At 41.1% G+C, this 72,089-nt stretch overlaps 2 protein-coding genes across 3 annotated transcripts; one reads left to right on the top strand and one right to left on the bottom strand.

Moving 5' to 3' along the window:
* The first annotated feature begins 8,138 nt into the window (after positions 1–8,138).
* Positions 8,139–20,037, top strand: ATP6AP2 (ATPase H+ transporting accessory protein 2). The gene is made up of 9 exons (XM_035542363.1): positions 8,139–8,301; positions 10,415–10,545; positions 12,856–12,984; positions 15,386–15,481; positions 15,675–15,812; positions 16,106–16,159; positions 17,103–17,252; positions 18,044–18,160; positions 19,037–20,037. The coding sequence occupies exons 1-9, from the start codon at positions 8,244–8,246 to the stop codon at positions 19,229–19,231; spliced, it is 1,068 nt and encodes a 355-aa protein (XP_035398256.1). The 5' UTR covers positions 8,139–8,243; the 3' UTR covers positions 19,232–20,037.
* Positions 20,038–33,796: 13,759 nt separating this feature from the next.
* Positions 33,797–71,363, bottom strand: MED14 (mediator complex subunit 14). 2 transcript variants are annotated; one of them, XM_035542265.1, is made up of 31 exons: positions 71,007–71,363; positions 69,178–69,204; positions 62,665–62,770; positions 61,810–61,983; positions 60,919–61,048; positions 58,658–58,786; positions 58,189–58,296; positions 57,178–57,310; positions 56,497–56,647; positions 54,225–54,336; positions 53,399–53,524; positions 52,706–52,784; positions 50,958–51,117; positions 50,373–50,567; positions 49,654–49,788; positions 49,128–49,204; positions 47,512–47,672; positions 47,092–47,238; positions 46,912–47,003; positions 45,631–45,783; positions 45,124–45,393; positions 44,135–44,290; positions 43,481–43,592; positions 42,703–42,834; positions 41,385–41,567; positions 40,473–40,708; positions 39,614–39,793; positions 39,306–39,413; positions 38,744–38,869; positions 38,009–38,198; positions 33,797–34,379 (listed from the first exon to the last, which is right to left on the bottom strand). In XM_035542265.1, exons 1-31 carry the CDS (start codon positions 71,186–71,188, stop codon positions 34,306–34,308), a joined length of 4,344 nt encoding a protein of 1,447 aa, XP_035398158.1. In that variant the 5' UTR covers positions 71,189–71,363; the 3' UTR covers positions 33,797–34,305. The 2 variants fall into 2 exon arrangements, with proteins under 2 accessions (XP_035398158.1, XP_035398159.1); XM_035542266.1 differs by having other exon boundaries at positions 41,385–41,558.
* Between the last annotated feature and the right edge of the window lie 726 nt (positions 71,364–72,089).

Here is a 72,089-nt window from a genome sequence, read left to right as displayed (position 1 = left end):
AATTCCTTTATTTGCTTTATTTACAAAATTGGAAAAATAATGCTCACCCTTCCCTTCTACTTCATGAGTCTGATATGAAGCCCATACGTACAGTACACTGAATATGCAAAAGAGTATTTAACTGTGATATTTGATCTTGTATTCAGTAACTGGAAAAGCATGTTCCTTTAAATTCCATCTAGTTTGATTGGAAAATTGTTTGCTTCAGAAAAATCGTGTCTGGCACTTTGAAAAAATGTATTGTGTGATAACTTTGTTTTAGTCCCATCTTTTATTGGTTTGTTAAGCCATTTCATTTAGTGTTAATGATGCAAACCATCTTGTTTAATGCTTTGATGCTGCCTAACATATTATTGCTTTGGTCTGCAGAATAAGGCACTTCTAATACCCCTCTTTTCAAAACCATTATCATTATTTAATTTTTATTACACAAGTTTGAAAAAAAATGCTGCCTCAGTACAAGTATTTTATATATTAACTAATACCACAACAGCTTTTAAAAATGACTGCAGTGTTCCACAGCATTGGCCCCAGACATCACAGCAGGACATCACAGCAAGACTTGTATGAGCGTTTGGGACAAGTACCCGGTACAATGTCCCCCTTTAACAGCCAGAGTACACTGCAACACGGTGTCACAGCAGCATCACCACACTGGAATGCTGAATTTATTTACACAGGAATGTTCTAGCCAGAAGTTTTTCAATGAAAGAGACGGTGTAGCTTTGGGGGGCAATCCTAACTTGGACAAAGTTCCTCGTTCAGTGTCAAGAAAGTGACGTTTCTGATTCTTACAGGCCTGTTGACAGTAAAAACACAGGCTGGAGCAAGCAGCAGTGGCAAGCTTCGCTGCTTGAGGGAAACACTGTAAGATTTTCTTATGACTACGACTAACCTGCTGGTGGGGCATCACCACAAGATCCCAGCAACACTTTTGAAAACAGAATCACCAATAAATTGAGCCCTGCATTTGTTATTAGAGGTAAGACCAAGCCCTTACAACCTTACGTGAGAGAAAGAAATGGGAGTAGGTTAAAAATCCAGAATTCTGGCACAGTGGCTTAGAGGCATACCAGAGGTATTTCACTTCATGTACTCAGACTGTAGCTCCCTAACCATCCCTCACACCACCACCACTACCCATACACTTACTTCAACTACAAACTTCCTCTTACTTCAGTAGTCCTCCAAGTTCAGCAGGTAATTATGAAACCTCTTTGGCACCAAAACTGCTGTGACATGCTGCAAACCCATTTATTCCTTTCAGGCAGATATCTATGCCTCAGCATAGAACTATAGTCTCAGCCCAGGTTTAACATTGCTGCTGATGTTTCTATTTTGGTCCTAATGGACGTAGCAGCTCTTTGAGCTTCATGTATGTTTTGAATGGGCTATAAGGAGGTAAATATTTTTACATTCTCCAAGAACAGACAGTACAGAGATCCAAGGGAAAAAAAGGCACTGAATTCTGCAAATGTATCCCAGACATACTCAGCTACATGATTAATATACATTAAAACAGTAAATAGTGCCTGAATAGTAGGGTCATTAAAAAGCAGCTCTCTATCAGAAAGGCTCTTATTTTCATAGGTCTTACTATGTTTATTTATTTTTCAGAAATGGAATAAGTAAAATTCTATTAATCAATCTAAAGCATCTTTTACCCAACCACAAAGTAGGGTGTTTTTTTTTTTTAAATCATTTTCCCCCACTATTCCAGATTACATATTTTTCTTTTCCATTTCACCTGTTCCAGTAACCAAATTATTTACCTCAAGGCTCTGTTTCTTTCTGCATAATTCTTCACTTCTGTTATGCCTTTATATGATAAACATTTTTGTTTGACATTTCATAAAGGCTTATCTTTGTTTTGAGACACTAAAAGGTAAACTTCATTCAAGCCGGTTGAGATTATCCATCTCATCCCAAATCTACACTGTCTGGGAGCAATCTTTCACAGAACTGGTCAGGCAAAGCCCTCCCTTTTCCATTTCCAAGATTGCATCCTTACCCACAACTCAGAGCTACTTTGACCAGTTTGCTTCTTTCATGTTCTGATAAACTTTTTCTTTTTCTTTTCTTTTTTTTTTAAACACAGCGGATCCCAACGGTGGTTATTCTGAAACTGACAACAGCTCTCCAATCACCCACGTTGGAAAGAGAAGGAAATCAGCTGAAAAACACTATAATCAGCTTGGGAGTCCACTGGGGAAAGTACCCAAAGCAAGCACCAAAACTTACTTACAGAACAATTGTTAAATGAGACAAAGATATTGCAAGCTAGAGAGGTCTTCCTGTGGCTTGCAGATGAATTGCTGAATCCTTATTTATTTTCCCAAAGGTGTACGTAACTATGCTGTGGTTTCACATTTCATGAGGTAAGATGCAGTGGGATGCAATGTCACAGGAGATGCAACGTCTCATATTGTATATTATCAAAACCATTTTCACTGTCTCCCTTAAGTTCTCTGTTTGTACTTACAGATGCTAACCATTATACTGCTATCCTCCAGCTCTCGAGCGTGCTACCTCCTCCCACAAGTATCAGCAGAAAACGAGACCAAGGATGCAGCACAACTGTGCGTGAATAGAACTGACCCGATTTTCACAAACATTAAGTTGCTACTAAAGAAAGCGTGAGAAACATTAATGAAAATAGCACATTTGTCAGTAAGTGTCTCATTTGGAAGCCCGATTTAAAGGGCACAAAGATGAAAAAGCTGTCCACGGTTACATAGTTGCTTAATTCAGGTCGGAGTCCATGCTGATGCTGATACAGCCCCATTTTCAGCCTGTGCTTCCTGCCCGCCTGCTTGCAGCAACGCTGACGTTTGTATGGCCACACCACTGCCTAGCTCTGAGCTGATCCCACTGAGGAGTGACCCACCCCAGGGGAAGAAAAGCTCTCTTGGCTTAAGCTCCAGTGCAATGGAGACAGCACAAATAAGGGAAGGGAACGTGGAATTATTCTGGCAACAACAGCAACCGAGAGATGCAATGCAGCCTGAGCTAATTGAAAGCCATCGGGTCACCAAAATGGGAGAACCTCCCTTCCCCCATGCCCACCCATGCACGCTTGACTCTTCCCCTGCCCTAGCTTTGATGCTCATCTCACTTCTCAACAAGTCATTTCAGCTTCCTGAAGTTTAAAAAAACCAGCTCTGCAAAAATGAATAGTTTTCTGCTGAGCTAAGAGCCGCGTTAAAATAACCATGCAGCGAACTGAGAGGAGATCCACAGCCAATGCAGCACAGAGTGGGGAATTACCTAACTTGTGGGAAAAGAAGAACGTCATCAGCCCTTTCAAAAGCAAAAAGCTGTAAGATTAGTGCTGCAGTAACCTGCAACTTCACACTAACAGTTGCAATGACTACTAAAGCACCTGGACCCTTCACATCAGCAGGAGCTTCTATTGAGCTCAGGATGGAGACAACGTAAAAGCTTAATGAGGACAAAACATATTTTAAGTCTTAACTACACTTTTGTTAACTATTTTAGTAGAAACAGCAAGCTAAGTTGTTTTTCTGCTGTTACTGATTTCTCCCCTGGGTGAAATTCAATTAAATCTCTCCAGGGATGAGGCGGAGAGTATCAAATTTAAGTTTCTCTATCTCGCCAAATCCTCAACCTTCTCAAACTGGAAGAAGAGATGTATTTGCAGCCCAAGTCCCAGAAAGGCTGAGTAGTCACAACAGGATATTAGGTTTGTGGGGCTGCAAAACTATCGTGCTGATTACCACAAGAGGACTTGTATACAAGAGGACTTCTTGTATTCCCTTGTTCTGATTCAGTTTCTGTCATCCACTTCAGTGATGCTCTTAGCCACTGCTTACTAGCATGGCTGGGTAGTGGGACAGGACTGGGACCCTCAAGAGAACGCGTTTCATTTAACTTCTGGTTCAAGTACGAGAATACAAATCCAGAGAGGCTGCAGCTGTATTCTCGACCACAAGATGGTGCCAAAAGTGCTCACTACGTAGAGAAGCTTACTGAAACTACCCACCAAAGGCAGCTGACAAATCTACTTTGCTCAAGTCTTTACTGCTAAAATTATTAAGAAAATATGAATGAAAATGTAGCGAATATAAATTTAAATTAATTTAAATATCTTTAAAAACACACTCTTCCCCTACCCTTAATGGCCTTAAAATAGCACATTAAAATGTGTTTTGATTAAGCTGACAATTAAAAGATAGTGAGTAATGTGACTTTGAAACTACTGAAATCATCTCTTCTGTGTTGATTACAGATGACCATCTTCCTCAGATCTAAGTGAAAATGATAGCCTTACCAGATTTCAGTGCCGTGTACAAGAACAACATGTTTGTAAAAGACATTTGTTGAAATCCACCACGATCACTGGAGGCAGAGAGATCACTCAGGGGCTGAGAAAGCAGCATAACCTGAAGTACAAGCAAGAGAGGCAGGGTCCTCCTCCTTGCCAGTCACCTCATGATAACTTATTCCAGCCCCTAATACTACCCAAACCACAAATTCTGCAGGATGGGGACGAAATGAGTGCACGGTGGCATGCTGACCTCCAGTGAGCCCTCAGGTGCTGGCAAAGTAATAAACAGGGTTGTGGAGAGAATTGTTATGAAAAGAATCACACACACACAAAATACAGTTATCTTTATATGAAGAACATCTAGGATCTAGCAAAAACAACCCTAAAATGGGGTTCTCATGCATATTTTGAGGCTTTAACTGTAGCTTAGTCCCACGGAAAGCTGGCAATCATCTTTAAATTGACAAAGTCATCTGCTGACTGACAGAAGAGAACGGCACTTTTCCTTCCTTTCACAAATAGTTAGAGAAGACAACTCCGCTTTTTAGTGAGGGCAGAACTTACATTTTGCTTATAATTTCAGTCTTCATGAAATCAGCTGATTTCATTTCTGATGCAGCCTAAGCCTTAACTCAGTAACAAAGGGTGGCTGGTTTTTTGTTTGTTTGTTTACTTGTTTGTTTGTTTGTTTTGTTTTTGAGCCCTTTAGAAATTGAGCTGCCTTTGATTTAGTCTTGGTTTCCCCATTCGCAGGAACGCTGTTTCTGTTTACTTAGACAGAATCTGCAAACAGGGACAGGACAGAAGAAACCACAAAGCCATTCAATGGCAGGAGCTGGCAGTCCTTCTCATGAGACCCATCACTTGCAAGCCATGTGAATGGCCAGCCAAACTAGGCACATGTGCTTCCAAATAATTGCCTCCCCTCCTGGTCTCCCAGCATGTCAGCAGCCCCATAACTTGCTGCCTGACAGAGGGGCTTTCAGACTTGTCCCGACCCTTCAGGACACAGGCCAGGGGATGTCCAACCATCCTGCATTAAGCACATGTTCCACTAGCATGCCAACATCGGAAAGCACCACAGAAGACAGTGTTTCATCATCTCAGTTTTATTTTAAAAGCTTATGCTTAGCTTCTGCGAATAAATTTTCTGCGGCACCGTAAAGCCTGGTACCAAAGGGAGTTCTTCTGGACCTGGTAGGTCCAAATGGTACCCGGCGCTGAGCATTCATTCTCTCCTGCAGAATACGACTGACCTGGTGTTTGCCACAGTTATGCAAATATTCTTCAGTTACCACGATTTTGGAAATGATGGTTGAGATGATTGCTTCTACTAGCAACTACACTAGCTTTAGTAGTGATACATGAAACCAAACAATAAGACATTAGTCCAGTCCAAATGGCTGGCTCTTTGACTTAGTCCTTTTCTCATATTCCCTCTTCTACCATCATTTCATCTTCAATGCTGTTAGAATAGACAGGGCTCTAGGCAAAGGCAGCATCTAAACACCACATGAGCAATTCCTGCTGCAGACATTTTTGCACAGCACACTACTAAAAGAGCCAGTGAATCCTGATATTCTGCCTACAGCTGGCACTTTGATTTTGTGACTGCTACTACCAGTATATGGCTTAATAAAAATTATTTCTGACCTAATGTACATGTAGGCTCATATTTTTTTACTTGCCCTGAGCAGGAGCTCAAAATGAAATCAGTTTAATAGAATAATTTTACTGCGTGTAGATTTTGTCACAAATGTTGCTTACAGGATTACAAAATTCACTCTCTTCGAAGCACAGCTGGGATCTAAATTAAGCCTAGGGAAAATAGCTAGAACTCTGCCAGCCTCTAAAGTGATCGTATTATTCTCTTATACCAGGGCTTCACTGCAATGCAGATACCCAGTGGGCACTGAAAAGCAGTGCACAGAGTTAGTGAGAGCTGACTCTTTCCTAATGAAATGTATTGCTTCTATTTGTTATTTTTGCAAAGAAGAAACCAAGATGAGAACAAGAACATGTAAGATAGAAGAGAGATTTTTTTCACAAACCATCTTTCTATTGCGACTTCAAGAAGAAAAGTAATTCAAAGCAGAAAAGGAATATAAGACCAACCAAATACAATACTCTAATTTTTGTTCTATTTCTAGTATTAAGACTTAAAAAAATAAATATTTCTGTAAATATGAAAAAAGTAAGTTAAAGCTCTTTGTAGCATGACTTCCATAATTAATGCTTTATGGAAAACAATCTCAAGATAATCCTAACAAAATCTGAAATGACTGCTAACATGCTTAGATTTGAAATGCAGAGATAGTAGTGGATATAAGAGAAATAACTTCATTAAAGCAGTCTTATTTACCCTGTCCCCTTCTTTAATACTTCACATTTTTAAGAAATCCTTGATTTAGACATAGGAAGAAACTTCTTCCCTCACATTCTCCTTTCTGTTCTGCACTTTCCGCTACATTTCCATCTAAGACATCATCACATACACCTAATGCCCTCCAGCAGTTCCACAAACTTACTGCTTTGAGGTACTATCCTGCCCTTATTTCTATCAAAATTTTGGGTGTATATCCAATCCGAATGGGGGCTGGAATAAGGGTGACTGTGCAGCTCTGCAATAGCTCTGCTACTGCAACAAGGCAACCCAGTGCACACCCCTATCTGATGGCCTACGATCCTACGATGTGGCTTTAGGCTACAGGCACGTTTGTGCAGGATCCTCATTGTCCCGGTTAAGTAAAACTTTGTGAAATTATGCTCAAACGTACATGGTAAGCAAGAACGCTTTACGTTTGCAAAGTCAGGCACACAAGAGTCTGTAAATACCAAAAATGAGGTAACACACATAACCTTAAACTAGAACCCATGGACATACACGTTGTGTGAGCATTGTTAGCTTACAATACAGTTTTTAACATGCATTCCTGCCTTCCTCAGTGAACAGAACAGGCCAGGGTCATTGAAAAAGCAGTTATACAATTTCTTTGTTGTTCAGTGATTCAGGCCTTGTCATCTGTACGTTCTCTTAACCCTGCTGTGAAGGCAGGAGAGACCATAAGGAAACAAGCAGTCTGATCACAGTCTTACTACGGTGTCCAGGTAATCTCACAAACAACTATTTGCATTTACTTTACAAAAGCTGTTATGTGGTGCTGGTTTTGTGATGCACAATGCAGAGCATGGAACATGTGAGTATTAATTTCAAGTGCTCTTAACTTGCACAGGAGCCGAACTTCAGAGCCCCCTGCACACAGCATGGTTTATTAAGGTTATGGTCATTTAAGGGAAGGCTGGACGTGGTGCTTGGGGACATGGTTCAGTGGGTGACATTGGTGGTAGAGGAGTGGTTGGACCAGATCATCCTGGAGGTCTCATCCAGCCCTAACGGCTCTGTGGCTGCCCCCGGCACTGACGGTTCCCTGTGACCACCGACGCCAGCCCGACAGCACGGCTCGCCCTCAGAGCCCCCATCTCTGCCCCAGCTCGCACGGCCCCTCATGGAGCCTGTGACTGGTTGGTTTGGCTGTCAATCAGAGCTCCTTCCCTCCCCTCCGCCCAACGCCGTCACGGCAGCGCTGGGCGGCGGTGGGAGGGGCGAGGCCCGGACCTCTCGCGCTTCGATTGGACAAAGCGGTTGTCAATTCAGTCCCGCTAGGCTCCGCCTCCTCATGAATTTACCGGTAGGGGGAAATGGTGCAGAGCTCCCCCCGCGATCTGATTGGCCCAGCAGGAACGCCACTCAAACTACGGCTCCTCCCCTAGCGCGGCGGCGCCTCACCTGACGGGCCCGTCCCGTGAGTGGGCGGGGCTGTCTCCTCCGGCCCGCCCCGCCGCCGGGAACGCCGCCCTCTCATTGGCCGCGGCGGCTGCCTGTCAGCGCCCCGCAGCGGGGCCGGGCGTCTTCCCGGTTGGGCCTGGCAGTGCGGCGGCCGGCGGCGGGGGTGCCATGGGGCGGCGCGGTGCTGTGCCCGCGGCGGTGCTGCTGGCCGCGGCCTGGCTGGCCGGTGAGGGGACGGGGGGAGGGAGGGAGGGAGGGAGGGAGGGAGGGAGCTGGGCGTTAACGGCCGTTAGTGGCCGTTAACGGCCGGTCGCGCGCCTCAACGGCAAGGCCGCAACGGTTGGGAAGGGGCGCGCGGGGTGGGGTGTGGGACGGGGGGTTGTCTCCTCAGCCCCGGCGGGTGGCTGGGGGGTGGTGGGGCGAGCGGCAGCTCAGCGGGGTGTCGTGTGGGGTCACAGGCTGGCCGGGAAGGAGGGGGCCGTAAGGACCACCTGGTTCCACCCCCCTGCCATGGGCAGGGACCCTCCCACCAGACCAGGTTGCCCAAAGCCTCATCCAGCCTGGCCTTGAGCACCTCCAGCGATGGGGCACCCACAGCTTCTCTGGGCAGCCTGTGCCAGGGCCTCACCGCCCTCTGAGTAAATAAAATAATTTCTTCTAAATATCTAATCTAAACCTACACTCTTTGAGTTTAAACTCCTTGTCCTGTCACTATCTGATTGAGCGAGACTGTAATTGTAAATTCCTTCTTAAGCAAATTGGCATGGAAACGTTTATGTGCTTCAAGATAAGGGACTGTGGTTTGCTCTACCATTACACTTGATAGCAGGCCATCCAGAGAACAAATATCAATTTAAAACAAAAGCATTTTTGACCCTGCTCCATATGCATCTGTTGATTTGGCCTGCTGCCTTCCTTTTGCCACCCTTCCCTGACCTGCTTCACAGTACTTTGTTCCTTTAGTATGTTTATTGTAACATAGCTCAAGTTTACTGTCAACATTTGTATGCGTGATCATGACCCAGGTTTAAAGCAACATCTTCAAGGGCAAATTGGTTAAACTAATTTTGAGAAAACTTAAGACTGCCCATCGCATCAGTTACTACCGGTGCTTGCTTTTTTTGTGTGTGTGTGTGGAGGGCCTTTAGATGTACAGTTGCCTTGGAGAGGTACTTTCTATAGCTGCTCAGGCTGGTAACTAATTTTCAGTGATCATGAGAGTAGATGCTTATATTTTCTGTAAAAGATTACCACATACGTCTAATTTTGAAGTACATAATCAGACTGATTGTTTACTTGGAACTGAAGCTTAGGTGGCCTGCAAATATTTGTTGCTTTCTCCCTTGATTTTCTTAAGAATTGTATCAGATGATTTTTATGGTGGAAGCACATACAGATGCTCATTGGGGAAGGATATTTCTGAAACTTTGTGTTGTGTGTGTGACTGCTTATACACAAATTTTAACCAAATGTGTTTTAGAATTGATTTAGATAGATTGTTGGGTTTGTGTACACACAGTCTTGCAGTTCTGCCTAAGTGACTAGGAAGCTAGATTAAAATAACTCTCTCTCTCATTTCTATGTAGTCCTCTCTGACTTTATTACAGCATAAATGTCCTCATACTACACCTTACAAGTATGCTTAGTCAGCTTTGTTGTTGAAGGTGAGAGGGGAGAGGGATCCCGGGTAAGTGAAAACCCAGCATGAGGAGTACTGCGAATCGTGGCTCCACACAGTCAGCCGAGGCCGAGTGCTGCATCCAAGCAAGAAGTCTTGTGACCTCCCATGCTTGAGGCAGGACAGAGACACCGGAGCTGTTCTGCAGGAGCCAGACTGTTCCTGGCAGCGCTCTGTTTAAACCAGCGCTGATGAGCTCAACCGATCCTGTCGGCTCTGGGCTCAGTGGCTCCAGCTGTTTACTACACAAATAGAGGGGTTACGCCGTGCAGTCCTGGAAGAAAACAGAGCTGTGTTGGCGCATAGCTGCTGCTGAGCTGGGCTTTTGGATTCTGCCTGGCTCTGCTGAGGGTTGGCTTTGCCAGGCTTGAGTTGTCACACAGCTCGTGGCCTGCTTGTGAGTAGGTAGAAGCGCACTGTCCTGTTGCTTTAGTCATCGTCCAGTCTTGTCACTGTGGATTTGTCCATGCTTAGTTTTTGCTGTATAGATACCTTGCCTTGTGTTCCAGAGCACTAAAGCAAATGTTACTTGTTACATATTCTGCATAAAGTGGTAGGTATGAGAAAGACAAGAAGGAATGAAAGCTCTGGTATGCTTTGCTTCTGTGATGTGAGTGAAAGACTAAGAAATGTGACAGCTTGCTTGTTTGTCTGTTTTTAGGTGTATGCGGTGATGAATTTAGTATCTTACGAACACCTCAGTCAGTTGTTTTTCGAGATGGAAGTTGGCCAATTCCCGGCGATCGGATTCCAGATGTCGCTGCATTATCCATGGGCTTTTCTGTTGAAGAGGTATGTTTGATGGCTTGTTTTTGAAACAACTCTAAAACTACGGACTTGCTCGGTTACCATGCAAATCTTCCTGTCATGTGCTGGAATATATAAAATATCATCCTGTCTTGAGGCATGTATGACTTGTCAGAGCGTGGTTTCCGAGCCCAGAGCCGTACCAGTCATATGAGCAGAAGGAGGCTGTGCTAGCTGGCTAGTTTGAATCATCAGCTATAGAAGGAAGCAAGCCTGCAGAGTCTTTAGCAGTCATGTTCATCAGCTGTTCAGATGCCCAGCTACGTGCTGTTTCCCACCCCCTGTAGTCCTGTAGCGAGAACTTGTGGAGTCCTCTCCAAATTCTTGTGAGTTATCCATAGGGATCTTTTCTTGGGTATTCTGAAGATCATGAGAAACGTCTTGGCTAAGCGGGCATTTTGTCAGGTCAGCAAGTTTGTCTGCTAAGCCCAGTTAATTAGAACAAGTGAAAAGGCTGCTTAGGAAGTAATCGAAGCACTTGAAAACCTAATTTGTTTCCCAAATTAGTTTTTTGACAAACATAGCTTTAGTGATGTTTGAAGTGGGGCAGGCAAGTAAGAGTCCATGTTGCTTACTGATTTTATTTTTTTTTTGCTGGGCTGCGGAAGGGACGAGTGGCTATTGAAGTAGCATATGAAAGCTTTTAATGGCAAGGTGTCTAGCAGTGTCTGTGCGCAGCCAGATGCTGAAAGCTGCAAGCTGGGATATCCTCACAGTGCTGGCGGGGGAGTTCAGTTCCCATGTCTTCCATACAGCAACTGGGCAAGAGGTCTGATAACTGGTTTGAATGCAGGTCTGTTTAGCCTGTATTTTGGAGCTTGTTTAACATAGCATGGTGTCAATTCATTATGCTTGTAATCGTGAAACTAGTAAAATAAATGTCTACGCCTAGTGTTCACAATAAGTACGTTTGTATTATTAAGAAAAAAAAATACATCAGATGGTCCTGGGTGCATTGCCTGTAAAGATGCTCAACAAAATGGTGGGGTTTTAGCCCATTTTGAGCACCTGACTTTCAGCATAATGGTCATCCTGAGGAAGGACATGGTTATAAAGGAAAGAAGGTGTTTAGGTATTCGCTCTGTTCCTTTAACCAAAGCTTGGAATTCATTTACTGTGATAGATCCGTAGCATCATGTAGAAATTGTTCTCAATTATTACTATGTCAAATGCTAGAAGAAGGCAGAGAAGGAAGGAAGGAAGCTCTTTAGATTGCTGTATTTAGTTAAGCACTGAAACTGGAAGTTGTTACCAGCATCGTCATTAAGGCAGAGATCACAATGCAGGCAGCTTCTGACACTGCTGTTGAGAATACTGCGGGTCCAAAACACTCATTTTGCAGTTTGCATCAAGGTTGTAGTCTAGGAAACTAATCTGACAGTGTAGTAGGTTATACTGTAAAGATTTTAAATATGTACTGCATTAGACTGGAGATTGGCAAAAATAATCATTAGGTTGTCTACCCCTTGTTAAGGGAAGGTCATACTGAACCATGTTTTCGTCCTTGTTGATGTTATAGAAGGTTTCTTCTTTTGTTTAAAGTGACACAGTTCGTAATGTCAATGACATTTTACATCCAAAACCCAAATAATTTGGTTTCACAAATTTTTTTTTTTAAAAAGCAGTTACATCTTTTACACAAATGGAGAAATTTGTTTGAATTCATGACAAACAGATGAGTTCGTATTTTTGTGCCTGCGTAAACTAGCCATGTACCAGTCACTGTGCTCTTGCCAATATGTAAATTCCTTAGTTAGTAACTAAGGAATCCTTTAATGTTTCTATGGAAGTTTGTAGGTTTTTAGGTTGGTGGTGGTCTTTTAGTACTACTAACACCCCTCCTCCCATTTCTTTCTGGTACAGACATACCAAGAAGTTAGTGTTTTAGTGTGTCTAAATATGTTTCTGTGCTGTTTTGTGACAGGTTTTTTTTGTTTCGTTTTAAAATCAAAGCTTTACTTAATAAATACAGACTATACTTTTACTTTTCTATGGGGAATAACTCTTGAAGTATCCAATATGTATAATGTTCTCTCAATGCACACTTTGCTGTGAAAGTGCCGGTAGCTTTTAGAGTAGCAGTTTCTTCACGGTTAACTTCAGACAGCGTTACTCAAAATGGAAGCATTCTAGTCATACTTTTTTCCCCATGAAATTTCCAATGGGCTGTTCTGTACAGAGATATCAACAAGATAATAAATTGTTTTTGCTCTTATGGTCAGGGAGGTTCCTCTCTCTGTCCTCCTGTGAAATACAAGTGGTTGTTTTGTTTTGTCTTCTACTATTTTGTAACAGGACCTTTCCTGGCCTGGGCTTGCAGTGGGTGATCTGTTCCACAGACCACGAGCTACTGTGTTGGTAACGGTGAAGGGAGTAGACAAGCTGACGTTGCCTGTGAAAGGAATTTCTTACCCTATTGAGAATGTGAGTATCCGCATCTGGAGCGGTTGTTCCACTTCTGTGACTCTTTTGATCTACTTAGAAGTGCAAGGCTTTCTACTGTAGTTCTTGAAGTTCTCATAATTCTTACTTCGCTTGAAGTTCACCTGTCCCCCTGGAATGATGGATCAGGCTGTATTGATAAATAATCCAGTTTGACTCCTGTACAAGGTCAAAGGCCTTTGAAGTTAACGTAGACTCTCCTGTGCTGAGTTTGTTTGACAAAAGCACGTTTTCCTTGAAAGGCATCTAGTTGTAATATGTTTGCACCAAGAGGCAGAGGATCCACTGCTTTCTTTGTTAACTTACTGATTGACAATCAGAATTGTTAAATTTTGTTTTGTTTACAACTAAGTGTATGGTAGCATTTTATATGCTGTTGATTCTTTCATGTACTGTTTCTATCTCTAAGCAATTGTTGAGTTTTCCTCAAGTACTGGACTGAAATGTTATACTATGAGACACGATTTGATTATACTATAGCAAACAGAAAACAACAAATAATGTTATGTTTACCTGTCACCAACCATCTTTGCTGAAACTTTTTTCTCACACTTGTCACAGAATCATTTTGGTTGAAAGGGAGCTCTTGAAATCACCTAGTCCAATCCCCATGATCAAGCAGGGTCAGCCAAAGCAGGTTGTCCAGGACCATCACCAGTCGGGTTTTGAGTATCTCTACAGATGGAGACTCCACAACCTCTCTGGGCAACCTGTGCCACTCCCTGACCACCCTCTCAGTAAACAGGCACTTTCTTGTGTTCAGGTGTTATCTCCTGTATTTTAATTTATGCCCATTTTTTCTTGTCATAAAATTTTGTCCGCACACACCTTAACAGGAACACAGTAACTGTACAAAATATTGGTAACCATACAGTTTATGGTTGCTTCTTCAGCAGTACGTGGTTTGCTTTAATCAGTTCCACTGCAGTAGTGCGCAAGTTCTTCATGTTGAGCTGTTGTTCGTCCAGCACGAATCCCTAAATCCTTTTCAAATGAGTTGTTTTTCAATTAAGTTGTTTTTCAGGTCACTTCTAGTTAGTTAATTATGCTTCTGCCTGTCTCAGAAGACTATTTCGTACCAGTTTACCGTGCCTTTTGGCTTTGTGGGACTGCTGCCCTCTTGTTAATAAAATCATGAATAATAATATTTCAGTCAAACTATGAGGAATCATCAGTGATTGTTGAATAGTCTTTTGTTTAATCTTGCTAACCTGTTGTGCACCCCAAGATGAGATGATGATTTCCGTATGAAATTACTTCTACAGCTATCAGGAAGTCTTTTAATCTATTGCAAAATATCAATGATTAATTAGGACGTTACATGGCTTTAAATCGAGCACAGGTCAAACTCAGCTTAATGCAAATCTGCTTTCACATCAGCCTTCCAGCACAGCTCATTAGTTCAGGTAGTAACATACTGGTTTTGCTGAAATGGTATCTGGACCAAAACTGGTTGAAGATTGCCTGTACCAGACCATGTAGTACACCTGACTTGCAGAACCCGTACCTAATAGATAGTCTTCAGTCATATTCACACTTGTAACTTCTGAAGGTTCTAAGGTGTACTTAATGCCTATTTTCTTTATTTGCCATTAAAAGAAATTAAGATTCCCAGTCTTCAGTTTTTTCACTGCTGTGGCTTCAAATGAACTGCCTCAAATGTATGCTGGCAAAGCACTGGTTCTCCAGTATTCAAGAATAATTTCAAATGATCATTGCCGAGTTCGTGTTCAGGGCCGCTGGGTACTAATTATCCTAACCTACAGACTTACCAATATCTATTAGAAAAAAGATTTTTGTGCTCTTTAACTAATGAATGGAAATGTTGTTCTGCTTCTTTCTAGATAAAACCTAGAAATAAGTGTTTAGAAAAACTTAAGAGTTTTATTTGCTTACCTGTAATGGTTCTAATGCCATGCTAGGACTTCTTTAGCTCTCAATAATTTTTATGTGGTTCTTTTCTTTGGTATTTCAGCAATTGGTCTTTCTACTGATATATTTTCATTCCACAGCTTTCTGTGGTTCATAACTTTCAATTTACTGTAACACGGGTTCAGTCTTTTGTATTGCTTTTATATTTGTTGGTCTGGCTTCCTTGGTAAATGAGGCTATACTTTCAGCTTAAGTAAGCCTCTTAATTACACAATCATGGCCTCTTGGAGTTCTTAAAAATGTACTGTGTTCACCATATTTGCAAATAAATAGTCTGTTAACAGATGTGCAGTTGTTATTTTGTACCTTGGCTCTGATTGCCAGCACTTTGGAATTATTCATACTCTACTGAAAAAGACGCTGTCTTATTTTTCCAGACTTAAGTCGTTTTCTCCTTTTATATTGTCAGGTCCAGTTTTACCCAAAAATCTAACTAGACTTTGTGTTTCAGGCTGTTCCTTTCAGTCTGGACAGCGTTGCGAATGCTATTCATACTTTGTTCTCTGAGGAGACTCCTGTGGTCTTGCAGCTGGCCCCCAGCGAGGAAGTGAGTATTGCTTCAGTTCTGATTACAAATGCTCTAAATAGTAAGAACACTTTCCACTTGTCTGTTTGGGGCAGAAGCAGTTATATGAAAATATTTTGCATTGGAGCATGATTTGCAAGTGTGGTCGATTGTTAATGTGTGATCGGAGAAACTAAAAAACGAATCTCTTATTAAACAATGGCTATTCCTGCAGAGAGTGTACATGGTGGGCAAGGCAAACTCTGTATTTGAAGATCTTTCTGTCACGCTGCGCCAACTGCGAAACCGCTTATTCCAGGACAACTCCATTCTCAGCTCCCTTCCTCTCAACTCCCTCAGCAGAAACAATGAGGTAAAAAAATATAATCAATGAGTACTTGTAGATTCTTTTCTAATACGCTTTTCCGTTTTCTTCTTCCTTTGCCTAGGAGAATACCCTTTTCTTTTTCTAATTGAATTCTAAGAACTAAGGTTAAAGTTTTTCTGTAAGTAACTTTATTAAAAGGAATTGCCTTCCAGTATGTTTTGATGCTGTAACAGACATATCCCGTTAGAAAATACAGAGGCTTGCAACAAAATAAGGTTTCTCTGACTCTGGTTTCATCGAAGGAAATGCCCATCTTTTCCTTTTTGTCTCTTCCCCAGGTTGACTTGCTTTTTTTGTCAGAACTACAAGTCCTACATGATATTGCAAGCCTGGTAAGATTATTATTTTTTTTTTTGTAAACACTTCCTACACCTGAGGTCTCAAACTTGAAAGATACCAGATACCGTTTAAAGGTAGAGAAGCCATAGCCAGGGTACTTGGCAAACAGTGATGTGCACTCAAGGGTATCGTTTGGTGCATCAGTTTAAATAGTGTGTTCTTGAGGTGTTTGAATCAGCCTTGTTTTTATGGAAGGAAATGACAACCTTGGACCTCTGTAGCTTCTTTTTTCTTGTGTTTAAGAGAGCAGGGGGTGTTCTGAGCTACTGTTTCTCCATACCCGCAGGAAGTACTCAATGAGGGATTTGCAAGGCTTTCTTAGTTTTCTTACTTGAGAAGTGTAATGGTAGTTAAGAACATGTTCTTTGCCCTATCTACCATTTTACTTCAAAATATCATTGTTCCATTTACTTGAAAAAGATAGAGTGACTTCTGTAGCATGAATTGTGATGAATAGATGATACTCCTTAAGTAAAATACTTCTGTACGTGGGCAACAGTAAGGTGGAAGTTGCAATTTACTCACTTTTGCAAGGCCCAGCTTCAGTGGAGGGAATAGTAGTATCCAGATATTATAGTTATTTTTTTCTTCCAACTTTTATTTTTATGGCAAGTGTAGAGAAAGGATTCTGACAAGAATAAAAGTATGATGTTTCTTTTAGTAGAGCTCTAGATTACATGTATGTAATCTCATGTTATAAATAGATGCTACATGATGATCATCTGCTTTCTTCTGTAGCGTAAGGGGGAAAAAAAAAAACACTTGTGGACATCTTTGTGGTTAAGTAGGCCAAAAACTCCATTCTCTAATGAACGTGAAATATGACTGTGGAAAGTGAGGCTGGATTAGTCCCAGCAAACTGACTTTGTGAAAATGTGTTTTTAAAGTAACCTGTTCATGAATTAAATTCTTTCTGTCCTCAATCGTGTCCCAAAGCTGTCTCGACACAAGCACTTGGCCAAAGATCACTCTCCAGACCTGTATTCTCTGGAACTGGCTGGTTTGGAAGAAGTTGGAAAACGATATGGGGAAGACTCTCAGCAGTTCAAGGATGCTTCTCAAATTCTTGTAGACTCCTTGCAAAAGGTACGCTTTCTATCTAAGGAACAAAACTCATAACAATACTAAGGAAATATTTTTTGTGTTAACAACATGGGATTTAGCTTTTTGATTGTGTCCTGCTGTGAACTGTTACTTCATTAGTGATGGCCTTACTGATGTTTGGTTTTTTTGATTGATTTTTAAAACACATTTGTTCAGTTATAAAATTGAATATTACAATTTGTCACTGTATAGAATCGTGTCAACATTTTTCACAGTACGTTAGGTGTTCTGGATGAAGGAGTAGGAATATATTAAAACCTTATATAAGACATGAGCTGATATGTCTTTCTCCTAAACAAACATCTTGCATTAAAAAACCCCCAGCATGTCTCGCCAAGACTGGCCCAGTGAAATGTGGAAATCTTTTTTTATCCTGGGATACAGTGATTAGTTTCCCCTTGCCATGAAGTTGTATAAATCTTAATTTCCAACCATTCAGGTAAGTAATGCTTTAGCTGGTTGTACATAATCATTAGATAATATTTATTAAGACCTGACACCAGTAAGTTTTGAGTTTCAAAAGCATGATGGAAAAGTGTAAAAGCATGAATTCATTAAGGCAAGTAACTGTTTACTCTGAGATGTTGTAAACCAGCTGGAAGCTGGCCCTTTCTTGTTGGAACTCAAAAATAGTGGGTTTTATTTTACAACTTTCTACAATCCTCTTAATCCTGAAGCTGACATGTTATGGTTTAGTACATCTTGCTTACAAGGCCCTCCTTAATTCCTGGCTACGGTTTAGGTTTTAAATTAAGTCACTTTTGCTCTTCCAGTTTGCAGATGAGATGTATAATCTGTATAGTGGGAATGCAGTAGTAGAAGTGGTGGCTGTAAAGACGTTTAATTCTCCCCTCACAAGGAAGACTCGCTCCATTCTCCAGTCTTCACAGGTAGTATACGTACATTTTTCTGTATCTCACCTATTGACAGCACAAATGCATTCAAACTGCATCACTTCTTTACCTGAGCATAACTTTTTAAGGACTAGGGTACTGACTTTGATGTAGGCATGGGTGTGAAGAGGTCAGCTTACCTTTAATGATTTTGAATAAATCATACAGTAATTTAGTTTAAAGACGACCTCTGGACATGGTCTAATCCAGCCCACTGCTCAAAGCAGCATTAATTTAGGAGTTTGATCAGGCTCTGTAGGTCCTCGTCCAGCCAAGTTCTCAAAATGTCCAGAGAGGCTGTGGAACTTGCAGCCTTGGACAACCTGTTCCAAAATGTTACCACTTTCGCTGTGAAAACTTCCCTCGTTCCTTGTTAGAATTTGTACTCCAGCACTGTTTTCCCCAGTACAGTAGTGCATGCAAGCCCTGCTTCATGGGGGTTGAGTAGAGAGAAATGATTGCCTTCTTTGACCTGCTGCAGTTTACGTGACCTGCCCAGGATGCAGTTTACCTTCATCGTCGCAGGGGCAGAATGCTGGCTTTGTTCACCCTGTCCAGTGGGCCCTCTTTGCAGAGCTGTTCCCCAGCTGGTCAGTGCCCAGCCTGTGCTGTCAGGCGGGGTTATTCTGTGCCAGGTGCAGGGCTTTGCGTTTGTCTTCTTTGAATTTCACGAGGCTCTTGTCAGCGCCTTCCTTTGGATTCCATTAATGTCAGTCACATAATCACTTTTGCATTTTGTGCCCTAGCATCAGAGTTGTCTAGACAAAAATGCATCTCTCTTATTTAGATGGCTCGGATTTTTGATGTAGTCAGAATGTGTTTTGTACGCAAAATAACTTGTTAAAGTAATACACTTATTTTTTTTCATTACAGAGTGAATCGGATAATCCATATAACCTTGCCTATCCATACAACTACAACTACTCTGTAATCTTCAACATTATTCTGTGGATGATGATAGGTCTTGCTTTAGCTGTGATAGTCATCTCCTACAACCTCTGGAACATGGATCCTGGGTATGACAGCATTATTTACAGGATGACAAATCAGAAGATAAGAATGGATTGAACTAAAGTGTTCCAGCGCAGGGAAATGATGAAGAGTAAGGTCTCCTTTACGTTGTGTGAAAACAAATATTCTCACATGGTTAACTGTGGAATTTTTAAAGGTGTATTTATTTCCAAGTATGTTTTTTTTTCTCCTCTTAATCCTATTTTAAAAGTTAGTAGTAGCACTAGATTGGGTTTAGAAATTGAAATCTGCTTGTTTAACAAAGAAAACACTTCCCCCAAGCTGATTGTTATGAAAGTAACATCATTCCATAACATGAGTTTCAGAAATGCCCTGTACTGCCTGTGACTGTGTGCAAAACAGACTGAAATCATGACACAGGAAGATTATAAATTATAGTTAAATTGTTGTGTTGTATATTATGAACCAGTTGTAAATGTTTGATGTAAATATTTATAATGGCTATATGTAACTTTGGAGAGGATAGTTGTTACTCTTTAGTAAAATATTAAATGCTACAAGATCAGGATTCTAGTGGCAGAAACGGCGTTTTGATCTCATGATGATGGCTCAGATAGCCAGAAGGGTGCTTTACCCAGAACTGTAGTGATTTGGAGATAAATAAACACTAGTGTGGCTGGTCTATACAGTGGAGAGTCTAGAAATATTGAAGTAGCACCAGTCTGAGCATAGTCTAACATCCTGTAGTTAAAGGTTCCTATTATGATGCTTCATGTTTCTTCCATTTGTGTTGATGTTATTAAAAAAAAAATGAACAGATTTCTTTTTGATGATAAGAGTGGACCAACACTTGATTATAGTCCTGCTTCAATCGTTCAATAAAACAAAGAACAGTTCCTGAATGCATGTATTGTTTGTGGCTTCGTGGGTGGGGCCACTTCTATTTAGTCTTATTAGCTCAGCTGAACGGAGCAGCTGCGAGCAGCCTCCCATATCTGAGAGTGGGCCCAAGTCTCTTATGGCTTAGATTTAACTGTCTTTCAAAAGTAAATGTTGGAGGATCATCTTGTATGCATTAATTTTCTTAAACCAAATAGCGGGTGTAGCTAACACAAACTGTTGATCTGTGGCTTGAATCTTTTTTAGAACTACCCACTTCTTAGGAACTTTCAGTTGCTCTTGTGGTAGAAGAAATTCCTGTAGAATATAGCAATATGAGTGAAATCTACTTCTTTTTTTAATCTTCTTGTCCTCTTGTATGCTTAACTTTCCCTATTGCTAGGATAGATTTGATCCATTTCCAGAAAAGAATTAATTTGTCTTGCTTCCTGGACATGTCAGATTTGGAGGGGTTGAAGTTGTGCGTGTGTTCATGTCTTGGAGACGTTGTACAATGCTTTGTGTTGACGTGAGTAACTCAGTGCAGCTTTGCCAAAGTCTAGAAAATCCTGCTTAGTGTTTTTTCTTTTACAATTCAAAATTACCTTCAACAGGGTTTAAAATTAACGTGGATGATTAAAAATAGGATAAATAGATGGAAGAGTGCAATGCCAGTTTCTCTGGACAATTTTAACCTGACAAGAGCATGCAGTCCAGCTATGGAGCGTTCTGTAATGTATTTGTGGTGTTTGAGCATCAAATACATCTGATGAAGCTGTACAACAACTTTATTATGAAAACAGTTAAAATAATGCTCTGTCATCCTGTTTGATAGTCATGAACCCTAATGTTTAAAGTGAACTATAATGTGATAGTCTATATGTTATTTTAAACTTCGTTAACTGCTTTGAGATCACTTAATGTGGAAGACAATATCACAGAACTTCAGTAGAAGCATGATCTAAAGTAAGAAAAGGGGGAGTACATCAATAGCAGAATCTTTCCAAATCAAGTATAATTTAATGAAAATGACTTATGTGGCAGGAGGGAAGAGTAACTACTGTCAAGTTACTGTCAGATCACAGGAAACATTTTGCACTGAAAAGTTAACACGCACAAAGGTAAGACAGATGTAAATGCTGTGGGAATATTCAGAAGCTTTTGTTGTGTTCAACTGTCTTGGACGTAAAGTAGTTGAAATAAAGTAAGCTTCTTCATGAGATTCTGCTTGTCCTAAACAACACTAAGAGGTTTGAAATGTTAAAATACTCTTTAAAAAACAATGACATAATAGTTCCATGATATTTCAAGTCACTCTTTGAAATTTCTTGATCCTGACTTATGATTTTTGTGTCTTTTTACGTTAATTTCCATATTCCTTAAGGAGATGCTCAAGTTCCATTTCTGAGATTTCTGCTTGAACTTCCTGGTCAATTGCAACATCTTTGCCACAGCCTACAGTGATTACAAAATGCTCTGAGATGACCCTATGTACTAAAATTTTGAAATGATGAGCTCAGCTGTACCAGAGGGCTGCTGTAATTCATTTAAAGTAAATGGGAAGCATTATTATAACAGGCTTTGAAGAACCTCTGAGAGATTCTCTCACATGGAAGAAAAGTACCCCGGGGGTAAAAGGATATTGCATTGTGATTCTGATAGGCCAAGTACTGTTGTATCAGAAATGCTGATCTTTCACCTGCTTTTGTTGGTGGTAGGTGGCTCCAATTGCAGCTTTCCAGGAGTGTTTCAGGTAGGCATATTGTAAATAAATATAAAAACATATATCTGCCTGGTACTAGGACTTCCAATACTCCAGCAAGATTAGGTTAGTAGCCCTACAGGTTCCTTATCCTAAGCAAGGTGGAGTGTTGATTGCCTGAAAATTAGTCACTCTAAAGCCTTTTTAGTGAGGATTTACTTCAATTTGATCTTTATACTGGTCTACCTCCAATTAATGCAATTCTAGTTCACTTAATTCAGAAAATCAGAGGTCCTTATCAGATTAATAGTCCACTTCAGATACTGGTGAAGAGTTTCCCAGGAGCCAGTTGTTTAAAGTGACTGTGTAATTAATTGTGTTTAACATCTGCATGCCAGCTAGGTGGGTAGCTATACTGTCCTCATTCTGAAGTTTGCAATATAGCTTCTTTAAATGAAGGACTGACTTGCTATTGAGATGGTCATCCTGCTATGTCTTCCACTTCATTGCTGCTGCAGGCTCGAACTTTACTTTTTAAAGCAAGTCTTAAGACTACTGCCACTTTCCACTCTCTGTTTAAAGGACACATTCAAATTGCCACTTTCCGTGTTAGTAGCGCATTTGTTCACTTTCATGGCTGCGGGCCCCTAGCGGGTGCTGGAGATGCTTTTGAGCACACTCGTGTGCCATTTCTTAACAGCTGCTTTGTACAGGACGAGCTACTTTTAAAACTACTGTAAAGCCACTGTGCTTTTAGATTGAGCTTTTATATTATTCAGCAGTGCTGATCCTTAGCTACTAATCAAATAAGCAATTAGAATACTGATTCCTGAGCCAGGAATAGCCTTTTTGTATTTAGAATTCAATTAATTAGAATGAAAGTGCTGTCAACACCATTGGATGTGCTATTGATCATTACCTTTAGATTTAATCTCCCCAAGAATACAAACTGTAAAAAGGCTTGTGATGTGGCAGAAATTGTAGGCTTTGTGTACCATGCTACCAGGAAAGCAATGAAACTGGCACGAGAAGTTCTGTGAAGAAAGACAACAGTGAAGCCCATAATTTTATTTTTGAAAGGGAAATTATCACTGTTTCACCGTTTGCCCAAGGCATTCCTACGAGGCCAGGGGAGAACGAGGGATGTGGGGAAAATATAAACACCCTATCAGGATCCTGCCTGCTTGAAGTGGCAAGGGCAGGAGGGTGGTCACACAGCATCTCCTGTCAAGCAACTTTCAGCCAGGCAAGGAGAAGGCTTTTGCAGAGCTGTCTGATGGTTTTAGGATGTAACTGCTGCAGGGAGTGGAGAGCTGGTCACCAAAGGGAAATCCTTCTGTACCGAGATAGCTGGTCTAAGGGGAGTTTGGCCTCTGGCATAATGAGTTGAATGTGTTCGGTCAGGTTTGTTTCAGCCCTTGGGCGTGCATTGTCTGGTAGTTGGATGGGAGAGTACCTCTATCCTCATAAAGTGCCAGCTTTTCTGAAAAGGGAGAGGTCTGAGACAGAACTGAAGTGTTGCTTTTGATATTTGGATTGAAAAGAGAAAGTAAAACATGCAATAAAGGGTTTTTTTAAGAGTCAGTGTGATGCTTTTTCTAGATAATCCCTCAAAGCCCAAACTTGGCAGATCAGAGTTGTAATTTAGGCTTTGGGTATGCTTCAGCTCTCCAGACTGCTCTGTGGTAGACATGGCAACTTTCAAAGTCCTTCCAGCCCATGCCCTGCTGGTGCGACACACAGGCAAGTAAAGCCCAAACCAGATCTGAAATATGCAAATGCTATGTTCTAATTTAATAAAAACAAAAGGAAGTGGAAGAGAAGAAAACATTGAAATGCAAATGTTAAACAACCTTTCATCTGACTGCTGGGATTTATAGGTCAGCTATAAAGGAGGTGACATGGCCAACGTCTAGTGTAAGGAGATGAGCATCTGTCTCAAGAAACAAAACCAAACAAGTAACCACCCACAATAACAATAATCACTTGAATCCTACTACTGATGCTGTTTTATGGCTATGGTGAGGTGGATGGTTTGACCTAAACTTCATAAATGTTCTCCTGGAAAAAAATAAAAACAAGATTTCTTGATGGTGACTGGCATTTTTGGTTTTCTTTGCTGTGATCAGAGCTCTGGTCTTATGAATTCTCACCTTATAAAGAAATGTCCCCCTTCACCCCTATCGCAGGACAGAAATGAGGGAGATCCATGATGACTGAAGTGAAACTGTAGGCTTTCAAATCTGTCAGAAGAAAAAGAAGTGGAATAAATGGGGAACTGCCAATAATGCAAGGTGTTTCTATGGAGAAGCTACATTTACTTGCATAGCCCTAAATACAAAGGGCTTCTGCAGCTCACAGGGCAAAGGGTGGAAGAGGAATGAATGAAAGCTAGTACGTCTGCAGGAACGGGGCCGGTGTGCAGTGTCACTGGTTTGAGTGCAGAGTGTAGCATCTCCTTTTCATGCACAGCTAGCATGGATGCTGGCACTGCTGCTGCCAAAAGCCCAGGTGAACACAGTCCTGTCAGATCTAAGATTGATTTTCCAGCAGTTCAGGTACAAAAGAGCACTGGACCAGGGCAAAACAGGAACAGACATGCAGTGCTCTGACAGTGTTGTGATCCTGATGAGTATCTAACAAAATTATTAGTAATTCTGGTCTCAGGTCAATAAGGAGCACTAAGCAGCATCTATGTTTGGAGTGCCTGAGGACAGCTTTTAGAATATAAATCCCAACCTTTACTAGGGACTACAATGTTGATGTACTTTCAGAGTTAAAAAGATTCTTCTGTTGTTGAAGAACAGTTTCACAGTAGAGGCCGCTGGCAATCAAATTTAGTAATGCCATCGATGTCATCCAACATCATCAAAAATACATAGCTAAGTTCTTGGCATGAATACACATCATAAAATACCTTAGAATGCTTCATAAGGGAGACAAAATTAATGGGTGCACCAAATGTTTTTAGAAAGGCTGTCAAATTCCGCTTTAATTATGCTCCAGTGCATGAATTTATGATGACAAATTTATGTGCCCTTAATTTAGCGAGCATATGCTTCACATTAGGCAAAGGGGATATAGGCAGTGTGGCTAAGATAAATTCATAGTGAGTGAACTGGGATCATACAGCCGGCACTGTAGGGTCATGGGCTTCTGGAGGACCTCAGTGCTGCCTATCTGCCAACCTGCCTGATCACCCCCCTTGTTTTACTTCCTTGAAATGCTGTGGTCAAAGCGCCCAGGGAACTGATAAAAAGAAAAAAAGTCTGTTTCAATACCCGTATAATCAATTACAGCGTTTGGAACACAGCAGAGCTAAAAGGGAGTGCTAACTATGTCCTACAGCAGGCCATCCATCAAAATCCTGACTAATGTACAAGAGCAGTATGGAAATAAAAAACCCTTTAAGTGATCAGACAGCTCTCAGCTCCTAAGAATCTATTTCTGTCACTCTTCATCTGTGTTGCAAGAAGGGGGAAAGAAAGGAGGGAAAATATACAAAAACAGCTGTAGCAATTATCGTCAATATCTCAAATATTTCAGCGAGTTGACAGAGCTGGGGAGGCAGCTGGACTCCTGCCACACTGCTCACCACAGCCAAGCTGCCACAGCTGCATGGGAGCCAGGCGGGCCTGGCTCTGCAGAGAGCACTTCTCTAAGCTGCGGTAGGGAACGTGCAGCTCTGCCTGACAGAAATCTTCAGGGAGGCGAGAGCTCGGTTGTAGGAGCTATCCTGGGGAGCAGAGAGGCTCTGCCTGGCATCTCTGAACACTGTGTTTTCCAAGGAAAGCCTGGGGGCACCCAGGTGGTCACAGTAGCTTGGGGTAACCTGAAAGGAAAATGCACCAGAAGGAGGAGTGCAGTCACCTGCCCGTCATGCAGAGAAGTGGAGGGGTGAGGCGGCGGAACAGGAAAGGGCAAAAATGAAGATAAACACTCCCTATGTAAATTGGTCTTGATCTCTTTGTGCATACTTGCATGTACAGACACAGGCACACACTGTTACATCAACCTTTATAAATGACACATTGGTAGAAGAGGTTTCATCCTTCTCTTAAAAACATCATTTTTTTAAACAGTGGAAATACATTCTTTCCATCTTTTAAAGGAGATTTCAAAAAACATATGCACAATATTTTCTAAAAATTAGTCTTTATACACTCAGAAGGCTAATAGGAATGAACGCACCTAAAAGGACAGCCAGTAAAAGGATTTGCAGGAAAATGGTTCCCATACCACTGACATTCACAAAGGTGATGCCATCTACCAGGAACTGGCTTATTTTTGTTACTTTGGGAGAAAAAGATCTTCCTACCAGAAAGTAAACAAACAAACAGCAACCTCCTCTCTAGAACATCCAGGATTATTTCAGTTGTAGTCATCTGGAACATCAATTAGAAAATATTTCTTTAACACCTTACTTCAAGCAACAGTGCTGCTTCAAGGGTCTTTTTCCTTGGCAAAACTGTGCTATTCTGCAGTGTCTATCGGAATCACTAAATAAATGCTTGTGGATTTTTTTTTATTTTTATTTTTTTCTTTTTGTAGACGTTATCATGCCTAAGGGGGAAAAAAAATGAGTTTCTGGCCTTTTGCAATTGGAGTCATTGTCACGGGACCGGCTTCCTCATCTTGAATGAGCAGCCTAGATGTAAACATCACAAAACTTTCTAGTTCCTCCTCCACTTCCCTTCCCCCCCCGCCTTTTGTCCCAGAGGTTCCTGGGGGTTCATCCACCCAGCAACTGCCTTTATGGTGTTCCTCCTTCCCAGCCTGCGTGTGGCCCTTACACGGCCCAGACCTGGTTCTGAGCAAATCCCACCGCTGCCAAGACGTTCTGAGTGCTGGCAGGGGTCACCAAGCCCCAGTCGTCACCATTTCCAGGGCTGTGTAGGAGGCTGTTTGGTGGAGGGGAAAAAATATCTAAAAAGCTCAAATCTCTTAATCACACCTCCCTCCAAACTCCTTCACGAGGTTCCCTGTAGCATACAACACAGCTTTTAGCTAGAAAATAAATAAATTTACATGCCTACCTTCATTTTCTTTCCTGCTCAAGCTCTTCTCCTTCGGTCTCTATTAAAATTCTTTTTTTTGGTTGTGTTTCTAATTTTCAAAGCCTTGTAACCTCTGCCTTTCTTTCCTTCAAGAAGTTCTTTATAATCAGCATCTCTTGTAAGTGCCGGAGCAGCAGAAATAAACAGACAAAAATATTCTGACAGAACGAAGTATTCCCACAAGAAGCACCTCATTTTCTTGGTGTCAGATGTCTCATCTGAAACTGCATTCTCTAGCCAGAAATAAATTCTCCTGAACTCACGGGCTCTTCCCCCAAACTGCCAAAAAATTACGGAGGTTGAAATGATTTTAAAAGCACAAGCTATGACCCAGAGGAGGGATCTAGAAAAGACCAAGACACAGGGAACACCTTAAACAGGTTACCGTGATGTTTAACCCCTTTCTGTGTCAAAAGTTGCCCAGGCTGTGACCAGCTGGATTTGGGGACCTCTCCATTTTACCACACGCTGCCAGAGAAGCCGAGCCTCGGGGCGGCCATTTTGTGGCTTGTTGAAGTCACCACAACCACAGAGCCGCCTGTGCTGCTGCGCTCACCCAGCCTCCATGTCATGGGCGTTTCATGGCCTCATACTGTGACCTGTGTTTGTGACTGAAGGTGGAGCTGCCCAAACAGGGACCAACCCAGCTGCTCCAGCCCTGTGTCGTGCATCGGCCTCGTGTCAGCACCGTGTCCCCAGCCTGTGCCCCCTGCACCCACCCCAGCTGCTTCTGTCCAGCACAAAGGCCACAGAGGCGGCCTGGCCTCCGCTTGTTGCGTTCAATGTATTGGTTGAAATGGAAAATCAATGTTTAATAAGTCACTGGCCTACTTCCACAGTCAAGACAGAAAGATTTCCTGAGATGAGAGAGTTATCTTTTACACCGCAGCATTGAAAAAGTGCTGGACCACATCGCCGTGCTCCATCAGTTTGAAGGGAAGCGCTCACATTTCTGCTGCTTCCAACATGGAGCCCGCGGAAGGATTGTGGTGCTGAGAATACTGAGAAAATGACTCAGCTTCTACCTCAGAAACATTTATGAAGACAATCTGGGGGGCCAAATCCTTCAGATTAAAGGCTACAGAAGGCCAGATGATGGCAATGGAGCACCGACGGCCAAGACTGAGATGGAGGAAGACCATGCAAAGAGCAGGCGACCTTCCTCAGCATGGACAAGGAGGAAAGAGGTGGGAAACCCCTCCAACACCAAGCCTTGGTTTGGAAATACTGTGCTGTTTTCATGTTCCATCCGAAGGGATAGGCACATGTCCCCACTGAGTGTACAGCAGAGCCAGGTAACCAATAACTGCAATATATTACATGTTAAAGGGGGAAAATAAATGTTTATTTTCATTTTCTTACTGATCCTCGCATCCTAGGTACCCATGAAGTCAGAAGTATTCATATAAATAGAAAACCTACTGCAAATTTTACAAAAATATGTGGACAGCAGAGAAAGCCAGGCTGAGGGATATTATTCTCCACCAAAATCAACACTTCATGTCAAAGAATATTTTCACTATCATTATAAGAATTGCTGTTTAAAAACAAAAACAAAAACAAAAACAACAAAAAACACCAACAAACAACAACAAAGCTTGTTGAAGGCAAAATTAGATTTGTTCTATAAAATCATTTGTGACAACAGCAGAGCAGAGGAGAAGGAAATGCCACATTTGCTAAAAGCTTTATTTTAACTCCCGAGCTATGGAGGAGAACAACAAAGAGCTGTGCGTGGAGGAGGGCTGGAGGAAGCTGTTATCTAGACAATAGCAGAGACTGTCAAAAAACAGGCTCCTTTGGAGAGCAGGAAAACGGGATTCTGACAGCTCGTTTTTTATAAGTGCTTGTCCAAAATTAGAGGTCAGAAATCACAAAATTGAGCACTGGTTCATGAGTGAACCATAGTCATTATTTACCTTTTGTTCCTAGGGTTCCTGCATCAGATTCTGCCCAAAGACCCCGAGGTGCAAGAACGCAATAGAGGCGTTACAGGGTGTTAAAATCATGACCCAATTTCTCTGTGCAAAATATTACGGAAGCAGCCAAACTTGGGACAAAACTGCAGGGTCTCAAGGGCCAGCAGGTGGGCTCAACCTGTAATAAATTCCAGGATAAAATACAGTGAGTGAGTGTACATTTTAAGCATCCTTCCACAGCTGGAACTTAAAGGGTGAAAGAAAACATATTTTCCTTTCAACATGGGTTCAGAACCACATTAGTATTAAAAAGAAAAGGGGAAAAAAAGAAGCGCTGGGCACAGTGGAAGGTTCCTGGAGTTCCTCTCGCGCACAAGGGCAATGCGAGTCAATTCTCCATAGCTGGTCTCCTCATGACAGCTCGCCTCACAGCACGCTGGCGTGAGCTCCATTTAGCCTGCCAGCCCCTGAATCAGGCAAATCCTGCATGGTTCCACATGTGGGGCAACCTAGAAAAGATTTGGGATGGGACCGGGGGCTGTGTGTGCTTACGTTTATTTATTTAAGTGTCTATGCAACTCAAAGGGGGAGGAAAAACTGGAAAATCTGAGAATCAGAGTAAGATTTTTGTCTTTCATAGAATCATTAAGGTTGGAAGAGACCTTCAAGATCATCTGGTCCAACCATCACACTTTCCTCCTTTCTTTAAGGACTAAGGTGTGAGAAGCTCTGAACTAAAACAGCGATGCAGGTTAGCCAGCACCCCTTTCTGGTGGTTGCTGTTGATTAGCCTAATGGTGCTATATGCGGATTTGCAAAAACACAACAATGTTCCTATTACAAAAAGAGCCCTGAAACAACAACAAAGGCAGCAATCCAAAAGCCAGTGCTTCCCATCTCAGCTATCTCCATGGGAATTAGAATTTGGATGAAAGTGTAATTTTGTAATAACTCCATAGTGAATAAGTGTCTTAAATTTTCCTTATGGCATTAAATCAAGCTTTGCAGACAGAAATGGGCATTAAAATAACTCCATTTGCTCCAGAACCTGAAAAGGACAGGTTGGCTTTATTATTTTTCTTTTCAACCATTTCCTTGTGTAAGCTTGGATAACTCATGTCCTCTAGGGCTGCGCTGCAACGCATGCAGAATCTTAACTGTAGGACAAAAAGCTCCAAGAAACTGTGGAATGGGGAGAAAAAAAAAGGCAAAATAAATTCCTTTTTGGCTGACTGAGCACCAGCCAGCAGGCAGTGTCTGAGGTGCTATATAACCACACCTAGGAGTGGAGCTGCTCACAAAAGCCAGCAATGGGGCAAAATGGTGCCCGCAGTCTCCTGTGGCTGACCACCTCTGGTGTGCACCACAAAGCTTGGAGCATCTCCGAGAGCCCCTCCAGGGCAATACCAAGGGGACTTGGGAGTTTAGGCAAAAGCATGCACCTTCAAGATGGAGCCCGCTAACTTTATAAACAGAATCTTAGGGCACATTTACCTGCAATGGATCTGAGTTTAAGAACAGGAGGCCACCGACAGGCCAATATTCCCCACTAAACTCAAAGCAGAGCCCCCTCATTCACCTTTTTGATATCCGTACGAGCAGTCAACCCCCTGGCACCTTCTTCAACTCGCACAGCAAGTCTCGAGTCTTCCTCCCAGGCTCCTGAAGCCAGGAAGAAACAGCAGCAGCAGGAGCTCTCCTTTCCAAAGCTCAGTGCAGCCCCTCGCCCCCGAGGAGAAGCAGCAGTGGCCACAGACGCTCTGTGCCCAGCTAACTGTCCCAGCAGCCTGCAGTGGCCTGCCCGGGGTCGGCATCTCAGCAGCACAAGGAGAGCGGCTGCCCGTTCCCAGTGGGCTGCCGAGGTGATGCCACTGCCCATGGACATCTTGGGCAATGTAGGGCTGCACAGCACTGTGTCATGAAAGAAAAGAGGGCTCCTTGGCAATACTCCGGTCAGCCTCACTTCTGTGACTTTCCGAAGCTAAGAGGCCTAAGGAGTGCTGCTGGGTCCCCAGGCTGCCATCTGCCCACACCATCCTACAGAGCGCACAACCCTCACGGGTCACCTCAGGCTTCAGATGTGCGCTCTAACATCACTACCTGCCCACAGATACTACTGATGCTTCGCGGCCACGTCATCTAAAGTAAATGAAACAAATTGAATAATCTTCTTTTAGGATGCCTAGAAGCCCACGGGCTGTGTTTGCTCACCAACAGTGTCTCTGAATAAACAGTTGTTTCCTTTGGACTTAAATCTTTCCTTGTTTGACCAGCTGCAAGTGGCCTGTGCCATACTGTGCCCAACCTGCAGACAGCAAGAGGTGGTGGTGGGGAGCAAACCTTTTGTTCTTTAAGTACCCATCTGCAGCAGGAGACGAACATGGTAGTGGAGAGCATCTCTACATACCTGATTTTAGGCCCAAGAAGCATGATTTCAGGTCTCAGACGAACAGAAGATGAATTGATGTCTGCAGAAATTAAAGGGAATTGCCACCCCCAGAGGCCCCTTTGCAAACCCCATTCTGTGCACGGGGACACAGCTGTCTTGAGCGATGGCAGCTGTCTGCAGCTGTGCTGCTCCTCACAGCCCCCAGCACAATCCTTCCTCACTCAGCATCTCTTATCTCTCCCAGCAGCAGCCGGACGTTTCCTTTAAAATCTATTATGCGGGGTCATTTCCCAAAGACGCTAATTACTGCTCTGGAAGAATGTGCGGGGCTGGGAGTACACAGTCAGGCACCGCAGCACCGCTTCCTCAGTTTGTGGCATTTGTGGAGACGAGCTTGAGGTCTTAAAAACACTTCCCCAAAAATAAGCACACTGCTTACAATCTACCCAGCCCATGAACCATCAGCTGCTCTAGGGATGTCTTAGGAAAAGGCCCACGTATTTGAAGTCAATGCAATTTAACCTATGTACACGTCTCTCACATTATGACAGCGTTATACAACAGTCACGGCTTTGAAACTACAGCCTAGATATTATGCAGTTAACACATTTCAACTCCACATTAATTTCTTGAAATGCATTCTTACCTTAAAAACATTTGAAATTCTGTGAGTATGTGGAAGATTTGGGCAACGAGAACAATAACCACTTGAGCTAAAATAATAGCTGGCATACCACAACTTCTGAAATGACATTGTTGACAGTTTAATCATACATCTAATGCAAACGATCCAAATTATTCTCCCAGTAGTCCACTGTACTAGCTATTTTTCCACGTAGATTTTGCTTTAAAATGCCCACTACCTGGAATAACTTTCGACTAATAGATGAAACACATACTTAGAGACAAACTAAAGCTCCTGAAAGAAAAACAGCTTCTGGTTTTATGAAGCTTTGTTTTGTCTCAAATACTCACCATCAGAACTTGTTTCCTGCAGTCTTTGAAAACTCAGTTAAAACATTTGCAATCTCAGAGGCAAACTGCAGGATGCTCAAACATACAAGGACAACAAGCGATTTAAACTTAATTCAGACAAATCTCACCTTGATTCAGCTCCTTATCTGAGCATTTGGTTGGCTACCAGAAAACTGGACTGAACACATGAAAAATGAAAATTAAAACTACACTTGTAAACACCCAAGGTTACTTCTCTGAAAGGAACAGAGTTGTTGCTGGGCTGTGGGAAATGCTTCCTTTTTCTAGTAGTGTTTTTCTTTCAGAAATTATTTAGGATAAAGGCTTCAGATGTGGTGCACTTTAACAGAAGTGGTGTATATACAGATATATATACACACACACACACACAAACACAAAGAGCCACAAAAATTCATTAGTCTCCCCACAGTCTCAGGTTGGGAATGTCACCTCATAACCACCTGTCACTAGTTTACATGCGTTGTTTTCTCACCACCCTGAGGGGACACCCCCAAATTTATTTTCAAGTGCTGAAGTTCAGTGGGGCCTTTGTCCTCCAGTACACTCAGCTGCCAACGAGCACAAACAACAGCAGACATTTCTCTGCATAGCAGAAAGCTTAGTTTTGGCCTGGGAATGCTCAGACCTCAAACCCAGCCCAAATCTCCAGCAAAATATCCAGTCTTTTTCAGACATTATTCTATCACCTCTCAATCTGATGTCATTGGTTGAGTTGAGAAAGACAGAACTACAAAATCTTTCCCAACTGATTAGCAGAAGCAACATTTAAAGATTGTCAGGGTTTTCCCTCCAGTGGATAAGTTTTGCATTTCAGAAACAAACTGTAATCACCTGTTAGATACAACCAAGCTAGAACACTACTTACTGATAAGAGTACCAACACTCAAAACCACAGGTTCAAGGCTGCAGTCTGAAGCAGAATCCAATGAAATGATTGTAAATAACGTAAGAGCCTTGACAGACTCATTCAAGAATAAAGAAAGAAGCCTTGTGACGGTCGTAGGGGCAATAGGAGCCTCAAATCCAGCAAGGTAAGCTAGAATACATCCACAAAAAGATTTTAAAAATTAGTTTGAAACATTCTTCTGCTTAGTATTTGAGCATACTAATCCATGAAGACAAATGATCAAATGACCGACTAATTCTAAAGGACAGAAGTTTTCTCTGATTACAACAACAGCCATCAGTCACCACTCACAAAGTTACCCACATCCAATTCAAAGAGTAAGCGTGAGATTGTTTCTATGGTTATTTTCTTGGTCATCTTCAGCTTTTTTGGATCGTCCTCTCCAATTTCATGGCATACATTCAAGCTTCTCTCTTACCTGCCTTTACAATAAGATTAATAACTTCTCCTACTATTATTAAGGTGTCTAAAGGGCTCTATAAACAGGTGAAAAAAGGTGCTTCCTATCACTAACATTATTTTGGGGACAGAACAAATGCAGTTCCTTACAAACGTAGGAAATGAAGCGCTAAGTAATTACTGGATACTTATACAGTAAGAATGAACAAGAATGAATAAACATTGTTTTCTGAAGGCTTAGAACCAACCAAAACCATACGATAAATATATATATATATTTTAAATTAGCAGCTTGTGGGGGAAATGGGATCACATATAGAGATAGCCATGTAGGTGAGTACAAGAGATCTGGCCAGCAACTACAGCAGAAAAGGAATAACGGTTAAGATTATACAACATCCAGTTTAAGAATATTTTTTAAATCCAGTTTATTAAATATTGCTTTTTGGGGACATGTTTACAACAAGCCCAAATAAATTGTTTAAGGATTCAAAGCAGTCATATTAAAATACAGCTTCAATATAAAGTTTGTCACAGTTTTACAGTATTCAAAAATGACAGACCTGCCTTAAAAAAAGACTATTACACCAAAACATAAGAAAAACAAAAAACAAACAAGTTTGGCATTTTCATACTCTGTATAGTATAAAACAGAATATTAAATCTATTACCAGCAAGCTGATACTTCAATCTATTACCTAGTCTGAAGTGTCTCCCATTAAAACACACTATACAACAGCACTATACAAAAGTCGTGGTGATACTCATTTTGATGAAAGTGCATCCCTGAAAGTTTGCCAGTTTATTAGTTAGCTCTTAAAAAAAGTAAAATTAGAACGTCCTCTTTTAATTGAAGGCTTAATTTCAGAGAGATTTTTTTTTTTGCTGTTTTGTCTCATTTTCAGCCTTCTTTTAAAAGTGTCTATGGACGCCCACCAGGGGGCAGCGTAAGATTAACCATCAAATCCCGAACGGCTGCAAATATTGTGCATTCACCTGGAACAGGGAAAAAAGACATGTTAGCATCACACGCAACAGCAGAGCAACAGGCAGGGCTTAATTCTAACAAGCAGGCAAGGAAGCGCGCTACTCGCGCTCCCTCCATGCTGGGACGTGCCCTCTGCCTGCTGGCACACTTTACAGTGTGGCTACTACTGCTGTCGTAGCCTAATACAGGGAGGAGTTCACAATAATTTACAAGTTCAGCTAACACAATGACGATAGAAGAGGTTCACAATAACCGGTGGTTGCAACTTGCGAATTCCAGTGACCTCCAGGGAAGTCTGGATTTGAAACTAGCTCAACTGAAGAAAGTTCAGCTTCCTCCTGTCGGTCACGAAATTGCAAGAAGCCACTGACAGCAGCTCTGAACTTTTAATAGCTTTGAGTGTCATGAGTCTATGATAGAATTTATCACATATGGCACTGCAATCCATATTTGTATGTATGTTATAAATCAAGAGAGCTACATTTTATCAAGAAAAAAAACAAAACCTTTTTCAAGTTCCATCTGCATTGATTAAGAACAGCAACTAAACATTTCAGAAGACTCAAGTATGAAACAGCTGGAAAATGTTCTTTTGTCCTAAGCCTAGTTTTGGAAACGCTTTTAATTTCAAGACTGGGCAAAAGTCTTTTTTTTTTTTTTTTTTTTAATTAATTGTATTATTTTAATTTCCCACCCAACTGAATTGCTCTGGTTCTAGCCTTGGCTTCTAAGCTGCAAAATTAAACACAGAGCAAATAAACTTTGCTTAAAACTGTGGAAAACAGAAAAAATCAGCCATAGCTGTCTCAAGTTTCAAAATTTTTTTTTAAAAAGACACACACACATTCTGAAATAGCTTTAAAAATTAAAACCAACAGAACCAAGAGGATTTACATAGACCAACAAGAGATCAAGCATTATTAGACAGAAGTAATTCATCTACTATTCCTGATAACAGCATACAATTAATAGCCACTATTGTACCCTGTCACCGCAGGCTGAATTGTTCCAGCATATTTCAAGAAGCATCAAGCAGAAGAGACTGCATTTTGTTGCTGAAGAAGGAGCCATGTGAGCAAAGAGATGAGAGCAGAGCACGTGGGGATGTATTAATCCTAACTGCCAAACTAGTGACTCCCAGGATTATTTTGGGCAAGTCATTATCATACCGAAGCTACAAATCAGGGCTAAAATACCATCCACTGCATCACTGAAAACCAGACATTAGGCAATGCTTAGTGGTGAAGTGTTTTAAGAAATATCACACAAGTCCCTTGAGCTCCTCTCTACAGGTCACCTCCTGCATCAGTAGGGACTTTCCTTACCAGACATCAGTCCACTACATGACGCAGGTTGTAGGCTTAGAGCTCAAGTTAAACCCTGTTATTCCAGGACATCGATTCCATCTCAGTTCACATAAAACTATTTCCCCAAAATCAAACATTTTTTCTCCATGGAGGCATTGGTAAAGTGATCTCAGAAAGACAGCATACTCGCAACGAGCCAGCGTTTTACTGTTAAACACAGCATAACGTGCTTGTCCACAGATCTGAAAATAAAACTCTTCCAAAAGAACTCACTTTTCAGTTACTACCATTTTATTAAGAGGAATATTAAGCTGAATACAAAATACTTTCTCACAAAGAGAGAAAGGTAAAAAAGATACAGCCAAAATGAGGCAACACTGATTATGGGTTACAATGGAAGTGCCAATAATATCATACGTGCATGGTGGGAAGCCCTGCTCCTTTCTGACTGAAAGAGTTAAAAATTCACTTAACCATGCAGATTGCAATTAATGCAGCAGAAGAGCTAACACAGGTAGGAAAATCCTGAGCACAGCACAAAAGCATCATAAGAGAAAGGATATGCATTTTGGATCTCCCATGTACTGCTGTTGTTAAAGAAGTCTTCCAGCTATCTACTTTCATCTGCTGGCTCTCCCATCACCTTCAATGCCAAAGAAAAGAAGGTATCTTTTCTCTTTTGTCAGATAAAATAATGTAAATTTTGATAATAAGAACCCAGGAAATTGCACGTTAAGTGTCCTCAGGAAAGATCCTACTTTTGGTGGGAGAAATCAACAGAGACTCAACCTTTCTTTCAGAAATTAGAGGAACGCCTACTAGAAACATCCTCTGCTCAGCTGGCTGTACTCTTCTTTGCCTGGGGGTAAGGTCCTTCTTGAGGCCAGAAGCTCTTTTTACACGCATTTTTTTCCCCGTCTGTACTCTGCTCCCTGTACTGCAAGTCCTGCATTATTTCCAGACTTGTGTGACAAACAAAAGTTGTCTATCCTAATCTACCTAATGATCACCAGAAGACATCTCACCTGGGATGCTCAAGAGCAGCTTTGCCAATTACTTCCTATGCTGTAGCATTTTGTGAAGGGTTTACCTTAAAACACAATTTAGTGCAATAATACACAGCAAAACAAGCATCTATCCTTCCCCATTAGGGGAACTTAGTGGGGAAGCACCTTCCAAAAGAAACACTTGAAGTTTAGTCAAAGTGTTTTGAAATAAAAGTGCTATTCAACCAACGGTTCTATCCTACACAGAACTCTTACTGGGAACTCAAAGCTATTCTCTCTTATTTACCTACACTATTACTACATGTTAAACAGAAAACGTTAATTTAAATCTCATCACAGTTCTCCAAAAATGTATACATATCCATACCAATTTAAGATAAACATTACTCATGTTCTAGCAATCGAAATAAACCATTAGGCATTGTTAAAATTACCACATAACGCGATGAATAATTATACAGAAGGAGAATTCAACCTCTGGATTCACAATTTCAAACTATTCACTGGGTTACTGGAAAAACGTTTCAATCTTCAGTGTGCAACTACAGCAGAACTGAAAGATCTTGTTCTTTTGAACCACTTGGGTATTAGGTCCCCAAACCACTGCTTACAGACAACATTCTGCCCAAAGAACCTGCTACTGCTGTTCAGTGTTGTCAGATATTGAAAAAAAATAAAAAGCATGACAAACAAGAGGGAAAGCAAAGTACGATGCTGCTCACAGTGCACTACCTACAGGCCAATGAACATTCAGAACAATCTATTTAGCTCAAACACTTCACAGCACGTTTGGTGGATAGAACTGTATGCGCCTCTGCTAGTGTACACACTGACAAAGGAGCATACAATCACACCAATTACTTTTTAATCATTCACAGCACATGGACAAGTTTTGATAACTATTTTAACATCCCTTTATATTCTACTGTTAAGCTTAATAACTTCATAGTTAACCATGAAAACTGACACTTGACCATAGCATATTTATTGTGATTCATTCTGGGCCCATTTGTAAAAACTTCAACTCCTACTGTGCAGCAAGAGCTGGGCCAACGAGAGGTGCATCCTATTACTTGGGAGTAATACTCTGACAGTGATATTCAGCCTGAATCACCAGTGTAACCTTCTGGCGTAAAACTCTGCTGCACTGCCAGTACTTGCTATTATGTTACGTATTGCCTGTCATATCAGGAGTTTGTGATCACTAAAGAAGTATAATAGGAACCAAGAAGAATTCAGACTTAAGAGAGATTTAGTTTTACACTGGAGATTTGTCACAGAAGTCTGGGTGGAGAGAATATATCTACTGGACATGTACAGTACCTGGTCGTGGTGAATTCAGTTCAGCAAACCTCTTTAGAATATTGCTAACCATCATTGGAGCAGCAACAGAAGAGTTCTGTTGCCTGGGAATGTCAGCCTGTTGAGTTGTACCCGAAGCCATATCATAAATAATTGGGACAATAATACTAACAGCTTCCTGTGGGACTGTCGTTTTCTGTGTTAGCTGGAGCTGTGGGGGAAAAAAAAAAACCAACACATAAACTGTGTTAAATTGAACAATGTACTTCAGCACAACTTCCCATATGGTTAAACACTCTAGACCTACACACAGTGTGCAGTTCCACACCTTCAGTTTTCACACATCAATTCTGTAACAGAGAAGTTATCGCTGAGAGTAAACTATTTCATTCTCGAGACCACCCTACACTGAGCGCTGCCTCAGAGCTCACACCTGCACTTTTGCTCTCCTTTCTCAGCACAGCTAATGTACATCACTCCATCAAGGCAGTAAGTGCCTCAAAGAACAAAACAACCAAAAGTTGAGCATACGAAGATACCTGCAGCTCAGGGGGAACTCAGCTTTAGGACATATTGTCAACATCTCTTTGAAAGCACAAAACATGAAGAGACGCACGCAGATCTAGGCTTCCAGACATTAGAGCATTTTTAGCTACTACGATCGCCAGAGACAGCACGTGTATGTTTTGCCCCTAACCAGCGGTGACTTCAAAGACATGCAGCCCACAAAATTTTAAAACAGATAGCTCTACTTACAAAAAACAACATTTTGGATTTCAGCACAACAGCGGGTGTTCCTGGAGGCGCAATTGGCGGTGCACTGGGAGGAATTGTTAAACAAAACTGCACGTTCCATTTCAGCTGACTTGCCTGATCAGGGAACTGTTTAGAGAGAGCATCACAGAGGAAGAACAGCAGAAGTCTCACGTTAGTGACATACATGTCTACAAACTAGGGAAGAGTTAGAAAGTGAAACATTCCTCTACAGATGTTGCCAGGTTTAGCACAAGTCAGAGTAACTGAAAGAACTGAGCATATGGCAAACAAGAACACAGTGAGAAAGATTCCAGCCAGGCTACATGTGCCTATTGTTCAGTAACATGCCTGCCGTTTCTCAAAATGATCAGTTTACAGGAGAAATTTTGGGAATTTCCAAGAGAGCTAATAGCAAAATGAGAACTTCTTTATTAACACTTAGTGACATATATAGAAAGTAATTTGTGTCTGGAGATAAAGATGTAGAACCTTTTTTTCCTTTCTTTTTTTTTTTTTTAATACAGTAACTGAAGTCGAGTGAACTACATAGAAGTTAACTTACCAGCTCAAGTTTCATGATGTGAACGCAGTCCCTGAGGATATGCGTTGGAGCCCCTAGTAATTTTGTGAAGGCTATTAGGGTGTTTGCTTTAAAAGGTGGTCCTGCAACCTAAAGAAAGAGACCAGTTAGTACTGCCTATTTAGATAACAGCTTCATCATTTAACATGGTAAACAGCATGCACAACTGTTACTGTTTTTTTTGCAGCCCTTAAGGACATATCCCAGTGAAACTCAGCAGAACCACTCAAAACACCACCAGATTGAAAGCAATGCACAGAAACGTAAACGTTGCTGATTGAAGTACATACTCTTGTTTCAAAGAACTTCTCCAAAACTTGTAACTCCTCCGATTTCCACTGTCCTGTATTTTCAGGTGTTACTTTTAGTTGCAAGGTCTGGTTGGTTTTGGGATTGAGAGCAACCCTGCACTTCAGTGCCTCTGTCTTAAACATAATCACACCTGGTTCATTGGAGTTTATTAACTGTAGCTGTACAGAAAGAAGAATTGCATTCCATGAGTCATTCATTAAATTGTATGAGAACACATACATTCACTCTGAAGATTCTAGTGGTCAATCTATGGTGCTTCCAAAAAGAAACATGACATTTCTGTGACCTGTACATATATAGGTAAAATTGCCTTGAGAACGAACCTTAGGCAAGATTTGGCTTTTTTCCCTATTACCAAATGAACACCAATGAAGCAAAAAGGCATGCATTGTCTGTCTCACCCTAAAGCATCATTCATGACTAATTGAGTTATTGTCAATTGGTAACTAATTTCTTGGGCATTCCTGCCAAGCAGAGGCATCCATAGCAACCCTGTGGCTGTTCTAGTTCACTCACAATTGATGTGCTAAACTCACAGAAGCCAGGGCATCAGAAAATTTGGTCATGGTCCTGTTATTGTATCAGTTATTTCACTGGACCAAATAGGTTTTCCACTTCTTATTTGTGTGGAAAATAAAAAGAACTAAATGTTTTCTCTATATTTAGATGCTTGAGACGACAAGTTTCAGAAGTATATCATAACAAGTCCAATAGCAAATAGTTGTTATATTTGAAGCAGTTTGTGTCAGATTTGAAAGACACATAGTACAGAAGTACTAAAAAGAACAGTTACTAAGTCAGACTTGCAAATCAGTATTAAAACAGCCTAAACCATACCGTTTCCTGTTGTATGATCCTCTGAAGATGTCTCCTCATAATAACTGATCCAAGGAATCGCTCAAGAGGGGAACAAAGATAGCTGCCAGCTAGTCCTGGCACGAGCCCAGGAGTAGGAGAGGGCAACAGCAGAATATTCAAGGCACTGTGGGTGAGGATTGTAGGTATGGATGCAGCCCAAGAGCGCTGAGGTAGTTTACGAGGTGGAGGCATGCTCGTTGGCATTGCTTGGGAACCTATTGGTAAGGAAAAAGTACTTGTAGTAAGGAAGGATTTAAGGTGAAACCTAAGACGTGTATTCACTCTGTTAGCTTTAACTATACAAGCAACAAGCACCCTGGCCAAAATTTAATCTTTCTTATCTAAGAAGTTGGCTAACTAATGATAGGCAGAGCAAAGTCAAAGAATTGGAGCTTTGACCCTCCACCGATGCAAAGTCTCAGTTAAATTTAATCCTACTCCCTTCTCCCCTTTTTTCAACATGCCACCAGATACCAGCTTTGTACAACAAACTGAATGAGATCTAAAGATGCCTAGATTAGTCTTGCAAGAGCAGCATTACAGCTCTATAGTGTGAAAAGTTACTATTTGGGTAGGTAAATATGGTTATCGTAGCTTTCATTCCAAAGATTTTTCTCTCAGTAACGGAGCTTCATAGTTTAAGACTAATCTTTCTAGTTCAACAAGATGCATCAATCCTCTTGAAGTTTATGCTGTATGATTCAACTCATTTTCCAATTTGTTATAAAAGACTTGAACTAGGCTGGAATAAAGGCTTCAACTCCTTAGATATTTTACTGCACGAAGACAGTAAGGACTGTTAGGCTGAGACACAAACCTATCAAAAACGATCAAACTAGAAATGTTAAACATGAGTGTTTTGCAGTCTTTAACACTAATAAAGTAACCTACTTGTTCCAGCTCGTGGGGAATGAGAGGCATCTGGGACAGGTGAATGAAGGGAAGGGTTGGCTGGTGACATTCCAGGCATCCGTGCTGCTGGTGATGGACCAGAGACCTGGGGAGATCCTGGCCAGTTCCCTGCACGCTGACTGGGTGACATCATGGTGTAAGGTGAGCTTGGGTCTATGGTACCTACAGATGTTACAAGACCATCATCTTTAAAAAAGATTCAAGGTTTTCTAATCTAGAAGTCTAAAAATTCATAGAAACATAGAATGGTTTGGGCTGAAAGGGACCTTAAAGATCATCTAATTCCAACCCCCTGCCATGGGCAGGGACACCTCCTACTAGACCAGGTTGCTCAAAGCCCCATCCAACCTCACCTTGAACACTTCCAAAATGCTTATCAAAATCTACAAAATGTGAACGTGCCTTAGATTCTTTTACATTTTACAACCATATAGATTTTTTTTCTCCCCATTACATTTTATCAAGATAAAAAATTCAAAGGGTACATTAAGGCAAATCCGCGTATTTAACATAACTGAAACAAAACTAAAAAGCTCTTGCATCTAGACTTGGGCTTCTACTGCTCCTTAGTAAATGAAAGCCTCAGATAGACTGTTCTTAATCTATGCTGTATCTTGTAATCATCTCTGCAAAAGTACCTTTGGTTTGGTTCTCCATTATAATGACTGATCAGATCAAGCTTCTTAAGCAGTCTAATGTATATCTTTCTCAGTTTATCTCAATAATTTTATTGGTGTGCTAAAATTACTACCTGAACTTTCATTGATTGTAATCCGTGGAATGGTTTCCAACGCACTGTGGTTACAACAAACGTTTGTTTTGTCAGCTTTCAAACAACTTAATAAATGAAAGGACTGAGAGACATGTTGCTTCCATGTATGTATGTCAAATCAGCAAGACTTTGATAATGTTTTCAAGTTGCAAGTATTTGAATTTCTAATCTGTTCCAGTTCTATTTTGAGTAAACTTAGTGCAAATAAAGCAACTATTGTAACAAGAGAGTGCTCATTAGAAGCTGCAGCCATGGTTCAGCTACAAGTCCACATGGAATTTCCCCACATGAGTAACCAGGAAACAACGACTGATAGACAATTTTTAAAATGTCAGCGAAGACCTCAACATGCCATGCAGCTACTTTTGACTGCTGTTAACAGTTACACCCACATGTATAAAAGCAGCTGCTTAAGACAATTACAAAACTCTATTTTTTCCCCCAATTAACTTAAGTATGCCCATGAACACTTAATTTCAAGCAGCAAACGTGCTCTATATACAGACATGCCAGTAAGGAACTCACCATGTGGGCTGGCAAAGTTAGCTGTTTGTCCCATTGTGATTCCAAGGGAGGAAGGTGAAGGTGTTGGACCAAAGGATGCTGGTGATGGTGCTCTTAAAGCTCCACTAGGTGAGCTCGCAGCATGCAAGTTTCCTAATCAAAGATACAACATCACAACACACACATTTCCCATTTTTCTGTTAATTTTTTTTCTATCAACTGCTACAGCTCTCTGCTTTTCAGGGAGACAGCAAATAAGATTCACTAGGATTTGTGCTTGCACTCAAAGGCTGTATTTCGCACATGCATGAGGATTGTATTTTCCAAACTGATTCACTACACAAAAGAAGCTTTCCAAGATATTTGACTTGAAGAATGGCATTTCCCCTTTGCCCAGCCCTTCCCCAAACTTAAATACTTTCAGCTGTTGAACTATAACAGCTGGGAACAGAAAGCTAAGCTTTGGTGATAAAAAGTTTTTATGAACAAGCAGGTATTTAGAATGAACAGGTTTTGACTGAGCGAGAGGTAAGCCTTAAGAATTAAATGGTCCCAAAGACTACACAGCTCAAGATGACATCTTTGCCAAGGGCCTTTTTTTTTTTTTTTTTTAAGCTCCAAAATGTACTTTCAAAACATGCCTGGCAGGACTTGACTTTTCTATTTTTCCACATCACAAGGCACATTACATTGGCTAGCTTGGAGCTAAACACAGCTCAAATGACAGAAAACCATGCACACACAAAAAGCATGTGTGTTGCCAGTACACGATTAGCACACACACTCTCAGCTGTCTTACCTGGTGACTGCGTGTGCATCATAGATGGAGAAGGTGTCACTGTGTTGTGATAGGAGGTGGGTGGTGAAGTAAGAGGATATGCTCCTGATGCTCCTGCCTGTTTTGCAAATGGCTGAAAGTGTCAACACAAGACAACAAAAGTCTTTGATCATTTTGAACTAAAAAAGTAAGTATACGCAAGAGAATACTAAATGAGAGTTTGGTTCCCACCTATGATTTATTCGACTCACTACACTACCTTGCTCACAGTTCACTATTTTTTCCAGGGTCCTTCTGTAGTTCTTCCGAGACATAACGCACCTGTACCTCATTCTTTTTTATCTACCACATTATAGAGAGATGCCTCCTGACTCTCCGCTCTGTCCCTTCCCCACATCTTTTATCTTTAACAGTTGATTTCCCTCCCTCCCTCCTTTGCTTCTAAAGCAGCAAGTCTCATGTGACCCTCCACAGCTGCCGTTCACCTGCTGTGGGCTTTTTATACTGGAATGAGAAATGACAAAATAAATTAATGGTTTGCCCTAAGGGCAATTTCACCGCACAACACTTTTGTCGTCTCCCTTTCCATTTTTTATTGCCAGTGCGTTTGGAAGTCAAGTTCTTATAAACCCACAGTTGTGGAAGACAAACGCTTATTTTTTGTCTGTAGGCTACCTGTTGTTGTGGTTGCTGTGGTGGTTGCTGGGGTTGAAGCTGTGATATCAAAGAATCCATCATGTCACCTCCAATAGGAGAAGGTGGGTTATCGTCTTCATTTACAGATCGTCTTCGTGCATCCTGATTGCTGTCAACAAACATGTTGAGGAATGTCTGTGGATAAATCAGTCTTGTTATCAAACAGTTTCTCCATTTACATTTCATTTTATAAAATGACCACAGTATTTCCTAAGGTTGTTAGCAGTAGTAGAACTACTAGCGGGCATTTAATACACACAGTATGAATAGTTTACAAAATATAGCAATTCATAAAGAGTTTCTCAGGGGATATTTAAACTTAATTCCCTCCCCCCTTTTTTTTCCGTTCAGAAATAAAGGGGCCTTTCATCACCACCAAACAAGAAACCTTGCTCATTAATATGAAACATCTCTAGTTACCTGAAATAGCAACATTCTTCTTTTTTGTTACAAACAAGGAAAAGTCTACAACTGGAAATGTCTCTTCCCATTCCTATACTTGGGCAATTCTATAGCTGTTACAGAACAACTCATCAGTAGTCAAAACCTATCAGGCTCTTGTACCACCCCTACAATTACTCTGTTTGGTTATGAATGCCCAGGCCATCTCCTCCATAGCATTCTCTTGCACCCAAAGCAATTCAGCGTTCAGTTGTGATTGAAGAAAAATCAGCAAACTAATCACAAAGATTCACCAAGTTCTAATAAAAAACCCTCCCTGAAAAAGCCTCAACATTATTTTTGTCACCTAGTTAAGAAAAGAAAATCTGATATTTGATGCTAGCTTTCTTAAAGGAAATGTTTTAATTCAAGCTAATTAACAAATTTACATACAAATCAGAAAATTCCTTCTGTGCTCAAAATTTTGGAAGGACTACAGCTCTTCACAAAAGCTCTTCACATCAGATCCATGCTTCAAGTTAGAAGCTCGTTTTTACATACATGCCAGAAAACACAGAAATAGTCACCTTTAATCCAGGTGCAGGGTAAAATCCTTCAACTATTTTGCTGTTGTCAAAAAGACTGTATGCTCCATCACGTATCGCTACCACACCACGACTCCGGCAGTAGATGTCAATGCAGTACATATTCCTAAAAGCCAGCCTGATATGCGTGGGTGACTGTGGCAAAATTGAGAAACACTGATAGGCAGTGTTGGTGCGTTGAGTCAGACCCAGCATGGGCACAGTTGGAAGTTTGTTGATGGCATTTAACGGAGCCTGAGTGTCAAACAGTACCTGTAAGAGAACAGATATTGAGAGACGAGGTAGCTTACCTTTAAGCACAAGTCTGCAAAAATCTGGGTGGGGGGGAAGGATAAGGGCAAGAAAGATATAATGTTCCCCAAACCACCTTCTGCCAATGGAATTCATAAGCAATCATAATACACACCTAATTTTGAAGAGAAGAGCTTCATCAGAACCCAGCTCTTATTTACCTTGCACTTTCCTTGAGAGAAGCGTTTAAAACATTACCTGTAACAACAGCACCACATTTGGTGTTTTATTGAACATCTCCTGGAGCTGGTGCAGAATCGTGTTGTGACAGTTGCTGCAACCTGAGTTTGGGCCAACAGTTCCCAGTGAAATGTGGAACTTCTGGAGTATGGAGTTCCACTGAATGCTGATCTACAACATCAAGAACATGAAATGACCTTGGAAACCAGAATTAAAGAGGTTATAACAAGAAAGCCGGTTTGCTGTCATTTTTCCCCATTTTTCATGAAACCTCAACAGATTCCTAACTCAACTTCCTCAAGTTATTGAGGTTCTGAAAAGAATGCTGTTAGTATTGACATAGCTTATGCATTTAGCTAGCTGGAATGTTGTCAACCATAGAAGTGGACAATTACTCTGTCAAGTCAATCAAAATGAACAATCTCAACAAAGGTGAGATTAAGGAAATTAAACTCGAGAGATTCACACCACAGATACTGATTAAGAGTTGCTGGAGGTAGACTGATTTTCTCAGCCATATCACACACACATGCTAATATGTAAGGAAGTGACACGCAACATCCACACTGCTACTCAGATTAACTGTCATAATCAAATGCATATAGAAATACTCTTAAAATTTAGCTTAGAACATGAACACAAAATCCTTTTAGGATGCAAATTTCAAGTGCATCAACAACTTTGCATCAGTTGCACACAAAAATACATTCTTTGTCTGTAATAAACATACAGTTACTGCCACCTCTACCCTGCATTTAATGCAAGGGTGTGAGCAAGTACACAGTCAGTTGTCAAAGTAATTAATATGCTGTAAATTCAAATACTACAGAATAAGCTAGACTTCTGAAGAAGAGAACAGTACTGCTACAAAATACTTAAGGACTGCATAATTTGAAAGCACATTACTACATTTAAAACTAAATCCTTTCTAATAAGGCAGCATTAAGCACATAACCTATGTTCAGATGAAAAGATCGACATATCCCAGTATAACACTGAGCAGTAGCAACACATTTGTTAGAAAAAAGCTACTGTGCCAGCTTTCACCAACCAGGAGCACATTAACTGTCCTTCACGCAACCTGAAGTACATTATACAAATTCTCAAAAATTCTAGACATTTAGGAACCTAGCAAATCAGTAATCCAGCACCCTTAATTTCTGTCTTTTCTACATTCATCAACATTTATTCCACAATAATGTAATGCAAGGAAATATTTTGTAGCACAATTCTGAGAACTCTACACCTACCCATTCTGCATTCAAATATACATTTTTAGTGCGCTTAGGAATTACTTACTGAGCTCCCCTTGGTGGTTCCATAACAAAGGATAAGTTTTCGGTAATTGTAGATACGAACTTCTGAGAAAACGTTTAAGTGGTTAGGTATGTCTTTGAAGAGAGGAGGGAAAAGAGAGTGAGAAAAATTGTAGTAATCTGGTAAACACAATTTTTAAATAAGAGGGGATTAATTCTGTACCTGGTAAGGATCGTGCAAACTCCAGGACACATTCATACAGCCGAGCAATACTGTTCCAGTCATTGAGGAACATCTCAACAACTTTGCGACCTCCAACTGGTTCAGATAACTGGTTTTCGTATGTCAGGTAAACATGACGGGTTGGTCCTGCAGCGTTAGGAGAACAGTAAATACTGATTAAACTAGTAGTTCCTAAACCACAGTTTACAGACTATGACTGAACTGTGACGAGCAACCAGGAAGCATACTTAAATAATCGAAGTGCATCAACTCAACAGCCAAAAAAGTCTGATTCAGGTGCACTGTGGCTCATGAGAATTCTTAAGAGCAGACGGTTATCCATATCACCACAACAGCAGAACTATACTGGAGCAGACAATGTAAAACACAAAAAAACAAGATTTACCTGACCTTCCTTACCTTGCTCCCTGGATGAAGTGCTATTAAGTGGACAATTTGCAAACACCAGCTCAGCCACCCACGTGCGATTATTTCTACCTTGTAATCGGAAAGTGCAATCAAGAAGAGATCGGTCCAGAGCCTTCTGCGTTTCCTCATTTACACCTTTACAGGGAGGAATTCTATTTGTGAAGAAAAGAGGTCCTCAGTTGTACACAGTATAGCCCCCAAACTGCAAAATACTACTTTTTTACGATTTCTGGAAGACTTTTAAGTCTGGATGTGAAAGAATGAACAAACCAATGGCAAGACAGACAGCTGGACTGCGCAGACAGATATCTTATTCCTCTTCAAGGACTGTAATAACTGTGTTATAAAAGCACTCTGAGTTGAATACATATAAAAACTGGTCTTAACACCTGTGAATTACAGATTACTAAGGGATCTGCTGAATTGTCCTGATCTCCAGACGAAAGTAGGAGCACACTGATATAAAGGTTTTATCCAGAAGCACCAGGCCCTACCTTTTTAAGACTTATGTCTTTATACCACTACATACTGCAGCAGCATAAAAGAAGATTATGCTTTAGAAGGTCTGTTTTTTCTCCTTTATTCTTTGGGGTTAACACAGAGACCAATACTGCTAAACAAATTCAACAACATACATGATGCGAAGGAATATAAAGTTTGCAGATGATGCAGTTTGCCAAACTGAAGGAAGCACTCAGTAAACTGGCAGACAGGGCTGCCATTCAGAGGGACCTCAGCTGGCTCAAGGATGAATTAACAGAAACCTCATGAAGTTCCACAAAAACAAATCCACTCCTGCACTGGGGAGTAGATAACTTCATGCAACAGCTCAAGGTGGGGACTGACTGGCTGGGCAGCAGCTCTGCAGAAACAGTGTGTGGGGGCCCAAGAGAGATGCTGAACAGGAGTCGGCAGCACACCCTTGCATCAGTGTCAGACCACTGCATCCTGGGCTGTATTAGCATCAGCACAGCCAGACAAATCAAGTGACCGCTCCCCTCTGGTCAGCATTTGAGATCTGTCCCACAAAACCCTTGGAGACTGGAAAATTCAGCTGATCAGCCCTGCTCTGAGCAGAAAGTTGGACCAGATGACCTCCACAGGTCCCTTTCCATGTTAAATTACTGTATTATTCTCAGATGTTTCCTCCACGCGTTCTTAACCATGAGTTTGTCTTTTTTAGGATTCTGTGCATTTTCCTCTGCAGTATTACATACTGGTCATTGTTAAATAACACATGGAGTAAGTAGGCCTCTAACCTACCTAAAATTGCTATTACATGTTCCTCAGTCACCACCATACTGTGTCTTCCTTAGCACTGCCTGAATGTAAGGACTGAGCATTGTCAGAGACTGTTTTCAGAGCTCCCCAGTTTAGGCTAATGACAGAAACAAATTACGGTTGGCTCTGAATCTACTCTTGCTTTCCTCTTTCTACAGCACTGCTTCATGCAGGAGTGCAAGACACACAATAGTTAAAATGAAATGAAACAAACTCCCCCTCCGCTCCACCCCCCCAACATTTTTAGTGTTACTCTCCAAACAATCCTTTTTTCTCTCAAGCATATGTACAGTAATGAAAACAGACACATGAGCATATCCTCTTACTTTAATAAACGTATGGCATGGCTGAAGCCATCTCCTTCTACTTGTACTCCTTGGTGAGGAATGTCCATATTAGATAACTACAAATGAAAAAGAAAAATGTTATCCCATGCAAAAACAAATCAAGCAAAGTAAGTACCTTTTTCAAGTTTCTTTTTTCGTCTTTTTTTCTTCTCCTTTCTCTAGGGGTGACAGATGTTTCACACCCTCAAGCACTGGGAGGCCAAAAAACAGGCTGTGCAAATCTGGTATAAAGTTGTCTCTCACGCCCTCCCACGAGGATCTCTTTTATCCTCTCATTTTCCCTTTTCCCTAAACTTCTCAAGTCTTTTGTAGTTAGTGCTTGGTATTAGAGAACCAGCTACAGCAGGAATAGAGCAACCAGTGTAGAATATCAGCCACCCAGGGTCAGCTAGCAAGAGAGTTACAAAGTGAACGTGTCCGCAAGTTCTCCAGACAGTCACATCTAGACAACAGAATCAAGAGCAGTGGAGGGAAAGAAGCAAACAAAATATTTCTTAATACGTACCTCCATACGAAGCCCTATAAATGGCATATTTGTATCACACATGGCTACTATATGAGCTAGGACTTTATTGAAGGCACACATTTCTCCCGACCGTTTTGGTTTCTTAGGTTCTATGGAACATGTATCACCAGATAACTAGAATTAAAATAAAGACAAATGTACTTGCACATTTGGAGTAAACATTTTTAAAAGATGTCAGAGAACAATCTCACTCATTCAAGTTTTAAACGAACCATGCCCTGAGCACAAACTCCTAAAAGGATTCGTTCCACTTTGGAGCTACAGAAATTGAAGTAATTTAATAATCACCTCCTTCCTCAAAATGGTATTTACACATCACCAAGCCAGGTCAACCTGACCCGAAGTAACTCTTATCAGCCCCCGCAAGTCTTTCAGAGACTACATGGTCTATATGGTACAAAACATATCATACAGATACAAGCACTCTGCTTATACAAGCTACTCTAGCTACCTCTGCACTGTATTCTGCCTTGGCTCTTCAGAAGAACTGAGAAGGCCTGGCATCAATTAAAAGACAATAATCGTTGCAAAATAGTTTCCCAACACCTCCCCAGGGAAGCTAGCCCAGAGAAGCAAGCCTCAATGTAAGTTGTCAGCCACACAAACTTTGAAACAATACTAAAACTGGTATTAATGTTCAGAACATGTGTTTGGCTTCCACACTCTAGAACTAGCCCGAAGGCTTCTGAAGCACGTACCTTGCGCTTGACACCACTTTTCATTTGTTTCCCACTTTTTGTGTCTAGTACCAACTCTTCAATGTTTGGTTTGAACTGCTGTAAAAGAAGTGCAGTAGCAGGGCTGTCATCTCCTTCAGCATAGCTCACAGAGAGAAAATGGTATTTGTACTCTAGTTCTGTGGGGTTGCCAGAAACGTCAAACATCTCTACAACCTATATTTAAACAAAACAACAAATCAACAAGGCCCTCAATTAAGAATATGTCTACATCAGTTCCTATCCCTCCCCCTTTCAAAGAAAACATACTCTTTTTTTTTTTTTTTTTTTTTTAAGATATTTATACTCGTGGCTAAGAAAGGGATCCAAGAAGAGAAGGCAGACTAAACTTTCAGGAAGTAAGAAAACAATGCTAAAGCTGCTGAGTAATAAATATTTATGCCCCCTCCTCTCTATGAACCTAACTGCTTAACAAACCCCCTGAATTAGAGTAGGTAGAGAAAGGTTAGAGGCAAAAGGATTACAGCAATGACTTTGTTCCTAGTGTTAGTTACTGCTACGAACTGCCTGAGAACAAAAGATAAGAAGCATTTTTCAGTTACTTACAATATAGTACTGTGGAAGGCGAGTGAGTTTGATAAACAATTTGTGTTTGGAAAGGTTTCCCACTGGATGGCTAGCGTAATTAGCTAGCTGAAGAGTTTCACTGCTTACTGTAGGCAGATGCTTTATAGACTGTTTGCAACGCTGCTGTCCAAGCCAGAACCTTACATTGAAATAAAGGCATTAGTACCCCAAGACTGTTTTAAATTATTCTAGTATATTGCTGTTCAAAGCATTAGTGTCAAATTAAGACCCAGTCAGATTCCAAGACAACACCTAACATTGCCACACAGGCTAAACACAGAAAATTACACAGAAAATTTCTTGAGTTTATATTTTCTTATTACTATCTTTATATATTGTCTTCAGCTTGGGTAACAGATAGCTGTTAATTCATGAAGAAAAGCCCTGAAATTATTTGCTCAAGGAATACATAATCATATTTTACAGAACACAATATAAAATTACAATATAAAAAAGAAGGGATAAGTTATAAAACATGCAGATTACAGTCATTTTATGATTTAGCATTTTCAATTATTTTTGGTATAGAAAAGTAGATCTTTGCTCCTGTACGATGGTACACAATAAGGTAAGAAAGTCACCTAGGATGGATTAACATCACTCTAGATTATGTTATAAACAAACTCATTCACCTGAGTAAGTTTGAAAGTGAAGAGCCACAGCAAGACACCAAATTTATTCTGATGTTTGGAATTAAACTTTATTCTGCTCCGATGGATTTTGACCATAGTGGCAAGACCAGAAAGCCTAGCTAGGCTCTAAGGGGCTCAGAAATGCGTGGCTTAATATCTCAGTGAAAATTCCACTGAGAACAGCAGCAAAAGGTGTAGGTGTTCAACATCCTTCCATCAGGACACGCCATGTTTATTCTCATAGATACATATGAGATATAACTGCCCTAAAAGACTGCCTAGCTTCCTCAAAAACAGCAGCACTACCCAAGCCATTATCTCGAGTGCGTTATCTATAACAAAGGGAGGTTGATTAGTTTCTCCAGGGTGCCAGTGCTTCATGCGTCATCATGCTTCTTTTAGAAGCAAAATTCCTCAAACAGAGGGTTCACTCTGCAATTAGCTCAGAGTACTGGGAATTTCCAAAAAGACTGAGCAGGTGGAACTCAATTTTCATGCAGATGCAAACCATATTTGTATTAGTTGCTACAGCCTCTTACAGGGGAGCCAAATGTACCTTGTACCTAAATCTCAGGGCTTTATAGAGGGAAGAGGTTTAAACCAGCAAGGGCTGAAGTGTTACAATATAGACAAGATACTCTTTAAATCATTCCAGGCCAATTCCTGGTTTTCCCTCTGTATTGTGAAAAGGGAGATTGTTCTTGCTGAGAAACAAGCAGAATTCAGCTGTAGAAAGAGTGGAATAGAGGAGATGGAAAATGAGCATGGAAACAAAATGAGAACTCCAGGAAGCAAGTGATCTGCTACTGACAAAGTGAGAAGACCTCACGCAACATGTGCATGCAGCACACGCTGCACACCTGAGGCTACACGCAACAAGGCAAACTAAAGAAGGACTATGGAATAATCTTCCAGTAAAACCAGAACTTCCTCCATCCATTTAGAGGAGACAGCAAATACTCAAATTTGCTTAGAACAGAGATGAAGGATATTCCCTACTGTGGCAAAGCACAAAGCCAAGCAAGCATGATCATCCAAAATACAAACACGGTGATTCATTCCGTGCAAACTAAATTAATTATACAAGTCACTTACTTGAGCTGCTGGAGCCAAGGAATGATACGTTTCATATCATCATTAACAGACTTCTCTATGTCATCCAGCGTCAGTTGATCTGTAAGAATATTAGGTGAGTAAATGATCTTAACATCTGTCCTTAAAACAGCAAACTTTTGACCTGTTAATGAAAATGTCTCATCTAATTTAACAACCACAATTAAGACACAGAATAAATGATCCATAATGCCTGTAGAACCAAAGCAGTACGTTTTTATGCAATTAAGTTAAAAGAATTAACTTTTCTCTCTCTCCTTTTTTTTTTAAGGTCATCTGAAACCTCAAGTTCGACTTGAACAGTATCTCAAAATACTTTAAATCACATAATGCAATTCTCAGTTAAGCCCATATGAAATGACTGCATCCATTACCAGCACTGCCCAGGGATCATGAGCCATAGAGAACAACAATTGCAAATGATGCCTAACAATGCGTAAGTCTGTCCTGCTCTTAAAAGATGCTTAACTGAACTGTGGATCTTGAACATGAAGATCCACTTCTCCATTCCTCATAAACTCAAAGACCTATCTGATTAGTCAACATGCAGTGTTTATTTGCTTAACTCTTACTTACAGAGCTTCACAGATTTGACAGAACAGTTCACACAAAATAACCTCATAATACAGGGTTGTTGCAAGATATCAAATACAGCCTGTTTTTTCACCTACTTACCAGCACCATAGAGCATCAGTTGAAACATTCCAGAATGAAGATCAACAAAAACATGCAGACACTCTGATCGACCACATGGTTCCAAAATTGGAATTACAAGAGTTGGAAGAGCTGTCTCAATGAATGCTAAACAAAAAAAAATGATGTTAATAATTTGACACAAAATTCAAGCTCATCATATTAAAACTCAGCCCATTATAAATAACACTCAAACCTGTTTGTTTTTAATAGAAACAATCTACTTCCAGCAGTCCTGATATCAGTATGTGTATTTGCACATTATTACACTCAACATAAAGAGGGAATTGAATACAAGAATTTCTCTGTGAAAACAGTGCTATAATAAACAGTGCTAATAATAAACCAGCCAGAAGAAACAGACTAAATTTGAAGAAGATTATAAATCCTTGAATAACTTTTAACTCGCTACTTCAAGATTATAGGTTCAATTTGAATCCCAAAGGTTTCAAAAGCAGTTAAAGCAAGGTCTCACCCAAAACCCATTCAAGACAGTGGAAGATTTGCTTTCAATTCCAACCATCGACAAGTTTCACAATAGACAACTTTTAATCATTCTACCCAAAATATAATGCTCTATCAGCTTTATCTATTATACTACACTAAAGGTACATATTGTTGAATATTTTAATTATCAATGCATAATCATTTAATGCTAGGTCTTACTAATTCTGAACACACTGCCTTTTATTTTTGTTCATGTATTTTGTTCAAATTAATGAAAACAAGAAAAAACAAGAAAAAGGGAAAACATTCCCAGGCATAAAGGGAAATAAACTTGAAATAACATTCAGTAGAAAACACATACAATTGTCATTAACATTGTAGCTCTTAAGAATGGCTTTCAGCTCCTGGAGTTTCTGATGAGATCTCGCATGGACACTGTCTATCAGGAGTTTTTCTATTGATAGATGGTCAATCTGTAAAAAAAAAAAAAAAAAAAAGATACATACATGAGCAAGTTCAAGTTTGATGCATAAGCTTTAAGCACTAGCACACAAGAACAATGCTTAATAAAATGATCACTCTGGAATTAATTTGCTGAGAACTGTGGTGAACCAAAGACATTATTAACCTGAGTATTTGGATTGCTACAAAATACAACAAACTAACATGATGTTGCCTGTGCAGCATGCAGTGGGAGGGCTTTTGAGAGTAGAAGAAAATGTAAAAGAAAAGTTTTACAAACTATGCTGTTATCACTTCCTGTGCACACCTACTTGTTCTGAATAAAGGCTGGAGTATTTCCCACCTTAGCATGTACCCATTTATATCTAGCCTAAGCTAAGGAAAAATAAACAAAACTCTGTTACAATATGGTTGCCTCTACACACATCACAGAATCCTAGAATGGTTTGGTTGAAAGGACTTAAAGTTCATCTAGTTCCAAACTCCCCCCCCGCCATGGTCAGGGATGCCACCCACCAGACCAGGTTGCCCAAGGCCCCATCCAGCCTGGCCTTGAGCACCTCCAGGGATGGGGCATCCACAGCTTCTCTGGGCAGCCTGTGCCAGGGCCTCACCAGCCCTCTGAGTACAGAATTTCCTCCTGAACATCTAACCTAAAATTCCCCTCTTTTAGTTTAAAGCTATTAGCTACCCCTTGTCCTATCGCTACGCTCCCTGACAAGGAGTCCCTCCCCAGCTTTCCTGTAGGCACTGGAAGCCCACTGTAAGGTCTCCCTGGAGCCTTCTCTTCTCTAGGCCAAACAACCTCAACTCTCTCAGCCTCATTTCATAGGAGATCTGTTCCAGCTCCAGCCCTCTGGTCCAAATACATACATAACTACAGCATGAAATATAACATACTAGTTTTAGTTTTCGGTAATAGGGGTAACAATAAAGTGAAGATGTAGTGGCAGACTGTGAAAATGAGCTACCCTACTGAATCTAGGCATTATCTACAGGCTTGTTGCACTTCCAGCACTAAAGCTCATGTCACCAGCTTATATTCACTGTAACTGACTTGTGCAATCCTAATTAAAACATTTGCATTTATATCCATTCACATTAGTTAAGTTCTTTATATATTTTGCATAAGCAAAGCCACAGCTTACTACAGACCCTTTCTCTAGTTAATATCACAGTTTTGAGAACCGTTCAAGGTGAATTAAATCCAAATTTTATTCTAGCACAGAAGATAAATGCAGAAGAGGTTTATACCAGCACCGAACTATGAAGACTTTCAGTACCTGCCTTCAGGTATACTAGAACCTTCACCTAAAAGACTAGCTTTCCAAGACAAGTTCTTAAAATCAAATGTTTATCCATTCACAAGAACATTTCAACTCAGCAGCTGCTACCAGTCAAGTCACTGTCTTCACTAACAATTGACTACAGCTTCTGCTGCTACAACAAATTTTCAGTACACTGATGTATAATAACCTACTTAGACATATGTTTGTGCCAGCTTTGTGTATTATCTTAAACAAACAGAAATGCAACATGCTATCTACATCATTAAAGCTAAGATCATTATTCAAACAGTAGAGCAGCAGCATATAAACCATAGCCAATAAAATTTCTAGGCTTTGAGCAAGTAGTTACAGGGAGCCAGCACTAACATTGATAAATCTCAAATTTACAATGGCCTCATCAGTGATAACGTAAAACCAAGCTTTGAATAACCCTTGTAACAAGCAAACCACATTAACTTTTTTGTACATTTCCAAACCATAATGTAAGACTTTCTAAACTGCTGGGGAGCCAGCTCAAGCCACATGGGGAAGCTGAGTTTCAACGGAAGGTTACACAGCATCTCCAAGACAGGAAAGGGAAGAACTGGCTCCTTATGAAGTATTTCACACCAAGCACTAACCGTAACTGAAACTTTGCTGCTGTTCCCTCCCAGCCCCAGAATTTTGTCACCAGAGGTGGTATAAAAGGCACTGAAAAATAGGTGTAACTTTAAAGAAAGTGAAGACCACTAGTTTGTAACAATTTACAGTCACAACATAACACACTGTGACCTAGAGTAACGCTGAGTGTAAATCTTAGTACTGCTCAGAATCATAGCAGAACAAACGTTTTTAAGTTGCTGATTTATAAAACTAGATGACTATGGCAAAGCAAACTTTTACCTTCATGGCTCTTTCCATCAGTTTGGAATCACAGGCTGGCAGTGGAGGTTCATGAGATATTTGCAAGGGTTTTGAAACATCAGTCTCATCAATCTTAATAGTGACCTTATGAACAGAAGCAGTCCCTGTTTTCCTGCCAAGCACCTGTTGGCTTAAAATAAAGAGAAAAATTAAAACATGTAATTGGAGTAGCAGGAAGTATGCTTTCCAGTAGCTAATCCTTGATTCTGAGAGTTCTGCATAAATATTACGTAAGTTGAACTGAAAAAACATTTTAGTTTAACCTTTTAATGCAGAAAAGTTAGTAAACTAGATCCACATAAGTTTTAGATGGCTACAAATTCAACACAGGAATCGGAAGAGCCCTTGGATTATATATATATTTTTTATTTTATCTAGTGTAAGTCACGCAATAGCTACAGTGAAAGACTGACAAAAATTGTCCATTTATTTATATATTCACATAAATACAAGCTGATTTTATGACTGCATCCACTGTTCTCATGTATACCCCTCACTTCTTTGTAACTACTGCAACACATTTAGGTACTTAATAACAGGAATCTCAGAGTCCCACATCAAGGAGAAAATACAGTTCTGAAAATTCTGGCTCAAGCTGGGTAAATGAAAACGCTCCTATTGCTTCATTTATTGTTAACAGCCCTTTTTAGATCAACTTACTTCCAAACAGAGAGCGAGAGGCACTTTCCTGCATGGTATCGCTCCACTTGCACTAGGTCACCCCAGCGCTCTCGAATCAGCATTAGTGTTTGTGAATGCAAGACTTCCAACTGAAGCGCTAAGCAGAAGGAGTCTGAAGAATGGAGTTAAGAAAATAGAACACATCCAAAGAGTCTGTAAACTACATAAATCCATTTCTGTATGTTACCTAAATCCATTTGTCACAAAAGTCAGACGAGATGCTACCTGAAAACACACTAATGCAGTAATCCAGAGATAAACACACACAAACAGAATCCAAGGTTTTTTTGCTTGTTTTTTAACCTCTTACCTAGGACATGTTGTTAGACAAGAGTGTCACAATAGCTTTGTTTCAGAGATTTCAATTCTGATCATCTTTTTTTTGGAAAAGAAGATTACTAATAAAGAAATACAGTTCACCCTACAGTTACCACTAAGCCTAACCATCTACCACTAACCATCTTCCATGGTCACCTGTAAGTAACATGACTGTTTTTGTTTCTGCAGAAACTGTTTCATTGAAAATGATTTCATATTGACAAGTAATTTGTCCTTTGCATACAGAAAGACACTGCACTATTTTCTGGACAAGCTATATCCTATTTTATTTTTTGTACAGGTGCAATATAGTCAACGCACCACCATACTGTAGAACTACAGTTCTACAGGAAGAATTGTCAGCTCACACACCTTTAATGCAGCACTGTATTCCATCTCCAGAATCAGCACATGCAAACAGCTGCTGCTTCACTGACTTACTGTACAGCCTGATGTTTCAAGCACCTCACCTTTGTTAAGTGTGTAAAATATTTTTTTTTTTTTTATATACGGGCAAGTGAGAATAACCATCTCCAAAGCCATCACTTTTTACTCTACTTCCAGACATTTCCCCTTAGCTTAATAGGGCATCCATCTTTCTTGACTTCCAGCTACTAGAAAGGGTAAGGCTACATTACACAACTTATTCAGAATCAACTTTCAGAAGGATACGCAGACAGCTGTACATGTCCTGAAGTGGCTTTTCATCAGCAAACAGCCGTGACTGGACCAACTGATGGATGAAGTTGATCTGCATACTGTGAACCAAGGCTCGACCATCTTTCATGAGTTAAAAATAATTCATAAGACATCAGGAACGCAGGTATTTTAAATAATAGATTATTTAAAAAATAAATTAATAAATTATAAAAAGAGAGACAGCTGTACCAAGCAATTGCCATGCTGGAACTTCTAACAAAGTAATGCAATCCTTGGTTTACTCTGGAAATTTTACTCAGTCTACCGTAACATCACAGACTACTACTGGTATCAAATGCATATAGCGTATGGTGAAAAACAGACATCTATATGCAGCTTCATTATCTCAAGTTGTGATATGCAACACAGTGTATAAACAAGATTTGCTGTACCAGAGATAAACATCACATTAAAATTAAAGTGTAAATATTATTATTATTACCGCCAGTTTCCTTGTCTTCAACCAAAATTTCCAGTTTGAGAAGGCGCCAGGGGATGTCAGGGTCATCACCCATCACAGTCAAGGTGGCCTCAAACTCCCCCTCAACTCGGAATTTCACACGGCCATTGGCTAAGGAAGAAAAAAAATGTTTTATTTTCCTCAGTCTTACAAGATGCCTTTTACACGAGCAGACAGTGATAGGAGTGAAGGGGTAATGGTTTTAAACTAAAGGAGGGGAAATTTAGATTAGATGTTAAGGAGGAAATTCTTTACTCAGGGTGTGGTGAGGCCCTGGCACAGGCTGCCCAGAGAAGCTGTGGATGCCCCATCCCTGGAGGTGTTCAAGGCCAGGCTGGATGGGGCCTTGGGCAACCTGGTCTGGTGGGAGGTGTCCCTGCCCATGGCAGTGGGGTTGGAACTAGATGTTCTTTAAGATCCCTTCCAACCCAAGCTATTCTGTGATAATATCAATGTAGTAGCTCCTGGCGCTCACATGGATTACTTCCCTGTAATCTTTACTCTGCTGCATACGTTTCTGTTCCACTCTGAAGACTTGACAGCTGCTATGTAACAGGACCAGCACCAATAAGCAGCATGGACAGAAGTCCCCAACTGGCTTGCACAGTAGTACTTTAGTCAGGATAATTTAACATTTGTGCTACTTTAACACAGAGTAACATTGAGCTGACTGCTAACATGTGAAGTTACATAAACATAATGTCTACCTTAATTTTCCAATTCTTTGCTATCTCAATAACTAATACTTGAAGCAATAACCAAGAGAGGTTCACAAACAAAAAGTCCAGGCTAGCACTGGAAACACGTTATGTCACTGCAAACCATTTACTTAACATTAAAATATTTTAACTTCTTTTTTATGTAGGGAAGATACACTTTTGCACAATTTATATATATGCATACAAGCAAAGATTATATACACTATTTATGCAATTGACACGTATGTCCTTACACTTTTGTAAACACTGCTATCAATTTTAAGAGCTAGGAACAAAGATGGCCAAAATTATGTAAGTAAGGTCATAAAGAGAATGAGTAGCAAAGTACTCAGAGCACTTTGAATAGCAAAATTTGGCGCAAGTCATTAATATAAACCGTAGGTAAATCTTTTCAATCACCCAACAAAATATGTCACATATACACACCTTTACAATTCTTGAAATTTAGAAAAATTCCTACTGAAATTTTAACCATTTAAACTCAAAGTTGCATATTCTGAAGTATACCAGACATGCTCTAAAAACAAAGTAAATCCAAAACAGATACTACTAATCATTGCAATGTTAACTAAACAATTTGAAGACTCATTTACACTACAGTTAAGACAAAAACAGGCTTTAATATTGGTATTGCAAGTGTTTACATAGGAATCAGTGAAAACTATTACTATAATTTTTCAGAAACAGCTTCAGTCTAGATCTGTAGGGTATGATTTATATGTGGCTTATTTTGTCTTAGTAAAAAGTATGGACTAAGTCCATTCCAGACCTATTTTCTGTCTGTGATTCTGCAATAATCTAGTTTATAGCCACCCTGCCTGTAAAATAATAATAATAATAAAAAAAAAAGACAAAAAAGTCATCATAATGTCTATCACTACTTAGGCTAAATGAAAACAGAGATCTCAAAACAGATCTCTATAATTAAGAGATCTGGAGCTGCAATGAGCCACAGAACAAAATGTGTGCAGAAATATGAACAGATTTCATGCGTGAAGATGAATATCAAAACAGACTAAAAAAAGCAACATTTGAGTAACTTGTTTAAGCTAAAATTCCAAGTTTCTACAAGAAACACCTAACAGCTTAATTATATTGCATTTTTAAAGTAACTTAAGGCCAAGCAGGTCACATTGTTAGGTTTAACATGGACCAGGAAATGAGCATCTCTATTTGTTACAGTATTGTCTTAAAAGAAGGGGAGAACCTTTCATAATACACTTGTTGAAAGGGCAAGGCAGTGTCTACAACCTTTTGCTACCACCTGCAAAAGATTTCTGTTTGAAAGTAAATATTTCAGAAAGATTCTGAGTGTCCTCATTTTTCAATACAGGAAAAGACATAATTTGACATGCAGAGACAAAATCCCAGTTTTATAGATCAAACATGCCTGATGATTGCCTAACAATCTCACTTCAGCTTTTAGCCTTTTTTTTTCATTTTTTTTTTAAAAAAAGCACTAAAGCAACAATTTTAAGTCAGTTGGAAACAAACTGTTCTTCAAGAAGTAATTCGAGTTCTTACCAACTGTAAGATTTGCCAATTGGGGAGGGAGATCTGTAGTCACTAATCGATGTCGAAGAATCTGGTTTAGCTGATGAAGGGTGGTTTGCTTTTCACTCTTTGTAATTGGGTCAGGAGGGATAATTTTATCCTGTTAAAATAAACATGAAATAATCTACACATCTCAAACACATCTAATACATTACCAGAAGCAATGATGGAAACTAATCAGACCAGAAGTCTGAAAATATGAATACTACAAGCCATTACAGCTGAGGAAAGGTGTTTCCCCCTCCCCCCCCAGTTATTTACATTTCACCCGAGACTGATCATGGAATAAAACTCATCATCTTGGATCAGTCAAAACAATTCTTGGCCTTACAACAGGCTAAACTCATTTTTAAGTACTAACAGTTGAAAGCCATTCCTTATCTGTAGCTATAGGTCTAAGTCACAGATACTGCTGTTTATATTTCTTCACAAATCTTCTTATTTTGCATTTCATCAGTAAGAAAAGGCAGCAGCATTAAAGAGATCAGTGAGTAGTTCAGTACATTTCCAAATACAATATGCTATAGCCAAAACAGAGAATATCAGATGGTCAGAATATCTAATTTTTACACCACATTTTTCTGGGATGGTGTCTTAGCATGTACAAATAGATAAAGAATGCAAACTTGCTGTTATACTTACCCGTAGAGCAGAACTAAGTTTAAACTGAAAGAATGTTTTACTGGGAAAGGAAAACTTTTTCAAATAGGAAGCGCTCTGTCAGAAACTGACGCTACAGAGACTTGGCATTATGCTTGTATTAAACTACACTTCCATTTGCACATATCAGAAAATTAGTTTCATTATCATGCATTTGACAGGGATCCCTCTCACCCCAAAACATATTGTAACATTATTTACCCTAATGCAGGTAGGCAGGCGTGGGTATGATCCAGTTGTCAGAACATCAATTGCATATGGGATAGCAAAACTAGGTAGACGAGCATGAACCAAAGCATCTCTAGCTAGAGATGCCAGACGATCAGCAGTGTCCACAAACAGAATGGCTTGCTGATCTAAAAAACTTGATATCATCTGTAGAAGACAAGGGGGAGGAAAAAGAATGTCAAAAAATTCACAAGTCAATGGCTCTTTACATTCAGCTCATCTAGAGCACATAGGACTGAGATGATTCTATCCCTACCCGTTACTTCCTTCCCATTCAAGTAATCACATCTGTAAAACAAAGAATGAATGCTCTGGCCATTTCTTACATTCAGATGCTGAGGACACTTTAAATCTGCATGCCATTTCTGATGCTGTGGAGGATCTGTGAAGCCTCACAGCTCTTTATCTGATGATTGCTACCGGAATGCTACCAAACTTGTTTGTCATCACTCCAGGCTTGGTGTTTGGTTTGCAACGTTCTGGGCTTTACTCATATTTAACCAAGAACAGGATGAAAATGATAAGAACTAACACACTGAGATCGCCATCTTCCCCATCCTATCACCTAACCCCTGAGCACTCTTAGAAACTACGTGCAGACATGCCTTTTTCATTTGCTGCCACTGAGTTTTTGGGAACATGAACTGTTAAGAGACAGTATCATACATTTTTTCAATAGAAGGAAACTGGTTGTCACTTAGTATACATTTGCCTGTGAAATACAAGTTTGGGTTTGTTTTAAACTTCCATAGCAAGGAAAAGTTAGAGTATACCAAAATCCCACAGTACTAAAAGATTATTCCATACCAAACTCTGTTGCTAACTTACCGCACATTTTTCCACCTTTCCAGCATTATTAGCCCATTTGACTAAGGCTAACAGACGAACAAACAGTTGACGGGTGCGGCTTGCAAACTGTACTATTTCTATTTTTCTGCAAAAACAAGAAACAAATAGACATTAAACCAGCATTCAGATAAATAATAAAGCTGCAATTCAACTCAGTACCAGTAAAAAAAAAATTGCAATGATGAAGAATTATTTAGCTCACTATTTTGAGCACATATATGCTAACAACGTGCAGAGATTCTAACCAGCCAAGACTGTCTGGGGAAACAAAAAAGCATACTCATATGAATTAATTACTAATTTTAAGAGAAACAATTCTCTAGTGAACTCCACAGCATTATTTGTATACCTTTTGTGATTACAGTAACAAGAGCAAGTGGACAAAAAACATTCCTCACCACAACGGATATTAGCCTCTACCAAACAGAACTTGTATCTCCTTCTGATCCTAACCTGTAAAATACATACTCGTAACACAGATAGAGTCTGTTCCTGCTAAGTGTTGGTGTAATGAGGTAAACCCTTTTGCGTAATACATAAAGCACAATCTGATTGTAGCAGGTGACTGTTTAGGCCAGGAGTACCATTAATACCATCTGGTTCGGCCTCTTGCATTACATACTATAAGCCTCATCCAAAAACCTGGGCACTAAGTCAATAAGTTCTCTTCATTCCAGACTATGTATTTTAGAATGCCATCCAGCCCGATACTAAATTTTCATGCGATAGACAAGCTGCTGTGTAAGTATTGCTCTAATAGTACAGTAACTACAGTAATCAAAGCAAGATGTTAACAAAAACATAGTGGTATTTGGAAGATGACTACAGTGAGACTTTAGAATGTCAGAAATCTCCCCAAAAAATTAACCAGAGAAGTTGCTAAAATCTAGAAGTAGTTATGTCAACCCAACATCTGTGGTGAAAAAGCCATGACAGCAAGAAAAATTCAAACTCATGTTCTGTGGCTGAAAACCAAAGGGTATCCAAAAAAAAAAAAGAACAGAAAAAAGCACTGCAATTTAATAACAAAAAATATTTTTAAAAAGTACAGTGTTCCAGTAACTGCTTCATTAACACCACTATACAAAATTACAGAAGGCTTGTTACTTCTATTTGAGATAATCCTACTTCCATAACCATGGCTATCACCCCTAAATCACAGTTGCACTGGGAATTCACATCCACCTACGCCTCTACCAAGAACCCAAAGAGTTTTTCCAATTTTTCTGTGTTCTTTCATTCTTCATTACAGATACAGAACCTTATGTTGGGTTACATAAACAAATGAAATTGTTCAAGGAAGATGAAACTTCAGGAAAGAATACATTAACAAGTCCTATAAATGCAAAGCAGAGCACATTAAAAAGCTTTTTAGTGACCACATTTAAGAAATCCTTCAAAATAATTCATCTTTAATATAAACAAAAATCACAAATGCTTTGTTTCTAACAAAGTCTATTCCAATGAGCAGAAAGCTGAGCAGGTTTGGCAGAGGCCAGCTTGACTGAACAGGAAACCCCTGACCAAACAATGCAAATAGGAAGCACAAAGAAGGTGGGAGAGGGCAACACACAAGAGCTGTTCAAGCATACAGCAACAAGTGTAGGAAAATCAGACCTCAGAAGCAAAACTAGCAACAGATGAAAGTCAACAAGGACTTCTATAGGCACATCAGCAGCAAAAGACTAAGGAAACAAAAATCCAGTGCTCAGCAGAGCAAGATACAATTGACATGGAAAAAGCCATGACACTGAGTACATTCTTTGCCTTGGTCTTTACTGCTAAGTTCTGATCTCAGATGTTTCACATCCTTCATCCTAGTGGCATCGTATGGGGGAATGAAGCATTAGCTACAGTAGAAGAATACCAAGCTAAGGACCACTTAAGCAAGCCTGAAATACTAAAGTCCATCGGAGCAGCCAGGGCTGCATCCAAGAGTGCTGAGGGAATTGACCCGTTCCACTGTAAAGTAGCTCTGTAATTTTCAAAAGGCCACAGTGATGAGGTCTTAATGACTGGAAAAAGGCAAACAACACACCAACCTTCAAGAAGAAGGATTCAGGGACCTATGTGCCAGTCAGCCTAAGCTCAGTTAACAAGACACATTATGTAGAAAATCTTTCCAGAAGCTACGTCCAGGTAAGCAACAATCACGAAAGCAGTTTGGGAACCGTCAGTGCAGATCTGCCAAGGACAAACCATCCCTGAACAACACAATTGCCTTCCACGGGATAGCCAGCTCCATGATCAAGGGGAGAGCAAGAGATGTATCTACAATGCCTTTTCCACAGCTTTTGACAAGACCGCCCGTAATATCCTTGCAGCCAAGTTGGTAACATACGAAATATGTAAGTGCCAGACATGAAAGGCTGACTGGCTGCCAGCTGGATTTCCTTTATGTTGGTTACTACTTATTTTCCTTAAGGGTCAACACTATGGCCAATACAACTTAACACTTCCATCAACAACCTGTATGATGTGAAGGAAAGCACCCTTTGAAAACTTGCAGGTCATGTCAAACTGGACAGAGCGAACAAAGGGACCTCAGTTGGACAGAGGAACTGGTTGACATGAATCTGTACTGGGTTTACTTGGCAAGGAACTGGTAGCAAGGAGGGTGCAGGGGTGGCCTCTGTGAGCAGAGCCCAGCAGCTGCCCCATGTCGGAGCAGAGCCAGCCCCAGCCAGCTCCAAAAGGGACCTGCTGCTGGCCAGAGCCGAGCCAGGGAGTGACGCTGGGTGGGCCTCTGGGAGAGCAGAGTTAAGGAAGGGGAAAAAAATTTGTTATGAGGCAGCAGCTGGGAGAGAGGAGTGAGAACATGTGAGGGAAGCAGCCCTGCAGCCCCCAAGGTGAGTGCAGCAGGAGGGCAGGAGGTGCTCCAGGCAGGCAGCAGCAGTTCCCCTGCGGCCTGTGCAGGGAGAGGCCCCTGGTGGAGCAGGCTGTCCCCCTGCAGCCCATGGGTCCCACACGGAGCAGATCTCCACGCTGCAGCCCCCCCGTGGAGGAGCCCACGTGGAGCAGGTGGATGTGGCCTGGAGGAGGCTGCGGCCCACGGAGAGCCCCCGCAGGAGCAGGCCCCGGGCCGGAGCTGCAGCCCGTGGAGAGGAGCCCACGCAGGAGCAGGGGGTCTGGGGGGAGCTGCCGCCCGCCCGTGGGGGACCCGTGCTGGAGCAGTTTGCTCCTGGGGGATGGATGGACCCCGTGGTACGGAGCCGTGTGGGAGCAGTGCTTGAAGAGCTGCTGCCTGTGGGCAGCCCCCGCAGGCTCAGTTCGGGAAGGACGGCATCCCGTGGGAGGGACCCCGCGTGGAGGAGACGAAGCATCAGGGGCTGACCACAGCCCTAAGAAGGATGTAGGTGGGGGCAGATGGGGGGGGAAGGTGTCTTTTTGTTTTTCTTTCCACTCTAGTCTGTTAATAGTAGGCAATAAATTTCTCTAATCTCCCTGTGCTGAGTCTGTTTTGCACGTGACAATAACCAGTGAGTGATCTCCCTGTCCTTATCTCAACCCTTGAGCCCCTTCCATTGTATTTGCTCCCCTTTTCCATTTAAGGATGGGGAGTGAGAGCGCAACCATGGTGGAAGTCAGCTGCCCAGCAGGGTAAAACCACCACAGAATCTCATGAGGCAAAGAAAACATGCAAAGTCCTGTATGTGTAACCAAATAACCTCATGTAGCTGCAGAGGCTGGAGACGATGCAGCAGCTGGGCAGATAAGGAGAAATGGACCTGTGGGTCCTTGTGGACAGGTGAACAGCCATCGGCAACGTGCCCTTGCAACAACAGCAGGCTGTATCAGCATAAACCTAGCCTAGCTCAAGGAAAGTGATTATTTGCCTTGAGTCAGCACTTGTCAGACTGCATCTGAAGCACTATGCCCAGTTTTAACTCCCTAGCCTAGAAAAATTATCACCATACCACCATACATAAGTAAGTTAGGGGCTAGAACACATGAGATACAAAGAGCAGCTGAGGAAACTGTGTTTGCATTTGCTTAAGAGAAGGTTACAGTGAGATACTCCTGCTGTCTTCAAATATCTAAACGGGTGTTATAAGATGGACATAGACTCCATCAAAAGGATAAGGAAAGACAGCCACAAACTACAACATGGGAACACTAGTTATATATATTAGGAAAGCAAAAAAAAAAATAAAAAAATACCAAAACCACAATGAGTTAGTCAAAGACTGAAGCAGGTTGCCCGGAAAGATTGCAGGAATTCTATCCTTGAAGATATTAAAACTCAACTGGACATGACCCTGAGCAAACTGAACCAACTTTGAAACTGTCTTTTACTTCAGGCAGAGGTTTGGGCCAGGTATCTCTGAAGCACCTTGCAAACCAAAATTACGTATGCCTACGAAATAAGTGAAAAAGCAGCCATTTTGTCATTAAGGAATGAAAAATAAGTGTTTCACAAAAAATAGGCAATTGTGCTGCTGTTGAAGTTATGAATAACCCATTTTTACAACAGTTCTGAACTTGGTTCTCTTTAAAATCTTCTCATGTAGATGATATCCTTTCCTGCAAATTTGAGAAAGTAACAGACTGGTTCTCTAACCACTGCAAAAAAAAGAGGGAAAATAATAGGTTTTAGGAAAACTGTGTTTATATAGTTGTTGGAAGAATAGTAACAGGAACTGTTTGTTGAGAAACACAGGTATAAGGTTCTACCTTCCATTTGCCAACAAAAAAAGACAGGGCCTTGCAAAGGCATTGTAATCCAGGTTCCAGTTAAAAATCTTCTACAGGCATTACTGTATTTAGAAAAACAATTTCACATACATTACACTATTGGAGGATAAAGGAAAAGACGACAGTACTGAGCAAAACAGTTGCCAATACCAAGAAGAAAGTCCCTGGATTTTCCCTAGAATTCAGCATTACTTTACGCCACATTATGGTTTTTAATCCAATTGCTTTCTTGACAGAAAAAGATTTCAAGGGTGATTTATTCCTATCAGTGATAATTATGCTAATAAACAATGCTTTGCAAAGAAAAGCCGATATTATATTAATATTCATAATTTTCTATCAGTTTTTCTTTTCATAGCTTCTCTTAGCTTGGCACCATAGTAAAGAATTTAGATTTTATGTGAACTTTATTAGAGGATAACATCATCACATCTTCAAAGTATGTATGCCATGTCCGTACGCTAGCTTCAAGAAACAGTGCTTAAAGCACAGCTACTGCTGCCATTGCAGCTCTCAAAGTTAGGAAAAAATAGAGTAAACTGGAGAGTTAAACTATCCCCCTTAAGAGATGTCCTTCAGAGCTGGAAAGCTGTTTCACCAAGAAGAGCTAAATAAGTCAAAGTTAACACGGATGCAAACATTTCGTTTCAAGATGCTTTCAGCTGCGGGACATCCTCTGTGACCATTCAAGACAGTCCTAATAGAATACAGGTAAAAGAAAATAAGCCAAACATGTTACTTCAACCCTGTGTGCCCCACGCAGTAGGGAAGCCCCCACGTGAGTAAGAGGGAGCTCTGGACCCAACCTTAATGTCATCGCTTCAGTAAATATAGTGAAATTTTCCAGTACAAATAGATTGTTTTTCTTTATAAAATATTATGCATAAGAAAAAGGAGGTGCAAGGAATCATCCCAGGTTATGATTTTCTGAAAACGGGATCAATTTCACAACAGGTTATGAGAGTTTTGGAAAATTTGAGATAACTGAATCAATAATAATCCTGGTACACAGAATTCTTTATTGGCATTCTTAGGAATATCATCGCTGTTATATGTCTCCAAAGAAAATTAGGTCAATAAGAGTGTTAATACAAATAATAAAGGAAATTAAGTTTACTCAAAAGAATAAATAATATTTCATAAAATTTATTCAAAGAGACAAAAAGCAAATCAAGTTCATTCATCTTTGGGGGAGGGGATGGTGGCCATTTTAAAAAGGAAAGCCTGTTCTGCTCTCTTACACTTGCTTTCTAATAATCTTAATAATGCAAAACCACACAGAACAGGTAAAGAACATGGCTCTCTTAAATGGTATCTTATGATAAGAAAGACAGGTAACACAGGAAAAGGCAGAAAAGAAGTTTTTACCTTGTCTCCATTGCTGAACTGCTACTTCTGATCAAAATGTTTCTTTATCACACTAACTAGAATCTATTTAGGTTCTCCAGCTCCCTTTCACGTTAGATTTACTGTCACTTCACTGCCATTAAGAGAAAAATGCCCTTAACAGATTTCACCTATTGTAACAACAACAGCATGTTACCGAACTGTGCAAAAAAAAAAAAAAGAGCCCCAAAACCACCCTCCCTCCCCAAAAAAGAAAAAGTATTGTCATCGATGCTGAAGAAAATCTTGAAGCTATGCAGTGACAGCAAGACAATCAAGGCTTATTTTCTTGCATAAAATCTAAAATTAGGAAAAAAGATATTTTATTGAAACAGTTCTATACCGATCTTAACATCCTAAACAAAATTGTGTATCTTAACAGGCATTACAGACGGTCTTATCATAACTCACCTTTCCATATCAGTCTTTCTTGGTAATCTGCATTAAAAAAAGGAAAAAAAAAAGCGTATTACCTATTGTTCCATTATATTTCATACCACCATAAAAGAAATTTTGTTAGTAACCTTCAGCTAAGTACATGAAGAACTTACACATACCTATATAGAGCATTTCAAAGTTTCCGCAATTGCAGATGTTTCCTAAATACAGTGAAATTGCATGTTTGACATCTCTAGAAAGCAGTCTAGTTTAGGCAGTGGGGGATGTGGAGCGGGGAGAATCAGGTGTGCAACGGCAGCGCTGGTACCTGCTGGAGTCCTGTAGCGGTTAAGCTGGAACTGGCCAAATGAATTTAAAAGCTTGAAGAACATTTAAGTCTGAAGACTTCTGCTAAACCAGGAGAGCCATACATACAGTATCACTACCTGTGCTTCACAATTTATGATTCTCAGTAAGCATCCGTGACAAGCGTTAATTAATTCATAGTAGCACTCCTAGATCGTCTACACCAGGTGTTAAATTTGGCTGCTTACTGACTCGCCTGAAGGGAGTTTCTCTTTCATCAGTCTCGAAGGGAAGAAATGCTATGCTCCAGAGCTTTATCAGCTACCTGTACGACAGATACTGCTGCAGAGAGAAGACTGTATTCCCGTAAACCATAATGTTATAGAGATGTTACAGGCATCTCGTTTCAGTTAGTTTTCATTCCAGGACTAGGCTGGTGCTGGTAAAGGAGCAAGAACTCATTTTGTTGGAAGGAAGAATACTTTCCAGACAGGCTTTTTATTAGCCATATCCATACTTTATAGGGAAATACAGTAGAAAACTCTAGCTCATTCCACTTTTGGAGGAGGCATCATGTAGCTTATAAACTACCTGGTGAATCAAAGATCTGAAAGCATTTTCCATGTGTTCCTCACGCTATCTAATTTACTTTGTACCTTAATTACACTCAAGTCAAAAGAACCAGTTCCACACCATCAAACAAGCATAGAAGACATCAGAGGCACACGCTCCTACAAGAACACGTACAGAATCAATCGCTGTCTGCAGATACCGTAAGCATACAAGTAAGATACTGACTAACATCTGGAAGCTTTTTGCAAAGTAAACTAAAATTCCCTGTCTTTTCTAGAGTTTGAACACTCTTAACCCCAAGTAAGCAAAACTTTGTTTGCACACTCGCCAGCTATGGTGTTTTACAAGAACTATAGGTGTTTTTTGTCTCCCTTTTGCTCTCTGTGTCACATCTTAAAACATACACAGACCTCACAGGCATCTCTAAGGTTAAGCAAACTAAAAGAGAAAGAGGCTCGCTCACTGTCAGAATGCTTTCAGGAAAGTTTTCTTTGGCCCAAAAACATTCCTTTGTTTCGCCACTTCAAACACAACTACATTAGCACTACAGACTGTGAAGCAAACATAAATATTTCCTTTTCCTCCCAAACAACCAAGTGCTGTTTTAAGGAGCGCTTAAGTAACTCCAAGAGCTGCGGCACCTGAAAATGCCTCAGATAATGCCTTAGTTTCACGTGTTTCATGTATTTTGACGCCAGTAGCAACACCACAGCTGGGCTTTCTGGCAGTCCCGTGGGGTCAAACTCGAGCATTAAGACCGCAGCGTCTATTCGGATGCTCCGTATCCCCCCACGGTCCTTCCTCCTCTTTATGCCAGGGCGCTCCCCAGCTTCTCCCAGACCCCCGCACACCGCCTTGTGCAAGGCAGAGCTGCACGAACCGGGCACCTCCGGGGAGGGCAGAGGGGCGAGGAGCCCCGGAGCCCCCCGGGGCCGGGACACAACGCGGCGGGGAGGGAGGGGGGGGGTCTCGGGGGCACTCACAGGTCTGCCAGCACGGTGAGCTCGGCGTACGTGCGGTGCAGGAGGAAGTCGATGAGGGTGCTGAGCCGGTACCCGGGGCTGGCGGCGGCTGTCACGGCGCCGGGGGCCGGCGGGGCCGGTGCTGAGGCGGGGCCCCCGCCGGCCGGCACCAGCTGGTTGCTCTCCAGCTGCACCGGCGCCATGGCGGCGGCGGCGGCGCCTCGAGCCCGGGCAGGAGCGAGCTCGGCAGCCCGGGGGCCGAGGAACCGGGAACGGGGCCGGGTCGGGGGGTAGCGGTCGGCGGGGAGCGGAGCGGGGCGGGCGGCGCTCACAGCCCGCCGGGCGCAGGGGCCGCCGCCATCTTGGCGGCACGGAACCGGAAGCGAGGGGCCGAGGCGGACCGGAAAGAGAACCGCTCCGGCACGGCCGGGGGCGGCGGGGGCGCTCCGGGGACGGGGGGGAGCCTCCGCGGGGGGGGGGGCGGGGCCTCGGCGAGGGGGCGGGGTCTCCGGGAAGGGGTGGAGCCTCGGTGTGGGGGGTGGAGCCTCGGTGTGGGGGTGGAGCCTCGGTGTGGGGGTGGAGCCTGAGGGGGCGGGCGGTTGCGGCAGTTGGCGGTGGCCGTCGCGGGGAGCTCGCGCCGCCGCTGAGCCGTTGGGGCGGGACCGCCTGAGGGGAAATGGCGCCGCGCAGAGCCCGGGGGGAAGATGTGTGGGGCGAGGGGGAGCCGGGCTGCCGGGCAATGGGGGGTGTCGGTGCTCAGCGGGGGGAGCCTTTCCGAGGCGCGTTGGCGTGTTTCTGGCTTCCCCAGCAACTGGTGTTTTTTGGGGTGCGGGAGAAGGAACTGTAAAGAAGTGATCGTGGGGTGTTTGTGCGCTGGTTGCCAAAGCGCGCTGGGTAAGGAAGGGAGCGGCGTAAATCCCGGGGGGGGGGGGTTCGTTAACGGTTCGCTCGAGTGTTAAACCGTAAATTCTTGCCGTGTGACTACAAATAGTTCCCCAAAGTAGACGTAATACAGGCAATAAATGCCCAAACCTTCAACAGGTATTAAAACGCTGCCACTTCTTCAAGTTTTTTAAAATCCACTTGTTTTATAAAATGCACACT

Source organism: Cygnus atratus, chromosome 1 (genome assembly GCF_013377495.2).
Source record: "Cygnus atratus isolate AKBS03 ecotype Queensland, Australia chromosome 1, CAtr_DNAZoo_HiC_assembly, whole genome shotgun sequence".
Classification (NCBI taxonomy): domain Eukaryota; kingdom Metazoa; phylum Chordata; class Aves; order Anseriformes; family Anatidae; genus Cygnus; species Cygnus atratus.
Note: the sequence above shows the minus strand (reverse complement) of the source record. Positions and strands in the feature narration are given on the sequence as shown.

Bases quoted from the DNA above. Each gene is read 5' to 3' on its own strand.
- ATP6AP2 (XM_035542363.1), top strand. From the start codon at position 8,244: ATGGGGCGGCGCGGTGCTGTGCCCGCGGCGGTGCTGCTGGCCGCGGCC. The intron at 10,546-12,855 runs GTATGTTTGATG...ATTTTGTAACAG, and splicing joins TGGGCTTTTCTGTTGAAGAG to GACCTTTCCTGGCCTGGGCT. The intron at 15,482-15,674 runs GTGAGTATTGCT...CTATTCCTGCAG, and splicing joins AGCTGGCCCCCAGCGAGGAA to AGAGTGTACATGGTGGGCAA.
- MED14 (XM_035542265.1), bottom strand. From the start codon at position 71,188: ATGGCGCCGGTGCAGCTGGAGAGCAACCAGCTGGTGCCGGCCGGCGGG. The intron at 57,311-58,188 runs GTATCCTTCTGA...TCCATTCTTCAG, and splicing joins GGACATGTACAGCTGTCTGC to ACTCCTTCTGCTTAGCGCTT. The intron at 40,709-41,384 runs GTAGGTTACTTT...CCTTACCAATAG, and splicing joins TTCCCCACGAGCTGGAACAA to GTTCCCAAGCAATGCCAACG.